This window comes from Psammomys obesus, unplaced genomic scaffold, assembly GCF_907164565.1.
Source record: "Psammomys obesus unplaced genomic scaffold, mPsaObe1.curated_primary_1811, whole genome shotgun sequence".
In the NCBI taxonomy this organism is placed as follows: Eukaryota; Metazoa; Chordata; class Mammalia; order Rodentia; family Muridae; genus Psammomys; species Psammomys obesus.
In genome coordinates, this window is record NW_026596443.1 from 208,370 (window position 1) to 279,828 (window position 71,459).

General features: G+C 43.3%; 2 protein-coding genes across 3 annotated transcripts; both read left to right on the plus strand.

The window, feature by feature from the left end:
- The first annotated feature begins 7,131 nt into the window (after nucleotides 1–7,131).
- On the plus strand, nucleotides 7,132–28,026 carry Slc41a1 (solute carrier family 41 member 1). 2 transcript variants are annotated; one of them, XM_055598146.1, is made up of 11 exons: nucleotides 7,132–7,197; nucleotides 10,527–10,570; nucleotides 18,296–18,403; nucleotides 19,342–19,413; nucleotides 20,014–20,158; nucleotides 20,286–20,432; nucleotides 21,139–21,286; nucleotides 22,100–22,179; nucleotides 23,130–23,264; nucleotides 23,540–23,688; nucleotides 25,686–28,026. In XM_055598146.1, exons 1-11 carry the CDS (start codon nucleotides 7,158–7,160, stop codon nucleotides 25,869–25,871), a joined length of 1,254 nt encoding a protein of 417 aa, XP_055454121.1. In that variant the 5' UTR covers nucleotides 7,132–7,157; the 3' UTR covers nucleotides 25,872–28,026. The 2 variants fall into 2 exon arrangements, with proteins under 2 accessions (XP_055454121.1, XP_055454120.1); XM_055598145.1 differs by lacking the exon at nucleotides 7,132–7,197 and adding an exon at nucleotides 7,600–7,991 and having other exon boundaries at nucleotides 9,579–10,570.
- A 13,225-nt stretch (nucleotides 28,027–41,251) lies between these two features.
- On the plus strand, nucleotides 41,252–46,519 carry Rab29 (RAB29, member RAS oncogene family). The gene is made up of 5 exons (XM_055598136.1): nucleotides 41,252–41,756; nucleotides 43,848–43,919; nucleotides 44,620–44,801; nucleotides 45,695–45,816; nucleotides 46,121–46,519. Exons 1-5 carry the CDS (start codon nucleotides 41,633–41,635, stop codon nucleotides 46,233–46,235), a joined length of 615 nt encoding a protein of 204 aa, XP_055454111.1. The 5' UTR covers nucleotides 41,252–41,632; the 3' UTR covers nucleotides 46,236–46,519.
- The last annotated feature ends 24,940 nt before the right edge of the window (nucleotides 46,520–71,459 follow it).

Sequence of the window (71,459 nt, forward strand, 5' to 3'; positions counted from 1 at the left end):
TAATTTATTAATTTAAATGAAGACATAGGGCAAGATAGAGAAGTGTTTCCCTGGAGTCTGATCTCTCAGGAATATATACTCAGAGTTACTAGTTGTTCCATCAACACTGAATATTAAATGTCAAGGGACAGAGTGTTTGGCATATCATGGCTATAATATATGGCTCATTCTAAAGCAAGAAGCCCAGGGTGAGTGATTCTGTTGCCCAAGCATATGAGACGAAGTCTTATTCTATATGTGTTGCAGGGCCTCATTTGGACATGGGCCTCCATAGTGAAGAGCTCACTATTCCAGCTCTGAGACTTCAGAGTTCAATGAGAACTGTACAAAGAACTGAGAAAGTGCACTAAGATTATGAAGCAGATGGGCATGTGAGACCTTCAGAAAACCAAACCCTGTCAGATTGGGCTTTGTAAGTCAGGGGAGGGAAAGAGAAGTTCAGTAAAGACCCTTTTTTGGGTACTGTCTTTTGTTCCTTCTTTCTAACCCTTGTGCAGAATTTACTGTCTTCTAGGCACTGTGTGATATATAAAGGTAATGGTGATGGTATAATTAGCCTATAAAGTAAGCTGTTGCAGTGTAACAAGTGGAAAATAGAGGCAGTGAATTGGGAAAAGATATATAAATGCAAAAGTTGTTAGTCATTAGGGAAAAGCAAATTAAAACTACAGTGAGAGACCACTTTATATCCACCAGGTTGGCTGTAATCAAAATAAGTGGAAAATAACAAATGCTGGCATGTAGTGAAGTTGGAAGCCTTGTGCATTCACTAGTGGGAACAGTTGGTGTTTCCTCTAAAGTTAAACAGAGAATTACCATATTACCCTGCAATTCCACTTGAAAGTATGTGGTCAAGAGAAATGAAAACAACAGGTGTTTAAATACCTTTTTGTCAACCCAAAAAATGACATCAGAGAAATTTTTTAATATAAAATTTTAATGTATACAATTTAAAATATTTACACATCTATGCTTGAAGACTTTGTAATGTACACTGGGAAACAAAATGAATGTAATAAAACAAGATGTTCATGGGCCAGCAAGATCGCTTAGTGGGTAAAAAGCACTTGCTAAGCTTAACCAGCAGAGGTGGACCTATGTAAGAGAATTAAATCCCCAGTCATCCTCTGGCCTTCATATACACAGGATGGCACATGTGCATCCACCTTCCTACATACCCACTAAATAAACTTTTTAAAATTTATGGAGCTGGAGGTATAGCTCGTCACAAAGTGCTTGTCTGACATACATGGAACCCTGGGTTCCATCCCCAGCAACTGAAAAAGAAGGAGGAGGAGGAAGAAGGAGAGAGGGAGGGTGGAAGGGAGGGAAGGAGGGAGGGAGGGAGGGAGGGAGGGAGGGAGGGAGGGAGGGAAAGAAGGAAGGCAAAAATACATATGAGAAATCTTGTGCTGTTTAAATGATCATTTCATCTTGTATCTATACCCTCCACATTCGCCCAGCCACACACTAAATGCTGTCCTTTGCAAATGCTATATTCTCTTGCTTGCCTACCTGCCATTTCACTCTTCCTTTTAATCAGAATGCTTTTCTCCCCTGCTTTCAATTCTTCTAGGCAAGCACTTAGGAGTGAAAATGCTTGGTGATGTGGAAATTCCATGCTTACCTTTGAGAAAACACCACATGTCCACTACTGCAGTCAGGACCATTTTACTTTCCCACCAGCACTGTACACTGTTCAAAACCCATTTTCTGGCTTTTGTTCCTCCACCACCATCTTATGTAGCAGAAGATACAACCTGTTATCTTGTGGTTTTGATTTGCATTTCCCTAATAACTAACCTCAGTTACTTTTTAATCTGCCTATTTTGTGTTCAATCCACTGACTCCATTTTCTACTCCTTATACTGCAGCAAACACCTTCATAGCATAATTATTAAGAGCAAATGAATTCGTATATGAATCCACACTGTCAGATTTGGTAAGAGCTCTACTGTGCCATTAAAGACTTTCTGGGCTTGGCTGAGCCTTCCCAAGGCAAGGGTCTCTTGCTGAAGGGTGTTTCTATGAAAGGTCCCCAGAGAACCTAGTCAACAATGAGAGCCTCCAGTTAGGGCACTGCTATTCAGCCTAGTCAGATCATGAGTGTTATATGGGATACCTTATTAGAATAGGTTTTTCTGGCCCATCTTCCCAAAGTTTTGTAATCAAAATTTCTAAAAGGTCGGAAATCTTTATTTTAAAACAAGTGCCCACGGGTGATTGCTATGACTAGGCCAGTCATAGCAACTAAACCAACTAAACCAACTAAAGATGGTTAAGCAAAGTAGAATAAATACAAAGGGATAGTTTGCAACTAGATAATATGGCTTGCAGGCTATGTTTTCCCAGGCTAGCTCTTACAAGATGAAGTTTCCAGTCTCTGGCTTGTGACCCACTGCAGGAACGTAGCCCCATTAGCTCCCAATCAGCACCTTATTCTATCAGCAGTATACAAAGTTTAGAATTCAATGTGAAGCTTGGAAAATTCAGTGTGGCCTTTCTGATGTCTCATGCTTGGTTTTGGCTCTTTGTTTTTTGATGAAATCAGAACAGTCTTACCCTGCGAGGGAATTTTCCAAATGCAATGTTACCACTAATCCAGAATCTTCTGAGGAAGGCACTCATGTATCCCCATTAGAGCTGTGGCTCAGAAATATACAAGCACTAACCCAAGGCCAAATACCTAACATGTGGCTAAGAATGTAGTTTCAGAGCTTTGGCACATTCTACCCTGCCCTACTGTTTTAGTGTCAGCATGGCCTCTTGTTATAGTTCACAAGATAATTTTGCCAGATGCTATTTGCCCAGCTAAAATGCTGTAAAATGCCTGGAACTCTTTTTGAAGAAATCCTAGCATGGACGTCAACGACAGTTTGAGAATTGAGAGTTCAGGTAGAGAGAAGCCAAGGCAATTCTGAGAACAGATGGCCATACTTCCCCATATCACCCGAATCCCTACATCCTCTTAGAGCTGAATGGAGCCGGAAGGGGATATAACCTCAGCTCTGGAGGCAGGAAAGAAGTTGACCTCTGGGAGAGTGACAGTAGGGAGGGGTTACAGCAGGGGAAAAAATGGGAGGGGGTACACACTCTCAGAAAAACAAAACTCAGGAAAATTTCCAGCCATGCTGGGCTAGTCTTGTGACTATGGCTCACTGGTGAGGGACTCTGAATCTATGGGACTCTGGGATTTTATGATGTTTCAAGACAACTCCCAAAGTTGGTCTTGAAGAAGTGCTCAGTGGTCAGCATCTATACCTGAAGGGAGGCCAGGGTTTTTGAAGAACAACAGGACAGAAGACTAAATGAACTGTGTATTAGGACAAATGCCAAGCAAGACTGAAAAAGGCTATCCCAAGAAACCATCCCTGTAACTCCAGCTCCAAGAGATCTGATGTCTTCTGCACTCCATGTGAATATACATTCACATAATTTTTAGTAAAAGTAACAATTTGATTTTTAAAAAAACAGACTTTTTTTTAAAGAAATCAGACCTTTAACTTAATTTTTTTCTTGTTATTAGTATATGGGCAGGTACACATGTAGAGGTCAGAGGACAACTCTGTAAAATCAGTTCTTTCCTTCCAACTTTACATGGATACTAGGAATTGATCTAAGTCACCAGGCTTGTGCAGCAAGCGCCTTTACTCACTGAGCCATTTCACTGGTCCAAGAGTGGGCACATAAGGCCAGCTTACATACTCCTTGGACATACAGAGGTTCTTGTCTTACAAAGACCCACGCTATCTTCCTGACACTCATGACTGAGTCTTGCCTGAAGTATCTGGCTCTCTTGCTACCTGCTGCTAATTCCTGTCTTTTCATCTGTGACCTTTGCTCTCCACATCTGTGTTTTTCACTTCACTGACTGTAGCTATTTCTGCTCTCTCTTGGTACAGAAAGGGTGAGATGTCTTCCTTTTCCCAAGGTTACAGCTGGCTGGACTGGAAGGAAATGTGCTTCCCCCAGGCTCTCTTGCTGTTTAACTCTAGGAATTAGCATAACATAGGCTGCACTAAATAGGAAAGTGTCTCCTATCTTCCCCCCCATCAGTCATTCATCATACTTACTGAGTACTTACTGTGTGCCAAGTGCTAGAGATACATAAGTGATCAAAGCATAGACGTCATAGTCTTGTCCCAGTGGTTCTGACACCTCAGGACATCCCAAGATAAGGGCTTCTGTACTTAAAGAAATATTTGTAATACCCAAAGCTAATGGAGGACTCATGTCCAAAAATCTATGAACTCCTGACAAGCCCGGAGGAAAGCTGATAATACTTCACAACTATCCAAATGGCGAAGAAAGAAATGTGTGAAAAAGTGCTCAGCCTCATTGGCTGCCAGAGCACTACAAATTTAAGTCACAATGAAACACCACCACTCATCTACTAGAATGTCTACAATTTTTTGGTTTTGTTTTGTTTTTTGACAAGGTTTCCTTATGGTAGTCTAGGCAAGCCTGGAACTCACTACGTAGAGCAGGCTGACCTTGAACCATAGAGATCAACTTGTCTCTGCCTGCCTCTTGGGTGCTACTTTAATCTTTTCAGATTGATAGTACCATTGTTAATAACAATAGGGCATTCTTAGAAAAAGTATAAATTAGTAAAAGCACATTGGAAAATTATTTAGTAGCATTTGCTAAGGCTAAACACTTGCCTGCCCTATGATCTGGTCCTGTTCCAATGTATAAATTTAGGCTGGGCAGAGTGGCATATGCTTTTAATCCAAGCATTTAAGCAGCAGAGACAGAGGTAGGCAGATCTCTGAGAATTTGAGGCAGCCTGGTATACAGAGAGAATACTAGGACAACAAGGGCTACAGGGAGACTCTGTTTCAAAAACAAACAAAAAAGATGCCATAGCAGACTCATAATAATTGCACCTGAAAACAACTTAAATTTGTGTCAACAGATACAAATCATGTTATGCTCACTTAGTGACATTACACTTCAATGAAGGTAAATTAAATAATGTTATCATATGAGTGAGAGAAATTAGGCCCAGACTCATACCTCCTGAGTGGTCCCGTTATATAAAGTCCAAACACTGACAGACAAAAATAACAGTGTAGACAGAGGTTGCCTTAGGGAAGAGGGGTGAGATAATAACCAAAGACATAAAAGTAACTTTTATTCAAATGTCTTAAATGTCGACTCAGAAGCTTACTGCCTCCATCTGCTAACCTAGGCCTCTTCTTGGAAGTATAGGCTCTGTACAATCTAATCTAAGCCTAGAATGTTTTCAGCCTCTGAGACTTACTGCTGAATAAGCTCACCCTTTCTAGCTCTTTCTGAACTCTTACTGGCTGGTTTAATTCAGGTGTTCTGGTTCAAACTCCTCTCCAAACTGACTGATTCAAACTGGCTTCTCTCAGCTTCTAAGTGAAATGCTCTGCTTGGCCTCAAACTAACTTTAGCAATCTTTTCTAATCTTCTGGATTCTTCTCATTCTCTGGCTTGTTCTGTCTTCACCTGTGTCTAGCTTGTCTCTTCAACTGGTCTTCTGTAAAACTCTCCCGATAAAATTGCCTCTGAATTCCACAAACTGAACTACCATAAACTCAGTTCCTTTGTACTGCCTCTCAACTCACTGACTCAACTGAACTGACTGGAACTCAGAGATCTTCCTGCCTCTGTCTCCTGAGTCCTGGGATTAAAGGTGTATACCACCCCACCTGGACCTAAGCATTTCTTTACCTGAAATTTGCTCTATATAAGGCTGGCCTTAAACTCAGATCTGCTTGCCTCTGTCTCCTGGGATTAACGGCATGTCTGTGTTCCAGCTGGATCACACAGACCTAGAAAGTCTTCTTTGGATGTGATCTCTTGTCAGAGCAGCCATGTTCTGAATTAAAATTCTTCTACACAAGAGGGGTTCTAGGATGGCAGTACTGACTGAATTCTTACTTTTGGTAGTGGCTAGATGGGCCTGTTCACTATGTCATAATTTATTAGTATACACTCTAGGTTTTATGCACTTTTATATGTATTTGGATTACTTCAGTTGAAAAGAAAAAGCTTTTAAGATGATAAAAAGGGGGAAAATAATAGAGAAAGACAAAGATTTTATTTGTAAGTTGTTATTGGGTGAAAGTTTTGGTTGTTTTTTTTTTGTTTTTGTTTTTGTTTTTTTTTAAGACACAGTCTCAACTATATAGCCCTAACTATCCTGGCACTCTCTCTGTAGATTAAGATGGCCTCGATTTTGGAGAATTCTCCTGCCTCTGCCTTCCAAGGGCTAAGATTACCAACACTCAGGCAGCCACATCGGTCAGTCTTAATTTCCCTCCCAATCTACACTCACTGTTCACAAAGCTGATCCTTCTGGAGAAGACCTAGTGTTTACCAGTCTGGGAGTAACTTCCATATCCAAGCACAGACTGAGATGTGAAGCCAAAACTGGAGTTCTTCTACAGTGACATTTGTTTTGCCGGGTCTTTAAAATATGGAGGCCTTTGATGTCCCAGCTGCTGAGCGGAACCCAGGGGTGCTGGATTGGCAGGTGGGGACAGGCTTTTGTGGATACATTTGTCATCATTGTCCACAGGACGGCCCTCTCAGGTTACTGTAGAGCATGTGTGCGGAAAGCTCCTTAGCTAGCACTCTCTTCTCCTAGATGCAGCCTATCCTTATTCAATGGTCTGGAGATATACTTCGTTGCCCACAGGCGCCTTTCTAGGCAGCAAGGGGGCAGGAAAGAACCCGTGGTCACAGGTTCCAAAACGAAAAGGGAAAGCCTCTGAATGGGAGGGAGTTCCTTTATGGAAAGGGCACATGGCCTGCACAAAAACAACCCAAAGAGAACTGGTACCGAGTTTGGGTTGACGAGGTGGGGAAACCCCAGGGAGGAAAGTGGCAAAAGGAGAGGATGAAAACAATCTCCTCTTTGATCCCACAAGGTGCGTCAGGGAAAGTTGGAATTTATTTCGCCAGGGATGGAGCCATCTCTCCCCAAGGGGCCACGAGTGGGTCAAAGGAAACCCGCTCCCCTCCGCCCTTATATCAGTGGCGTGTGTAGCACCAGCTGTGAGTCAAACAAATTTTCCCTCCAGCCTGACCGTCACCACCCCTTTCAAGCCTGAAACTTTATTAAGGCAGATCTATCAAGGCTCGGCCAATCGCCCAGGGAAACAAGGAACCTAGAAGTAGAGATGAGGAGCCTGAAGAAAAGGAACTGTGCCCAAGAAGAAGGTAGGGACTGGGAGCAGGGAAGGAACACGCGATGGCGTCCGGGGCCCGCGCGATCGCCAGCTGGCCGGCTCACAGGGGTGGTTTCGGGTCTTCTGGAAGGCCAGAGGCTTATGAGAGATAGTCAAGATGCAGGGGTACTTGCATACCATGCTCGCCAGACGAGCGCTCGGGAACTCAGGCGCGCACCACTCGCCCGCGCGCTTGAGCACAGTGGGCCCACGCCACCCTCTGACTCTGACTCTGAGTTCCCGTCACTCGGCTGCGTTTTTCCCCTTACACCGCCCCAGGCACACCAAGCGAGGGGAAATGGGCGTGGCCTGGGCGTGGCCCGCCCCTCTCCCTGCTCTGATTGGCTGATACAGTTGTCCATCCTGAATCTATTTTTGATGGAGTGGGGGAATGCCACTCGCTCTGCCCCAGATCACGTTTGCCACCCACAGCCAACCACTCTTGTCCAAGTCCGCGGGCAAGAGGCGATTGGGGACGAGCGAACTCGGCACCCCAGGCTCCGTCCGGTCTCTGCCGGCCCGAGGCGGAATATCCTGCCCTCCAGGCCACCTCCCCATCGTGGAATCAGAGCGGCGGCCTCTCAGGAAGGCAGAAGCGAAATGTAGCGAGCCGGGTGTCGCGGTTGGACGCTTGCCTTGGCTGGGGGTGTAGCGGGGCACACGCGGGGTCTCGAGGAGGACGGCTGAGGGAAAGGAGTGATGAGAACAGGGGGTACCCTGCACCCCCCGATACCGCGGGCCCCTGCTGCTACTCTCCAGGCGTTCTTCCTCCCCAGCAAGACGCAGGTCAGTGTTGTTGGGTCTGGGGGTATGTGGGGGAGGGCGGGAGCTCAAGCATGTAATGCTTTTGCAGTCTGAGTTGCAGGGAAAGCCATCCAGTTACTCCTCTTTCCCACTGCTGTAGTTGGGGATACCCAAAAGATCTTTTTTTTTTTTTGTCCGCCCCCCACCTGGAAAGGAGATGGGGTGTCCTAGGGCCTGCGGCCCATCGGTAGTGGCCTTACTAGAGATGTAGTTGAGGGACTGGTCTGCCACCTTGGTAGCCCCCTTCCAAGTTAAAGTGGCCTGCCAGCAAGATGGGAGGAGTGGGGCTGTCAGGTTTTAGCGACTAACTCAGAAACTTTGCTGGCATGAGTGCGGTGGACTCAGAGTGTTCCCTCGCCGGCTGACTGGTGAGGATCCTTGAAAACAACGGTGCTGTGTTAAGGTGGCTTGGCTGGCGACCTAGTTGATGGAAGATTCATAACTTGGGCCCTGGAGTTTGATTCAGTACTAACCAAACTGGAGTTGACTAATCATGAGTGTTCAGAATAATAGCAGGCTGTTCATCATACCTGCAAAACCCTCTGGAAAGTTTTTACTATTGAGAGCCATGCTGGTGAAGTGCAACAAGTTGGAATCAATGCCAAGGGATTCCTTTAAATAAAGAAAAGTGGGGCAGGGAAAGACAGAGACATGATTGAGGAGTAAATGTGTATTAGCTTGTGACACTTGGGTTTGCCTTGCTTTGTTTTTCTTTCCTCCTTCTCCATCTTTTAATGATATTTATGCTTTTAAGAATTGCACCATGTCCAGTTATAAGTAACCCTAGGGAACGGGGGGGGGGGGCGCTAGGTAACCAAAATATGCAGGAAATGACCATAGTTTCACCCTCTGTCTCTTCAATGTGGTTAACTGCCATACCCTATCTGACAAGCTCACAGGGCCAAGCATAGAGGGAGAGAAGTATGGGTCAGCCTCTGTGGGTTTCCATAACACTGTTGACTCTCAAAGGCAGGAGTAGGTAGCAGGCCTCCGGCTCTTGGCCTTGATCTGGCCAGCTTGCCCTGCCGCAGTGTCTGGGGAGTTCCCCTGGTATTTCCACCCCCACCCCAGGGGACCAGGGGGATGAGGGGACCTAGGGCAATTAGAGGTCCAAGGATGCTTCTCTCAATGATCAGTCTGGTGTTTGCCCTGTCTTGCTGTCTTGTGATAAGTCATTCAGGAAGAACTGTGTAGAGAGCTTACATCTGAATTTGTAACTTACAACTAAGGCAATACTCTTAAGTAGTCTTTAAGTCCCTACTGAGTTCTTATTCAAGACGACAAATCCTGAGCACATCTCTGCCCACCCTAGGTTGCTCAGAAGGCAATGCCAAGGTCTTCTGCACAGCATCTTCCTGTGGGGTGGTGATTTGCTGGCTGAGAAGATGCTGGGACTAGAACCCACTAGGCCTCCACATGAAGAGGGACAGTGTCATTTTATGGGAAAAGAGTAGCAGATATCCACCTCTGCAGTAGACTATTGCATGCTCTGCAGATCGTCCTAGTAGGAAGTGGGTTTTGCCATGTACCAACATTCTCCTCTCTTTTTTTCCCTTCCTCCCACATAAGGTGTTCCACACAGACTCTTGTGACTTTAAGGACCAGGCAACTGAAAAAGCACAAGATCTTCTCAAGAAGGGAAGAGATCTCTGGGAGAGAAGGGAAAGACAGCAAATACTGTCCTGGGACCAGCTGAGCCCAAGGGGTTGTGGGAAGCCAAAGGCAGCCAGCAAGAGTGGGAAGAAGCTGCAGCCTCAGGTTGAGCCTGTGTTCTGAACAATCTGAACTCATTCAGCTTTGCACAAAAGAGGGCTGCAGTATCAGGCACTCCAGACTCAGGTGGAGCCCTTTTCTTTTGCATGCCCCTGCCCTGAGGAGCTGGCCACTGAGAACCAAAGATTGCCCCTCAGCATAGCCAGAGCTTCTGGGGGCATGCACCCACACCCCTAGTGGCAGCTGCTGCATCTAGTGAAGAGTTTGTTAACTTCCAGCTCCAGGCTGCATTGCTTGATGGGGCTGCCTTTTGATAGATCAGTTTTTACAGTGTCCGGTAGGAGTGGAGAGCCGTGGGAAGAGGTCCTGCGGCACTCAAGCCTGGATTCACCCCAAGACTAAGTTCTTTCCTGAGCTAAAAATCGAAGAGAGAAAGAAAAATAAATTCTTCCCTCCTCTCCTCCCTGCCTGTCATGTCCTCTAAGCCAGAGCCAAAGGACATCCACCAGCCTAACGGTACTGGCCCTACTTCCTCTCCCTGCTCTTTGGATGGCCCTGGGCGAGAGCCCTTGGCTGGGACCTCAGAGTTCCTGGGGCCTGATGGGGCTGGGGTAGAGGTGGTAGTGACTGAGTCTCGAGCTAACGCCAAGGGAGTTCGGGAGGAGGACGCGCTGCTGGAGAATGGGAGCCAGAGCAATGAAAGTGACGATGTCAGCACAGACCGCGGCCCTGCGCCACCCTCCCCGCTCAAAGAGACCTCCTTTTCCATTGGACTGCAAGTGCTGTTCCCCTTCCTTCTGGCAGGCTTTGGGACCGTGGCAGCTGGCATGGTGTTGGACATTGTGCAGGTAAGACCTGAGGAGGGTGACTTCTACTTGCAAGCCCTCACTACCTTGGCCTTCTGGGAAAGTGACTCTTAGAATTTCCTTTCCATCTCTGTGTCAGAAGCAACTGCTGTTTCCTAGAATACTGTTTCCCTTTGGATCACAGCCTTGGTTTCATCGTTATCTCAGTTACTTTCTTCAGAAGCCTCAGAGAAGCCAAGTAGCCCCTGGGAGGTGCTCAGAGCAGTATTACCTAACAGTAACAAATATAACTCCAGAACTCAGGCAGAAAGGAGAAGAGGGGGCAAGGCTGTTGCTTGCCGTGTGCCTCCTCAGTGCTATTCAGTCCAGCTCAATAGGAGACATCTAGATGGGTCTCCTCTTTATGCCTACTTTCCTTTTACTGGAGGTTTCAAGGATACCCACTGAAGAACTCTCCTTTTCAAGCCTCTCCTTCGTTCCCCTGCTGGGCAGGAATTTACTCAGCTGTCAGGAGGGTCTCAGATCCAATGAGAAACCTCTTAAGGCATTTTGTATGGCTTTTCTTCATGCATCCTTGGCACAGTCTCCTTGATGAGTGAGGATGGTTTGGGAAGGTGGCATAAGATCTGAAAAAGCTGAGTGCTGTAGATGGGAACAGAATGTAACCAGATCTGGTCATAACTATCTCTCTTTGCTCCTTGTCTGTTACAGACTTGCTCTAGGCAAACAGGGTACTCCATGAGGATGCTAGGTAGAAAGAACAGTGGGAGCTGATAGAACCTAGGAGCTAAGAGTGAGGGCAGGGGCATGCTGTGTGTAGTGCACTGTGGGTCTCCAGGTTGGAGAGAGAAAGTCTTGCTTTTAGATAATAGTTTTTGAAGCTCATGAGGCACACAGAACTTTCTACCAGTACTAGGTTCGTCTGAGTTAATCAAGATTTATCTAGAGCCTGCTAAGTGCTGGCTCTATCATAGGTACTCCAAAGTAAGTACATAGGCAGAAAGAGATTGGGCTGTGTCTTAGGAGACCACTCCTCCCCTACTCCAGGGTTCCCTTACTATGGCATCTCCCCTTGTGCCCAGCCAACACTGCACGCCATGCACACAGAGACTGCTATAGGGGTCTGCAGCACTGTCTCAGGTGACTGAAGGTGGTTGGTTTTAGGTGCAGTTTATAATGTCCTGTAGACCCCGAGTCTTACAGGAGAAGCCTGCAACTTTGGAAGCTCATGAGAATTATATGTATAGCTTGCAAAAGTGCCTGGTGCTGCTTCCCCTTCTCCTCAAACCTGTTATTGTGAGGACTGTTCTAACATGGAGGTTAGGAAGCCAGTCCAGGGCTTGGGACTCTTTCCATGCTGGTTGCCTTTTCCTGGTGCTGAGAGCAGGGAGAGGAAGAAGGGGAGGAGACATGATACTGCCTCACCTCTCCTTTCTGAGGTCCTTTTCTCATTCTTACCATTTTGGGGTCCTAGATTAGTGCCTATAAAGAGCTGCAGGGTGTGGTTCAGTGGTTCAGCCCTTTTCTATCCCCAGCACCACAGTACAAAAACAAGGTGGCTATAAAACCAGCATCCTGTGGTGAACTAGGAGACATTTAGCTTATTTTCTGATAATGGTGATGATAACGGAGGGCCCCCATTGACCCTTCCTGTAAGCTTAAAAAGTAGGAAAAAGGCATTGATTACCATTTTGTAGATGGGAAATTGTGGCATAGAAATGCCACTGGTCAGTGGGGAAGTGGTGGCATGTACCTTTAATCCCCTGCTGGTGGATCTCTATAAGTTCGAGGCCAGCCTGGTTAACAAATCGAGCTCCAGGACAGCCAGGGCTGTTATACAGAGGAACCCTGTCTTGAAAAACAAAAGAAAGAAAAAAAATGCCACTGGTCATCTCTCCCAGAGCCTGTGTCTCTAACCCTTGTGGCCTTCATTATGGCCAGGATTTACAGACTGGCTTAAGACTGTGAGAAGCCTGCTGTTTTTGTCTTATCTTGAAGAACCGGACAGACTGGGAACCAGAACAATTGGCATTGGCTTTTAAAGTGAACAAGAGCCAAAGGGAGAGGAGGATCCAACCATCACCCTTTGGCATGTCAGGGTTCCAGAGTAGGAACTGCCTGCTGATGCCTTGCCTTATGCCCATGGACCTGAGACATTGGGGAATTTAGGTAGTAAGGACCTGGAGCTGCCCAGCATTCCCACAGAGGGCTGGCATCTCCCTCAGTGTGGCATCTTGGCTTATACCAGAGCTAGGGTTCAGTTGGTGTAGATGACAATGACTGGCTTGTCCTTATGCCCCTCCCTCATGCTTTCACCACAGCTAGGCTAAAGCAGGGCCCACAGATGGCTACAGCAAGATGACTGGAGTGGGTGAGTATGGGAGGACATGGGCAGGGAGCCACAGAGAGGTTCTTACTCTACATTGGGGGAGTGATGGGAACAATAGATGCTTTTGGATGCAGAAGTCACACCTGTGTCCCCCCCTTACAGGATAAATAACCTGAAGTGAAGTGCCTAAGATAGGGCCATCTGCTGGTTGTTCGGGGTCTCTGTGGTTCAGAGCAGCAGGCAGCTATGTGAACTTCAGTACCCATAGCCTCCTTAGCCCAAGGTTCCCACTGCAGCTAAGACTGGGTTTTTCCAAGAAGCCCCGCTTCTGTCTCTTGATTGACCTCTTGCTTCTCTTCCTTTGTGCAGTAGCTTCCACAGTGAAGTAAGGAACAGAGATATTTTCCAGATTTGAAAGAAAGCAAACCGTAGTCTGTTCTGACTTGCTCACCGCAGCCAAGATTTGCTTTGTAGGAGTGAGCCCAATGTTGGCTTCAGAAAGAGACTGCATAAAGCTGTCTAAGCTTTGTGACCCTCCCCCAGTTCTGTCCTGGGCTCCTACAGGGCATTACATACATTTCCTATCAGCCCTTGTGAGGAACGGGGGTGGGGGGGGATATGTGATCTCCACAGGGACTCTGAACTAGATTAGAACGGGGGGACTCACCAGTCCTTGTTTTAATAAACTCCTTCTTTACTTGCTGAGTAGCTAAAGAAAGTAGACTTCCCTCCCCTGTACCTTCAAAGAAGAAATTGGATGGCAGCATGGCCTTGGGGAAGTGGTTGTGGGAGGAAAACAGACCTCTTTTCCTGGAGGCTGCTGGAGATCCTGGGCAGGACGCTCAGATCCTGTCTCCCTTGACCACCTTCTGCTCTGACCATCTCTGCCCCTTGTGTGCTACCAGGACCATTTCCTTTTCTCACGCTTCATTCGTACAGCCCTGTACATGCAGGCATTGCCCTGAGGCCCCTCTGCTTGGACACCTCCAGGATGCCTGTGGGACAAGCCTCTATCAGATAGAAACTATGATCCAGCCTGACCCATGACTACCTGAAAAGTACTTAAGCAGTTTGGTGCCTGGTTCTAGGATCTGGGGGTTAGGTCATGTTAATGTCCTGATTGCATCTATTTCTCTTCCCGACTTTACTTCTTGCTCATATGCTTCCAGAGCAGGAGGCTCTGCCAGATGAGATTGCAGGTGGAAGAGCAGGTTGGATAGCCAAGGAAGGAGTCACAGCAAGCTCTCTGAGCTCTGAGGCTTAGGGTGGTGGCTCTGGGTCCAGATTAGTTTTGAATGTGGAAGGAGCTGTCTCATCACATTCCTTACTTTTAGAATATCAGGAACGAGGAGAGAGAACAAAGTGAAGAGGGGCTAAGATTCTGAGAAGCAGTAAAAACCCATATGTGTTCCCTTCTACCCCCAAGCCAAGCAGAGTTTCCTGGACCCTGTTTCATTCCGGTTGGTATGAAACGTGTGGGTGGTAGCTTGGCTAATGGCTTAGCTGAGTGGTTTGACTTCAGGGGCAGACACTCCCAGCCAAGGGTGAACAGATTGGGCCTGCATTAAGCCAAAGGAGTAAGAAAAACCAGTCTCATCTATACTGCTCCATATCACACAACCTCTAACCACAGGACCACCCTGCTTTTCTGGCTGACTCTGCTTTCCAGCATCCTGTGCATGCATACAGGCACAGACTCCCTGCCTGAGCTGCATCCTTGAGAGGGTTTTGTGGGTAGGAAAAATAGATGTGGGAATTGGCTCTTCTGTACCAAGTACCGGCTTAGGAATTTGTTGGGTCAAAAGGTCAGGTAGTAAGAGTCATATTCTGTGAGTTGGTAAGACTTCTGCATGGGGCTACAGGCCCTGATCCTTTCCCTTGCCCACATGTCCCATCTCAGCCCTTCCAAAACCCCCACAACTTCTAGATCCCCCTGTAATTAAAAGCAGAGGACATGTATGTATTGAAAGGAAAAAATTAAGGGTGTTTATGTTGGCAGCTAGGAAAGTTAACTGAACTTTATACATTCTTTCCTCTAGGCTCTTATTGCTTTTAGCCCAGGCTAGACTCTAACTCACAACTTGCCTCATCATCCTGAACAGCAGACTTAAAAGCATGTCCCACCATGACCAGCTGTATTTTTTTTCCTTGGTAATAAAGACATGCTATACTTCTTACAAACAGTTCAGAAAATGTCCATTGCATAAACTTAAAGCGCTTCCTTCTGGTCTTTTCTCTCTACTGGCATATGCCCATCACCCTCAACTCCCTAGAAAGCTGAGCATTCAGGGAGCAAGAAGCTTAGGCACAGGAAGGGAGGCATTTAGGGCCAGGATAGGATATGGGCCTGTGTTCTGAGAGAGCTCCAAAAGCCCACATTCAGCACACTTGTCAAGTGAGGGGAAGAATTCTTCTCTCTCTGAAGCTGCTTATCCAATCTGAGAAGGCCAAGTGTGATTGGGCCTCAGCTAAAAGGATGCCCAGGGGTGTATGTCCCAGCCTTGTCCAAGAGTAACAGTCCAGGGCTCATGAGGCACCTCACAGGGGTTGCCTGGGAGGAGAGAAGACATTTACCTTCCCCAGATCAGAACAGCTGTGGAGGTGGGAGTGCCTCTTCTTCCATGAGAGAATCCAGAGTCTAGTCCTTTAGGAGACAGTAAAAGGAGTTCTAGGCCAGGAGCTCAGACAAGGGTATGCTGTAGCCCTGGAGAAATGAGCTATTTTCTGTGTCCTGTCTACACCACACACACCCCAACAACACTAACAAAAAGGCAAAGTCTTTGCCTTATAGGACCACCCAGTGTTTTAGCCTCTGTTCCCTGGCCCAGCCCCCTCTGGTGGCCTTGTGTATGTTTGTTTGTTTGTTTCAAATAAAGTCTCTCTTTGTACCTCTAGCTATCTTCAGGCTCCCAATCCTACTGCCTCAGCATCTAAATGCTAGGATTACAGACGCTGCCAGGGTTGTTTGTATGTTTGTTTGTTTTTTATGTTGCAGAAAAATCACATAACATGAAAAAACACTGTAGCCATTTTAAAATGTGTAAAGTGTGTTGCTAGTTCCACTCTGTATCCCTAGAATGCTGATTCTTTTCTCTCCAGGGCCTCAGCCCTTAGCAACGACAATTTGTTTGTTTGTTTGTTTGTTTGTTTGTTTCTGTATGTGGTATCTACTTCAGAGCTCATGTAAGTGGGATCATACAATATTTGCCTTGTGCCTGGCTCGATTGGTATAATGTCCTAAAGATTCCTCCACATTGTAGCATGGGATGGGATTTCCTTTTCAAGGCAGAGTCCTATTTCAGTACTGATACACCATATTTTACTGGTCTACTCAGCTGCTGATGGACATTGGGTCGCTTCTAACTCTTAGCTGACATGAATAAGTGAAGCTATGAACAGGAATGTATAGATGTTTCTTCAAGATCCTGATTTCTTTCAGTTCTTTGGATAAATACTTAAGACTCGGGTAAGTAGTCAGGTGAAGTACTAGGATCTTACTATTTATTTAATCACTTATTCATTTACTCGTGTGTGTGTGTGTGTGTGTGTGTGTGTGTGTGTGTGTGTGTGTGTACACTGCACTAGGAACTCAGACTCAGGTACTCAGGCTTGTGCAACAAACAGTTTACTGACCAAGCCATGCCCCCAGCCTGTTTGTGTATTTATTTGTTTGCTTGGTTTGCTTTACTTTTTTTCAAGACAGGGTTTCTCTGTATAGCCCTGGCTGTCCTAGAACTCTCTTTCAGCCTCTCCAGAGCTAAGATTAAAGGTGTGTGGCACTACCACCATCACTTGGTTTGTTTGTTTATTTTTAAGACAGAGTCTTGATATGTAGCTAGCTAGCCTTGAGCTTTCAGCAGCGCCCATACCTCCTGAGTGCTGGGGATACAAGCATATCCACCACATACAATTTATTTTTAGTATGAGGAACTTTGTAGTAGCTACATTTTATAGTCCCACCAATAATGCAAAAATGTTCCGATCTCTATGTCTGTTTCCGATACTTGGTGTTTCCTGTCTGTCCTGTTAGCCATCCTAACAGGTAGGAAGTGACATCTCACTGTGGTTTTCATTTGCAGCCTTGTTCTTTTGTAATAGAGCAGAGGGGCTGGAATTTTGCCTTATGAGCGAGCTCTGTGGTCTGGCCCTGAACTGAACACTTGAGCAGGAGTGTGATGCCATTGTAACCTGTCTGAGGGCCCCAGCTGGCCACCATAAGGAAGCATGCTGTATCCCTCATAAGGGACTCCCAGCCTTCAGACCAGGGCACTTGCTCATTACAGCTCCTTGTCTCCAAACACCCAAACCAACCTGTGTATATCCTCCTGCTGCCTGCCCCTCCTCCCTTTACAAACCTGCATGCCTTTTACAAAACTCCATGCCCTTTAAGGCCAGGAAGGGAGGCATAATATGATTTTTTTTAGGAAATCTTCCATTTTGGTTCCAACTAAGGGGACTTTCAGTGGCCAACCTGGGTTTCTCAGTTTTCTTACTGCAAAATGGGAACAAAAGTATCCCTTAATTGACTTGTTGAGGTGACCAAACGAGAAAATACATTAACATATGTCAGCCAAGCTGGTGTGAAGCTGGGCTTGGTGGTGCACACCCTTGGTCTCAGTGCTTGGGGAGGCAGTAGCATTTGGATCTCTGTGAGTTCAAAGCCAGCCTGGTCTACAAAGCGAGTCCAGGACAGCCAAGGCTACACAGAGAAACCCTGTTTCAAACAAAACAAAAAAAAAAAAAAAAAAAAAAAAAAAAACCCAAAAACAAAGTTAATGGGAGAGCCAGGAGGACTGTTTGACCCTGAACTAAGACCCATGCCTCCTGACTCCAGGCCCAGCCTCTCTCAGCAGGGGTATATTTGCTTCTGTTAGCTAAGAGATGGGGGTAGAGAGAGGAATCAAAAATCTCTTGCAGACCAGCATAGGAAAAGCGCCATCTAAATTCAGAGCCTGCTCAGGAAAGTCACTGTGGCTGAGACCCAAAGCCCTTGGAAATAGAAACCAAACAAATGCACTAATCACCGGGGCCTAGCCCTGTGGAGCCCAGCTCTCCACAGCTGAGACAACACCTCCCAAGGCTGAGGCCACAGAGAAACTGGATGGAAGGCAAGGGAGCTGCAGAGCACTATGTGAGACGGTATCATCAAGGAGTTGTGGGTCACAAGCCAACTGTGGGGTCTCCTCAAAAGCATATAAAAGGGATAATCAGGCTAGGAAACTCTTCTGTTCTGGGATGAGGATTGGGCTGTGCTTTTTAGAATTCTTGGACTTGTTCTACTTCTAGATTTCTTGGGGATGGGGAAGGGAAGGTTGCCTCGTGTGCTTGTTCCTGCTGGTCTGTTTCTCCATCCTGTCCCCTGACCCCACACTCTGTTCAGCGTCAATGCCAGTCCTTTGAAGGTACTGAAATTCTTGGACTCTGTGTTCATCTTATAGCACTGGGAGGTCTTCCAGAAGGTGACAGAGGTCTTCATCCTGGTGCCTGCACTGCTGGGGCTCAAAGGGAACTTGGAAATGACCCTAGCATCAAGGCTATCCACCGCAGTAAGTGTCTTAGCTGTTGGGAGTTGGGGAGAGGGACAGGGAGAAAAATAATGAGCAACACAGAGACTAGTAGGTATCTATACAACTGCCTGAGCCTGGGGAGGAAAAGGAAGTCATGGAGGGAGATCCCAGACTGAGTGTCCTGTCCCTGGGCAGGGGCTCCCTGCCCAGAATGGTTCCCAGGCTCGGACTCTGGATGTCCCAGCCATCCCTGGATGCCTGCCCCACCTCCTGCTTTGCAACCTGCCTCGTGACTGTTTATGCAGCTTTGACAGGCAGGCATCATGCTGGTCCCTCCAGCCACACAGGTGGGGGCCTCCTCTGATCTCTAGCCCTACCCTGCAGCTGGGCAGGAGCAGAGCCAGGCTGTCCCCACACTCCTTTGAACCATTCCCTTTCCCCATGGCAGCTTTTTCTTCAAGAGATTAGGCATCTCCAGCTCCCACAGTCCTTTATATCAGCCACAACCTTTCATGGACTGAGCCCAACAGAAAGCCATGGCTGGGAGGCAAGAGGTGTTAAAACTCAGGACCAGGCATGTCCCTCTGTAGCCAAGTCTGGAAAAGATGGTGCAGAGGGCAGCTAGCCTAACTCACCCCAACTTGCTTTTCCTTTCTCATGGCTGGTGCTACCCACTCTTTTCCAAATACTGTCAGCCTCAGCCCTGGGCCAGCAACTGACCTTGTCTTCCCTAAGAGAACAAGCAGCTTCAGAGCCAGGACAGAGTCATGCAGATCCATGCAGGAACATGCTGCCTGGATAAACAAGACAGAATGGAGTCTGCCTCAGCTCCTCTCACTTCCTGGAATGCACCTGCCTTAAGTGCATTCATGTTCTAGTCCCGGAGTCTCAAGCTACATGCATTGCTTTTTGATCCAGAGTGACAGAGCCCCAAGCTCTGTGCAGCTTGCTCCAGCCCCTCACCCTTCCTCTTTCAGGCCAACATTGGACAAATGGACACACCTAAGGAGCTCTGGCGGATGATCACAGGGAATATGGCCCTTATCCAGGTAAGAAAACATGGACCAGAGACAATAGGCTAAGCATCTCCTTAGTCAGGAATCCCTGAAAGGCTTAGGTCAACCCAGCTGGCTCCTTAGTGACTGTCCAGCATCCTACAAAGTAGGCTAGGAGGTGACTAGTTACTCAGGAAAATGGCCAAGATATGGGAGAGCCCCAGCAGCTTCCATGTCACATATTTAGGCTCTAGGTGGTTTTGGGGCTTTTGAGCCTTCACCGATCTTTGCAGTAGAATCAGATTCGTGAGTGTTAGAGTGTTCTCTGCCACTGTTGTCCCATCTCCCCAGGAAGCCACACAGATCAAATGTCTTCACCAGTGAGTCCCGGGTCTTGACCCTGAATGATCTCTGGGCTGTTGACTCTCACCCCATCTCCAGAGAAACATCCAACCAGCCAGTTACGTGCCCTGGATTTTTGCAGGATTCGCTACCCTGTACTAGGGACAGGGCTAAAACTAAATAAAAGACATCATTCTTGCCTGCAAGGACTGTAGAGTCTAGTCCTGCCTGCTTGCTAAGGGCTAGGAAGAGACCCTTGGGTGTTCAGTGACCTCAACTAACTGGACTCCACATTGCCACATCTCTCCCCAGGTACAGGCCACAGTGGTAGGCTTCCTGGCATCCATCGCAGCCGTTGTCTTTGGCTGGATCCCTGATGGCCACTTTAGTATCCCGCATGCCTTCCTGCTATGTGCCAGCAGCGTGGCTACAGCCTTCATTGCCTCCTTGGTGCTGGGTAAGGAAGGGAAGAAGGCGAGGGATAAGGATGCTGCTCCTTGCAACTCCATTCTCTTTTTCTTTTTTTTTTAATGACCCCTCTTTTCCTTCTTATCCTACCTGGCCCACCTCTCCTTCCTCACCAGGTATGATCATGATTGGAGTCATCATTGGGTCTCGAAAAATTGGAATCAACCCAGACAATGTGGCCACGCCCATCGCTGCTAGCCTGGGCGACCTCATCACATTGGCTCTCCTGTCTGGCATCAGCTGGGGACTCTACCTAGAACTGAGTAAGGCTAAGGCCACTGAGAATGCCTTGGGTACTCTAAGGTGGGATTGGGAAAGATGAGGACTATTTTGCAAATATGTGAAGTTTTTTTCTATATTGTTAACTGTATGAAAGGTTTGTCCCAACTCCTGGTATTCGGGAGGCAAGGCTAGATAGGCACTGATCTAAGTTCCTGTAGGCAGGCAGCAAAAGGGAGAGTGTCACAACTCATCCCCACTTGATCCTAAGGATTTTGTTTCTCTTGGAGGGATGAGATGTGGAAGCAAGAAAGGAAATAGAAAACTAGAATCTGCTTGCAAACTAGAGAAGAGGATGGGAGGTAGGGATTTCTGGGATCATACAGTCTGGTCTCTGCCTCTGTTAACTTTATTGCTTCAGCTGGGCATGGTGGCACACACCTGTGATCCCAGCTACTCGGGAGGTGAAAGCAGGGAATAGTGAGTATAAAGCCAACTTGGACACCATAACAAAACCTTGTCTCAAAACAAGAACAGTGTAGTAGCTGAGAAGCTCTCTGCTTCATTTCTCCCTCTACAAAATGGACAAAGCTGGCCTCACAGATGATGAGATGAGGTGCTGCACTTCCTGGCATTTAGGGTGGAATTACTGTGCATGTGTTGGTCTCTTGGGACATCTACAGGCTGAGCTGGGGGAAGCTGGGTACTACAGCCATGATATTTATCTCCTTCTGGTCTCTGCCCTCTCAGAGCACTGGCGATACATCTACCCCCTGGTGTGTGCCTTCTTTGTGGCCCTTCTGCCTGTCTGGGTAGTGCTGGCCCGAAGAAGCCCAGCCACAAGGGAAGTGTTGTATTCCGGCTGGGAGCCTGTCATTATTGCCATGGCCATCAGCAGGTAGGTACCTGCTCCTGTACCACTCTCACCTCACCATAGACTCCATTTGAAACCCTCAAGGCGGGAGAAATGAAGTACATACTCAAAATGCATCAATAGTGTCAGTCATGTGTCCGTCTACTGCCAAGTTACAGAACTATCTGCATTAGGTTTCATTCCAAAGCAGAACATATTGACCTTGGGAACTAAAAAACAGCTGATTCAGGGACACACACAGTATCATCAAGGACCCTGGGACTCTGTTACTCTGCCTTCTCTGTGGGGGTCAGCAGTCTAGGCTTTCACTCTTCTGACTCCTCCCGATTCCCCCAAGAGGAGAGAGCGGCTTTCCTCCAGCAGTTGCACAAAGACCTAGAATGGAGTGGTGTTGCTTCCTGTTCAGTTGGTCTCAGTTCTGTCCTTGAATCAGTCACTTGGTCTTGGGAATGCAGCTGTCTGATTGGATGGCCTAGGCTTAGCCACAAATGGAGCAGTGTCACCTGGACCACAGTGACTGAATTTAAGAGAGCTGGTTTCCTCAAGAAGGAGCCAATGCCAATACCATCGAGGAAATCAGTGCTGAGCAGACAGGCAAGTGGGGTCCTCACAGGAAGGTGGCCCTGCTCACACTTCTTGTACCAGAGTCACTATGCCAAGTCAGATTATGGGTAACAACTGTTGCATGCAAGAGAACTAAAGACTGAAAGGAGAGACTCCTGGAAGCCACTTTGCTGTCCTTGTCCCCAAGGTTAAGTAGGCCTTGCATCTCATTCCAGAGACTAAAGCAGAACCTTTCAGTGGCCTTTTGTATCATTTGTCTTCATGTCTCTGTAGTGTGGGAGGCCTCATCTTGGACAAGACTGTCTCAGACCCCAACTTTGCAGGAATGGCTGTCTTCACACCTGTGATTAATGGTGAGACCTTAGCATCAGCTGCTGGGGGAACAGAAAGGGACATGGGGTTGGCTTCTTTGTCACTCAGGGTTCCAGCAAACTAGAGAGTCTAACTTAAAAAGGACAACACTTAATAAAAGATAGAGGTAAAAGGACCAACAGGGGACCATGAGATGAGACACCCAGAATTAGCAACATGAAATCCTCTAGCCATGAAGGGCCAGGGGGACCCAGAACTTGTCTTGTGGGAGCCCAGTTAGAATTCCACTCTGCCCCCTGCAAAAGTGAGCTTTTGCTAATAAGCAGAAAAAGATCCAGGAAAGAAAAACAAACAAACAAACAAAAAAAAAAACATTAGGCCCCTCTCCCTGCTTACCTGCTGGTGTCTCCCACTACACAAGCCCAAATAGAAGCATCCAGCAAGAGAGACTGGTGTGAACACTACAGCAGTTCACCTCGCAGGGCTCAGGGAAAAGCTGAGAAGTTCAAGGACTAGGTTGTGGGGTGAAGGCAAATGCAAAGCAGCAGCTTACCAGGGCAGTGCCAGATTACGGGTCAGACCTACTCCTGGAAACTGGTTATTGGATGAATATATGAGCACTGAGAGCCCGGGCCAGCTCTAGAGAAGGCTAAGGCAAGGGAGGCCCTGGACCCTGCTGTGTAGCAGGCAGGTGCCCATGTTGCATGGGTGCACAGGCAGGCTGCATCCCTGCCAGCACTCTGAGAGCCACTTCAAGGGTACATGGAACTGTCACAGCTGCACAAAAGGAAAGCTGAGAGCCTTGAAAGGTTCCTTTAGAAGCAGTGAAGTATTTGTCGTCTTGTTCTCTTGGCACCAGAGGGAAGGGTGATGACTGGACAGACTCTAGTGAAGGTAGAAGACAGGTCCCTACGGACACAGGACAAAAAACAAGGTGTTTCCTCCCAGTCCTTCTGACTCCACAGTCTGAGTACTGTGTATGTCTCTGCAGGTGTTGGGGGCAATCTGGTGGCCGTGCAGGCCAGCCGCATCTCCACCTTCCTCCACATGAATGGCATGCCAGGGGAGAACTCCGAGCCAACTCCTCGCCGCTGCCCCAGTCCATGCACCACCTTCTTCAGCCCTGGTAACCACAGCATCTCAACCTTTCAGGTCCATTCCTGTCTTAGAGAGAGGGAGCAGGCAGCCACAAACCTCACTAGAGAGGCCCCTGGGGCCCAGGTTCAAGGTTCTTTTCTGCTGGGCTTTGCCTGCTATTCTGAAGAGTGAAGGCCAGATAAGACCTTGTCTTTTCCCAAAATACCCTGGAGAGCTGTGTGCTGACCTAGAATATGTCACTGACGGTCCTGTGACCTCCTGGGGCCAATACTTCCCTTCCTGTCTTCCTGTCTGCTCTTCCAGATGTGAATTCACGCTCAGCCCGGGTCCTCTTCCTCCTTGTGGTCCCAGGACACCTGGTGTTCCTCTACACCATCAGCTGTATGCAGGGTGGGCATACCACCCTTACACTCATCTTCATCATCTTCTACATGACAGCTGCACTGCTCCAGGTATGGCACAGCAGAAATGGGGGAAGCCAGGGGCCCATGTGGAATGAGAGCCCCATGTTTGGACATAGTCTCTTGGCATTTCTGTCTCTGACCAGGACTCAGGAGAATTGGCTAAGGCTCTGGAACAGTTACTACCATTCTATGTGACTTTAGCCTAGTTGTGTCCCTTCTCATCCTCAGTGGCACACTCTCAAAGGAAGAGGAATAGAGCAGTAGCAGGGTTTTCAGGCAGGTTCTTACAAGGTGGACTTCAACCACCTATATCCTGCCCCCTGCTGGCCTTGTCACAGAGCTCCATTTGGCTCTGTTTTGCATTCTGGGCTTCATTTAAATAAAGGGTTCCACAGCTAGAACGAGCATCAGAACCATTGCACAAGACAAATACATCTTTGTATTTGTAGCCTCATGTAGCCTTGCTATGGCCCCCTGGGTCATTACTATATTAGATTACTAGACTTATCTCCTGTTGATAAACAATTATCTCTCCAAAACCCCAACTCTGTCATTAGAAAAGTTGTGTGTTAGGAATCTTGGCAAGAGCAGGGCTGAGAACCACCAATATACTGTTTCCCAGCAATAGTTACCAAAAATCACCATGCTCCCTTGCAAATGTAGTCAGATGCACCCCTGACAGGAAAGGAGCATAGGCATGCTAAGGGTCTATTCTGGCCGTATCCATTCATCCCTTCGCCTGGGTTGGAAGGCCAAACCTTCATTCCATCACCCATCATGGACCATGACCCTGTGGTCAATTTTAGCTCCTGTGGTCAGTTTTAACTGTGCTTCCTTCTCTAAGTCTGTGGAGAAGCAATGTGTTGACAATTGTTCCCCGTAACATTCTACCAGGTCCCTTTTCCACCTGGCCCAGTAAGATAGCTACTGCCATTTCCATCTTAGTGCATATCCTAACAGCTTTCTAGCCACACTCTTAATTTGGCACTCTGTCAGAAAGGCTATGAAGTTACAGGGAGGCTGGACCACAGCCAGGGCCAGGGCCATAGGAGTGCAAGGTAGCTGTGTGCAGAGCAGGGGGAATGTGAAAGGTTTTAGAATAGTGAGTGGCCAAAACAACCAGGTTTGCCTAAAAATAAGGAACAGCTCTGGCTCCTGCCCCTGAGTCCCTTGCAGCAGAATTTTCACACCACAGTCTATACAAAGTACAGTCAAGACTGAACCCCACCAGATGTCCATGTCAGAGCCTAACCATTAGAAAGCATCTCATGTAGACATACATGGTCATTTTGGGACCCCCTAAGGCAGGTACTAATGTTTTAGATGAAGCACAGCTCCAATAGTAGAATGCAATGTAAATCTTACTAAAATGCAAATCCCTATCAGAAGGCCCAGCGATAGGCCAGAGGTTGTACATTTCTGACATACTACCCACCATAGAAAATACAAATGGTCCAGGGTCCAGTAAAATAGATTCTGATCTTGGTTATTCTCAACCATCTATATTACAGAAGATAAGCGAGGGTGCAGATAAAGTACTAGATAATCCACCATGTGTTTGAAACTGCTATGCATGACAACTGACTTTATATTTAGCTGATGTTGTAATAAACCTATCTTACAAATGAATATTAGAATAAACTCAGATTCTTTTAGTTCACAACACCAGGATGAAAAGAATGAAGAGAAAGCAGCTTGGATAGTCAACTGTTACCAGATGAGAGAGGAGAGAGGGCCTCATCAGAGAAACCGGCTCTAACTGCCAGCCCCCACCAGGCTCCTGGAGGAGCTAACATGGCAGGAATTGCAGTAACTAAGAATGGTCTGATGCAGAATTAGAGGCAAGGGCATAGTTCCTGTAAGGATAGGATTTAGTTTAGAAAACCTCTGGCTTGGTGTGAACTGGCTTGGTGTGTTTTTGTGAACACACAAAAAGGTTGTGACTAGCCAAGCCTTTTGACACAGTGCACAGGTCCTGTCATGTGGCCTCTGGCTCCCTCTGCAGAAAGAGGGTGGTCACAGGCAGAACCCTTCTGTCTCTCCAGGTGCTGATTCTCCTGTACATCGCAGATTGGATGGTGCACTGGATGTGGGGCCGGGGCCTGGACCCAGACAACTTCTCCATCCCATACTTGACTGCTCTGGGGGACCTTCTTGGCACTGGGCTCCTGGCACTCAGCTTCCATGTCCTCTGGCTCATTGGGGACAGAGACACAGACGTTGGGGACTAGCATAGCCACTCAGCCTTTTCCCCACCCTTCTGCACTTTCTATTTAGATTTTTTTCTCCTCTTATTTTCCTACCCAACCCTACACTACACTCCCACAGTCTTTCTGGGATTTCACTTTGATACAAAATTCTCATTATTTTCAATGGGAATGTTTATACATTGAGCCAAGTTTGGATAGTGAGAATTCAGGAAGGACAGATGGGCTGAAATAAGCAGTAAAGGAAGACCTCTGAGACAATCACCAAGTGCAATTCCATGGGGTGAGAGGGTGCCTCCAGGGCGGTAGATTGGGACCTTGGCATTCTGTCTGGCATCTGGGGACCTTTGCATTAGCTTTAGCAACCGCAGCCTTGGCCCTAAGGAGAAGCTCTTTATAAATGGGCTCTGGGTTGTTTTTGGTTTGGTTTCAGAGAGGGGGGAGGGATAATTAACACTCCCACAGCTGCATGTACTTGTATAGAAATGGACCAACTTCAAAGCACTGAGCAGGTGAAAGTTGTTTCAGCTCCTAGTAGTCACAGCTCTGTTCTAGGCCAGAGTCAGGTGAACTGACAATTCCATCTGTGCACATGTGCCTTGCCCGACTGCCTGACCCCACTTTGTAGCTGGATGAGTGGTGGCCTGATGCTCCTTGTAGATCCACGTCACCCACAGGTTTCCAAATGTCCACATGCCCCCTGAGTCTAGAGAACCCAGTGTCTGCTCAGGCCTCCTCTCTAACTGTATCTGATCATTCCCTTTCCCCATAGCTTGCCAGACAGGCTTTTAAGATTGGGGATAGGTCAAGGAAATGTGGCAAATGACATGATGATTGATGGAACCTGGGGGTGTCTCACTGCTGTTTCTCATGAGGACATCACCACATGATTTGTCTTGGCCTCTGTCACTTCCTAAAAGCACTCAATTCTGTCATACCAGAGGTCGGTTGGCCTTTCTCTCGGCTCCTGCCCATTCGCCATTCGTTCACTCATTCAGCAAATCTTGGCCTCCCCAAGATGAGCCTTTTTCCATGGTGTGGCCTGCAATAATTCTTCACTGAGCAATAGTTATGGGGTGCCTACTGTGTTAGGTACAGTGCCAGACATTGACTAGCCAGTGCTAAGAGGGTCACATCTCTAACCTCACCTCATTCCCTGCGTTACAGAGGCCATGCACCCCTTTCAATCTGGCGGTAAAGTCCCCTCATTGTAGGTATCTGTGCCTACTTCAAGGCAAGTTCTGCCTCATTCCCTCTTTAGACCCTAACTCTGCAGTGATTGCCAACCCCATTACTCAAGCAGTTTCGTGTCCTAAAATGCCCTCCCCTCACCTTCTCTACGCACTCAGAAGAGAATTTAGAATTAGCAAGATGGACATCATTTGGCTGCTTCAGTATCTGTTTTGTACATGATTAGAAGAAAACTGGAGCCCACTCCCCACACATAGTTCCAAATGGCTCAACAACTGGGGTGCAGGTGTTTTTCTAGCCTGTTTTGTCAAGAGCCCATAAATTCCTCCCCTGTGCAGCCTAAAAGATCAGCCTCCAAGGAAAGGATTAAACAATGCCCTGTGTCTGCAAATACTGTGCTGAGACCTACAGAGTCTCTTTTCTCACCCTCATTTTCTCCCATATCATCTGAAATCATAGAACCTTAGAACTGGAAGGATTCCTAGAGGTTATCTAGTTGCAGTTGTGTCAAGCAGATTAATACCAATCTGAGCTTGTTTCTGCTCTGCCCTCTGGCCTAACTCCACCCAAAACACAGACTCTTGTACAGGCAACCAGACTCTGTGACTGTAGCCCCAGGGTCCCCAGCCACTTACCTTACCCTGATTTCTGGAGTTGGATCAGGTTGTCTGGAGACTGAAAAAGCATCCCTCTTCCTTTGCCTAGAAAACAGAAAGGTAGGTACACCCAAGCTCGGCGCTTGTGAGCAGAGGAGGACTGTAGTGAGAGGCAAGTGACTTCAGTAGGAGACTTCACTTCTTCCCTCCCGGGTGCACCTATTGCATGTACTTTTGGCCTAACTGGAAGAAACAAAATTGGTTTACTTTCATATCCTTCAAAAATTACAGAACTGTGTCTTAAGAGAATTATTTATAGTTACTATAACTGAATTGACAAATGTCAACTTAACTGATAAATTATATTTGGTAAAATAAAATGGAAGTTTATTTCAACAGTTCTGGACTCCTACCTTAGAAGTGGGAAGGGGCCAGCATGTGACAAGGAACCACCTTAGAGCAAAGATGTGATAGAAAAAACACAGCTATTGAGAAATAAGAAGTGGTGCTATGGGACACATTTTGGAGGCTGAATAAAGCCCCTTTATGTTCAAGGGCATTAGACTGCTCTCCCCCAACACATTAGCTCATTCTTTTTTTTTTTTTTTTTTTTTTTTGCCAATGATACCAGCCTTTATGAATTAGAATTCCTTCCTTACAGAGGTTTATGATTGAGTTGAATCAAAGTAGAAGTGCTTTTATGTTGAGCATGCACTGCATGCCTTCACTGTGCTCAACCCTGGAAACCCATAGAAATTTACAAAACTGGCTGCAAAGGAATTGTGCTCATACTTGAATTTCTGTGACCTTCCACAAATCATTGACCCTCTCTCAGCTTCCATTTGCTAACCTGAATTATACCTCATTTATAGGACGGGGTGAGACGAGACTTTGGTGATTAATAATATACATAAAGTACTAAGTTCTGTTCCTGGTATACTAAGCCCCAAAGTACGATGAAATATCAAAAGTGGATATGTTAATCAACTGTCCATTTTGCTGTAACAGAACACCTGAGATAATCAACTTATAAGAAGGGAAGTGTGCTAGAGACATGGCTCAAGTTAAGACTGCTTTGCTGCTCTTATGGAAAAATGCAGTTTGGTTCCCAGCACCCACATGAGGCAACTCACAACCCGATGCCCTCTTCAAGTCTCCATGGCCACCTGCCCACACAGGGCAAGTACACATGCATTCAAACATGTAGGCATACACACATAAAAACTAGTTTTGCCTTGTTTTGTTTTTAAGGGAAGATTTCAGTACCTGGTTAATAGCGGCCTGTGATGTAGAAGATGGTGACAAGGGACTTGTGGTAGCGCAGAATGCGCCTCATGGCAGCCAGTAAACAGACAAGGGGGGAATCAGTGTTCCACAGCCCACTCTAAGGCATACCTTCAATGATCTAAACCAGCCCCTTAGGCCCCACCTGTTAAGTTTCCAGTACTTTCCAATAGTGCCCAGCTGAGGACCAAGTTTGATATACAGGCATTTAAGAAACATTCCCTATCTAAACTCTAGCAGTGAGAGCAGTGCAGTCTGAAGATGAGCTGTGTCCAGATCCACAGGGTTAGATGAGAAAGACCTCATCAAGTCATGGGGTTCAGGGAAGCCAGCCTTTCTAGGGAATAATGAGGTCATAGTCTAGCAGGGAGGAGAGGGAAGGGAAAGCCACTGTACAGAGAGATAAGGAGCTAAAAAGTCAGTCTGATATTTTGGGGAACCAGAAACAGTACCAAAAAGCCTAAAAACTGACCTCACAACCTGTGAGACACATATTGTGCTGATCTCAGGAATCAGCCTCTAACTGCCCTGGGCTTAGAGACTAACTCTTCAAAGTACCCACGTTAGAAAGGCTGGTAAGAGTTAATGAGAAGAGAATTGTTGTCAATGATTTGCGTAGTGTATTAGCATACAGTGGGTTGTACCATACGATGTACTTACTGTTAAGTTAGTAATGGTATTTTCAACGTTAGTATCTCTAGTAGCTATGAGTAGAATATAGCACTATTTTATAAGAGAGAAACAATCAGAGAGGTTAAATATCTGGCCCAACTACATTTTTTTTCAAGCCAAGTCTCTCTCAGTCCGGTGCTTCCTACTATGCCTGGAGATAGAAGAGGCTGGCCAAGGCACCCTTTATAATGAATATAAAACATTGCTGAAATTATTAAAGTGTGTGTGTGTGTGTGTGTGTGTGTGTGTGTATTACCAGCTAGCTCAGTTTTGCTCACAACAAATTTACTGCAAGATATTATTTAACTAATAATTTACTAACCTCAAGTAGCCTTTTTAACACAGCTTCTTTTAGGCTAGGAGTGATGCCACAAACCTATAATTCCAACCCTCACGAAGCAGAGGCTAGAGGATCAGACCAAATTCAAAGCCAGCCTGGGCTACATAGTGAGTTCCAGACTAGCCATGGCCACATAGTGAAACATCAACCAACCAAAATACATGGTGGGTAGGGAGGGAGAGAAAGAGAGAAAGTACAAAACATGGCTACTTTGAATAGTTAGTCCTGTGTAGGGCTGTTAGAGGCTAATTTCTGAGACTGGGAAGTGCTCAGCAGCAATTCTTAGCACATAATATGTTCTGTGGGGTCAGGCCTGGTATGACTGTTCCCAGCAGATTCTTGAAATAGATAGTATTTCCCAATGGATACTTAAAAAACACACCTGCTGGGCACAGCCTATCTCTGATGATATTTTTGTAACATAATTACAGGCAGAACTTCCAGTCCTGGGAGCAGTCAGTGATGGCTGGTCTTCTATAGTTAGTCCTGAAATTGGCCGTCTCCTTCAGCTAAAACTCAGTGTCTTTGGTGCACTCTCCTGCATTTTATATCATCTAAGCATAAAATGTTTTAATTTCACTCTTCAGGAAATGTCTGACTTAGAAGATTAAAATAAATGACTAAAAGTAGCTGAAATTGTAGAAGAATGGTGATAGTTTGACCAATAAGAAAATAACCTTTAACATAATTTGAAAGACTTCATGATTATATTCACACATAGTTACATGTGTATGACTCATACAGTCTAGCCATTGGTGTCATTCTTAAAAAGTTAAAAGTGAGAGGCTAGATAGTGCTCAGTCAGTAAAGTGCTTATGTAGCATGCACAGAGCCTATAGTGTGGCCATTCATTCCTCTATGGCCTCTATTTCTCATTGGCTTAGCATCTAGGTTATCTTTTTTTTTTCTCTCTCTCTCTCTTTCTCTCTCAAGGTGAAAGATGGCAACAAGAATTCTCTGGATGAATCAGGCTTACCCAAAGCTCTACTCCAAACTAGACATAACTATAGGCTGCCTTCTCCAGTCAGACCATATTATTCTTTTAACTTCAGTAAGTAAGAGCCTTCTTGCCCATTTTCAGAATAAGGAAACTCAGAGAGAACGCATGGAAGATACTTTTCCCTGGGAAATCTCCCTAACCCACATACAGAACTTAATGAGTTTTTGTTTTTGTTTGTTTTTCTTTTTTTCAAGGCAGAGTTTATCTTTGTAATAGCTCTGACTTTTCTGGAACTCACTTTATATACCAGGCTGGCCTCGAACTCACAGAGGTCCACCTGCTTCTGTCTCCCAAGTGCTCTATGCCACCATTCCAGGTCACAACTTAATATTTTAAAATACAAATAATTAAAGGTAGACAGACAAAGGCTTGGATTCCAGTTTTTGATCATAATTAGTTTATAAGCCCCCAAACTGGATAGCACTGCCTCTTCATGGGGCCTTCAGAAGCTGTCACTATTATGATGCTACAACATGTGTTCAATTGATTGAAATTTTACAAGCAAAGTGAAAAGAAAGAATAACCAGAATAGAGAGTTGGGGTAATATGAAGAACTAGACAGGAGAAGTGGAGCCCAGTGTGCCACAGTAAGGAGGGCCCAGCCAGCCACACAGACACTTTCACTGGTTTAATGCATCATGGCCTTGAGCTCAGCCTCATCTTCCAGAACTCAGGAACCCAGCCCCACACAGAAATCATTTCATACAGGGAATTTGACTCTGTCCCACAAAGACATAGAAGTGTGTGTGCCTCTACTGTATAGAAACTAAATGCCAGTGGTCAGTGAACAGGATAGATATGTTAGCCTAATAGGCACAATCATTCCCTAGAAACAAGCTTCGTGGGCAAGCAGCTGATCAGGAGGTACCTGGAAAACCTAACAGAGGTGGGTTTTAGTACTTCAGAGTTCAAGGCTGGCAGTCCATGTTGGTTAGTTGCACAAGTCTGCAACAGAGACACCTAAGAGAAGGCCAGATATTCCTGAAGACAGGTCCCTCTGCCAGATGGAGCCCTAAGTTGTGTGGCCAGCATTCTTGCAGAGGCGCCTCTCTTGGCACCCGGGTGGAACAACTTCCCTTTGGATCAACACTCCATTAGATATGTTTATAAACCATACAGCCCTTGGTATTGCTAACCTCCTAAGAAGGGTGATCTCAGTGGAAGACTGTGTGGATGGCCCACAGGAATGATGATCTCTGCTTCCTCACTTCTGAGCAAATGAGTTCAAGAAAAGGACCCCTGATACTGGAACAGTATCCTCCCAGCTCCTCCCTTCAGCAGATGCTACCTTCCCAAAGCCATGCTGGCAGCTGTGACCAACACACTCAGTTTTTAAGTCTCAATTTCTCTGCAGTTTCTGCTCCCTTCCTCTTTTTTTTCCCCCTTTAGTCCTTATTTGGAATAAGAGGGAGGATATTTAATGAATGAGGCAATCTGGCAACAAGTGTGGTAAAAACATTTTCAATGATTCCCTCAGCTACACCCAGGCTCAAACCTTGCTCTAGATTTGGGCACAAACTGGCAGAGGCATGGTAAGTGGTTAGCAGTTAACTCCCCAGCCTCTCTCTCAGGGGTAACGGCTTGGCTGGGCCATAGGCATTTCACCAAGCTGCCTTCTCTCCAAAAACAGTTGCTGAAACACCATAATTGGGACTGGGAATGTAGTTCAGTGGGTAGAGCAACCTGGGTTTCATCTTTGGTACTACAAAATTAACAATAAAAGCATGATCAGGAGAGCCTAGCCCTGCAGAAGACCCACAGTTTACTTGGGGTCTGCTAGGCCATTTGTTGAATCACCTTATAAGTTCCACAGCATTTTTCCACTGTTTCCAGGACAGTGGTGGATCTCCGAGGACAGGATATTTGAAGTCAAACTCTTACACTCTTAGGCAGTTGCCCGGCACAAGGTCATTTCTTTGGCAAATGTTGGTTGAGTGTATACTATAGGCATCGCCAATAGTTGCCTGGCAGTAGCAACATACCAAAATGTTTTCCACATCCTCTGAGGAAGGCATTTGCCAAAAACGTTTTTCCAGTTTTATTAATCTTGAGAAAACATTCAGACAATCTAGAGTGTAAGACTTTCTATTAAGACAACTGGACTTAGACAAATTCTGGAGACAGAATTTGGATTTGTAGCCTAGGCTGCTGGCTTACTCTTTGGAAAGAAGGGCAATGCTATTTTAAAAATCAAGGAAGCTGAGCATGGTGGCACATGCCTTTAAATCCAGCAGAAGGCAGAGGCAGGCGAATCTCTAAGTTTGAGGCCAGCCTACCTAGTGATCTCCAGGCCAGCCAAAGCTACATGGTGAGACCTTGTCTAAAAAAAGGTGGGGGAGGGGGTTACAGTTTCTGTAGTGACAGAAACAGTTTATGTCTCTATTAGGTTCCTGTGCTGTGATACAATTTGTAACAGCTGAAAAGAGGAGAGACTTAGTTTGGCTTACAGGTTCCGTGTGTGGTGTAGGCAGGGACATAGAGGCGCAGAGCATCTGACATGGAAGCCAGGGAGCAGAGTGAGAATGCATAAGCAGGCTTCCCCATTCTTCCCTCTGTATTCCACCCTAGCCTCCACCTGTGGGACAGTTCCCCTCACAGACAACATGGCTGTCTCCCGTTAGTCCTCCCTAGGACTGCAAATAAACAAAACAAAACAACAACAACAAAACCATGATCAAGAGAACGATATGCCAAAACCCACAGCCTCTCCCTTTTCTGGGTGTCTTTTTCCTCTAGGTTGCTGAGCTAATTGTTGGGTCACCTTATATGTTATACAATTTATATATATAATTATATATGCATAATTGTATATAAACAGTTTAGGACAGCCTAGTTTGCCATGTGTTTTTTTATTATTTTTTAATTACACTTTAACCATGTGGTTTTTATCTCAAAAAACAAACACAACACTCTAATTAAATGTACCATCAAATTATTATAAATTGCCATATAATTAAGTGACCAAAAGTCAAATAGAATGGCAAGAGCAGAGGTGGAAATTAACTGACCCAGTGAGATGGCTCAGTGAGTAAAGCTGCTCTCAACTCAAGCCTAATGACCTGAATTTGATTCCTGCACTCACATGGTAGGAGGAGACAACTGACTCCCCAGGGTTGACCTCTGACTGCCATACATCATGACACACACTCAACTGCAAATATATGCATGTATATATAACCAAAACAATTTGTTTATTAATCATCAAAATACCTGTACTGTCCCATGAAGTAGCTACTACCCAAATTTATTTAAAAGTTAGGTCAGGGCTGGAGAGACAGCTCAGAAGTTAAGAGCACTGGTTGTTTTTTCAGTGAATCCAAGTTCAATTCCCTGTACCCACATGGCAGCTCAGACTCAGCTGTGACCCCAGCCCCAGGAAAACCATCCCTCTTCTAGTCTCTGTAGGCACTGCATGCATTAGCCCACAGACATTCAGGGAAACACTTAAACAAATAAAATAAAAATAAACTTTAAAAGAAATGTGGCTAGGTAATTGATGAACTGTTTATTTTATTTTTATTTCAGTTAATTTAAGTGTAAATAGTAACACATGGCTACCGAGCCCTATATTGAGCTCAGCAGCATAATCTTATATTAAAGAAACTTAAAAGGGTTAAGATGCAGTTCACAGAATAATTGCCTAAAGTGCACGAGGTTCTGGGTTTAATTTCAGCACGGCAAAAAGAAGAAACAGAGGCAGAGACAACGGGGGGAACAAAGATTGATAATAACCAAATGCCATGCATAAGCCTGCACTGAATTCTGGATTAGAGGTGGGGAGAATAAGAAAAAGTATTTGGAGACCTATAAAGAAGGAGAAATCCATGTTATTAGATGACACTATCAAATTAGTGTGATTTGCTTGATTCTGTAGGAAGTTCCAGAGTACAATCTATCCCAGAAGAGAAGTTATAGTAGCAGAAATTAGTAACATTGTGTCGACAGTCAAGAAGCAGAGAGCAATGAAGGCTGGTGGTCAGCTTGCTCAGGCCTTTTTGTTTAGTCTGGGACCCCAGCCTACACATAATGTGGGTCTTCCTACATAATTTAATCTAATCTGGAAACTCCCTGGAAGTCTGTCCCTGCCTTTGGGGGGTGGGTTGTCATGGCAGGCAGGGAAAGAAATTTTGAAAAGCAAGAAGAAAAACTCAGTTCAGCCTGACTATTTGGTGCTGGATCAAACTTGTAGGGAGTCTGACACTTAAGGAATGGTTGGTCTGTTTGAGAAAGACAGTCAGTTGACAATGAAGAAACAATGATATTTTAGAGAAGTTTCATGGGATGAGTTAAAGAGAAAATAAACAAACTACTTCACAACAATTCCTCAGATCAGGGAGACCAGTGAACACGTCACTGGAGTCCTCCAGTGTGGAAGAGACACATCCACTCTCCCAGCCTTAGCTCTGTGTAAATTCTGCTAGCCAGTCATGTCACTGGAGTTTCCAACAATAGCTCTGGCCCTATCTGGGAGCCCAGTTTCTATAAAGGCTGATTAATAAAAATTAAAGCATAGAATTTTTTAAAAATTTATGTAGGCAGGAGAGTAAAGTCTCCCCCCTAAAAAAAATGATAAAAGTATGATGTTGTGTTTATTTTAGACAAAGGAAAATATACATTTGGAAAAAGGCAATAGAATGAGTGAAAATCTAAGCAAAGATGTTATATTGTAGAGGTGTTTTATGAAGAAGGAGAAGGTATTTTTATGAAGGTGTTTTATAGAAGCTAGGAGAAAGGAAGTTATTTCAAATTATGTTTATTGAGGATCATATAACCCTATGACCAGTCTCCAGTGATCAAGGCTAACTTCCAGCCTTGGCTTGTGAAGGACAGTCCTCCGGAGAAACTATTTTGACTTACATGCATATATAAAAGGCTGGACCAAATGGCCCTTTCTGCAGTCACAGGTTCCTCAAGTGATTTCAGCTTAAAAGGATCACTTTATCAATTTTATTGTATTTTGAGATGATTGTTAGCATTTTATCTGTTGCTGTAATAAAACATTCTGACCAAAAGCAACTTAGGGAAAGGTAGGGTTTATTTTACACTCAAGGCAGGAACCTGAGTGCAGAAGAGCGTACTATTCCACTCACTATTACCAGTGAAGGAAATACAGTAGAAGCTATGGAGTAACACAGCTTTATGACTCACCCAAGCTGATGCTTAGCTAGCCTCACATCCAGAACCTTCTGCCCAAGAGCCACATGGTTCTATTCTGGGCCCTATACCAATCAGCAAGATAATCCTGTACAGACAAGGCCATAGACCAACCTGATCTAGACAAATCCTCACTGCTTTCCTCTCAGACAACTCTAGGCTGTGCCAAGTTGACAGAGCTATCTAGGATGATGGCACATTTTAAGTCTCCTTTACTTGACATTTTCTTTTTTGGATGGCTTCAAACTCCCTGAAGATGACCTTAAACTTTTAATCCTCTGCCTCTACCTCCTAAATGCTGGTATTAAAGGCATGTACCACCACAGCTGGCTTAAGGTGGCTGGGCATTAAACCCATGGCCTAATGAATGCTAGGCAAGCACTGCATCCCTAGCCCTTATAACATTTTCTTATATAGATGTATATTATATTATTTACCTATTATATTATTATTTTATCTATTAAAGTATATATTATATGTGTATATATAATTGTTTTGATCATAATGACCCCCAATTACTGTCTCTTGTTCTCCTTCCACTCCTACTGATCCAGTTCCTCTTTCACACTAGTCCCTGCTTTTATTTTTTCATTTTTTGTGGGACACCAGTGAGTTGAATCAGGATTGCTTACAGGAGCACAGGTGAAAAAAAAATTGCCTCTTAGCTGGGCATGGTGGTTTTTAATCTCAGCGTTCAGGAGGCAGAGGCAGGCAGATCTCTGTGAGTTTGAGGCCAGGACATCCAGGACTACATAGAGAAAATCAGTCTCAAACAAACAACAAATTGCTGGAGAGATGGCTCAGCAGTTAAGAGCACTAGCTGCTCTTTCAAAGGATCCATGTTCACTTTTTCACACAAACATACATGGAGGCAGAACACCAATGTAAATAAAGGAAAATAATAGTAATTTAAAAAAAGGATGTAGTAATTGACTTTTTTAAAAGGAGGGACTGAGGTAAATGAACATGTATAATTAATAATTAATTATAAAGAATTAATATTGCTTAAAATGTGATATCTATATGGAAGGCAGAAGTGATGAGGCTAAATGACAATGGCAAACTGAGAAAGGAGTTATTTTTGCAGTAATATGTAAAAGGAAGGCTGTGGTGGATTTGCCCAAGTCAAGGAACTTTTCTCAATACTGAACATAATCATTTGGCGATAAAGAGCAAATAAAGTGGGACTGGGGAGATGGCTCAGAGGTTAAGAGCACTGGGTATTGTTCAAAAGGTCCTAAGTTCAATTCCCAGCAACCACATGATGGCTCACAACCATCTATAATGTGATCTGGTGCCCCCCTTCTGGCATGCAAACAGGATACTGTGCAAATAAATAAATAAATATAAAGTGAAGACACATATATTTGAAGCCAAGAAAAATATTCTAAAGACTATAGGATAACCAACCCAGAAACCAACAGTTAATCAATCCTTAGGAAATACTTAAGAGGATAGGATGGAGAAATCCCTGAGAAGAAATTTTAAAAAGTGACCACCAGTGAGAAGTGGGGGCAAAAAAAGAGGAAACAGCATCACAGAATCCACAAGTCAATAAATGCCAATGAGTGTTGAAATATGTCAAAGAAATAGGAACTAAGAAAAAACTATCCTTAAAGGTGATATAAATGTCAATATATATGTATGAAAATGTTACAATGGAAGGTATCATTTTGTATACTAACCATAAATTTGCTGTTGTTAACATAATCTCAGTCTTTCCATTTTACCAATGAAGACTCAGGAGCCAGATGTAGGGGTGAAAGCCTGCTAGTTTAGAAAGGCAGAGAAAGCACCCAGCTGACCTTCCTTCCTTTGATGTCCCAAAAAGGAAAGGAAGCTTTCCTTCCCAACACTCTCAAACTCAATGTTCCTCCATTCTACTTCCTGTGTGTCTCCCTATCTGTCCTCCTGACTTCCTCTTACTCTATGATTTTTTTCCATGTTCACTCCCTCTCAACTGGTTGCTTGCTCTGCCTCTTAACCTATGGTTGACTTTATTTAATCTTGTTTTCTGATAGCTCTTGGATTAAAGGTGTGTGCTAGGGCTGAACCACAGCACAACTGGAAACAGGTTTTCCCAATAAGAACACAATCTCAGGGTTCACAGTGTGATCAAATATCCTGCAACGTAAATTTTTAGTTTAAAAAAGAGAGGGGGTTGCACAAAACTAAAGTCTAAGTGGATCAAAGACCTCAACATAAAACCAGACACATTAAATCAGCTAGAAAAAAAAGTGGGGAATACCCTAGAACTCATTGGCACAGGGGACAACTTCCTGAACAGAACTCCAACAGCACAGGCTTTAAGAGCAACAATCAATAAATGGGACCTTATGAAACTGAAAAGCTCTGTAAAGCAAAGGACACCGTCATCAAAACAAAACGACTGCCTACAGATTGGGAAAGAATCTTCACCAACCCTTTATCTGACAGAGGGCTAATATCCAGTATATATAAAGAACTAAAGAAGCTGAAAAGCAACAAACCAGGTAATCCAATTAAAAAATGGGGAACAGAGCTAAACAGAGAATTCTCAGTAGAGGAATATCGAATGGCAGAGAAACACTTAAAGAAATGCTCAACGTCATTAGCCATCAGGGAAATGCAAATCAAAACGACCCTGAGATTTCACCTTACACCCATCAGAATGGCCAAGATGAAAAACTCAAGTGACAACACATGCTGGAGAGGTTGTGGAGAAAGGGGAACCCTCCTCCATTGCTAGTGGGAATGTAAACTGGTACAACCACTTTGGAAGTCAATCTGACGCTTTCTCAGACAACTAGGAATAGTGCTTCCTCAAGACCCAGCTATACCACTGCTAGGCATATACCCAAAATTTGCTCAAGTACACAATAAGGACATTTGCTCAACCATGTTTATAGCAGCTTTATTTGTAATAGCCAGAACCTGGAAACAACCCAGATGTCCATCAATGGAGGAATGGGTACAGAAATTGTGGTATTTTTACACAATGGAATACTACTCAGCAATCAAAAAAGAGGAAATCATGAAATTTGCAGGCAAATGGTGGGATCTAGAAAAGATCATTCTGAGTGAAGTATCCCAGAAGGAGAAAGACAAACATGGAATATACTCGCTTATATAGACCTAAAAGATATGATAAACATAATGAAATCTATACACCTAAAGAAGATAATCAAGAAAGCAGACAAGGGGTATGATGATCAATCCTCATTTAGAAAGACAAATGGGATATGCATTGAACATATGACAGGAGTCTACCGCAGAAAGCATCTGAAAGACTCTACCTAGCAGTGTTCCAAAGTAGATACTAAGACTCATAACCAAACCCTCGGCAGAGTGCAGGGAATCATATGAAAGAAGGGGAGTTTGATGTGGAAAGGATAGGAGCTCCACAAGGACCAAACATATCTGGGCACAGGGTCTTTTCTGAGATGGACACTCAACCAAACACCATGAGAGGATAAAACCTAGAACCTCTGCTCGGAAGTGACCCGTGATAGCTCAGTAATCAATTGGTTTCCCATAACAAGGGGAACAAGGACTATTTCTAATAGGAACTCAATGACTGGCTCTTTCACCTCCCCACCTCCCAAGGGAGGAGCAGTACTGTTAGGCCGCAGAGGAGGACTTTGCAGCCAGTCCTGAAAATACCTGACAAGACGGAGTCATATGAAAGGGGAGGAGGTCCTCCCCTATCAGTGGACTTGGAAAGGGGCAGGGAGGAGATGAGGAAGGGAGGGTGGGATTGGGGAGGGAATGAGGGATACAGCTGGGATACAGAATTAACAAAATGTAACTAATAAGAAAAATAAAATTAAAAAAAATTTAAAAAAAGAGAGAGGGGAAGGGAGAGAATGGTCCAAGAAACCTGACACACACACACACACACACACACACACACACACACACACACACACACACCACTGGTTGGGCATGGTGAGCGTGCACTCCTGTGGAGTGGATAGAAGCAGAGACAGACACAAATGAATTATGGGCTCAAAGCCAGCCTTAGCTACAGAGATTTTGTCAAAAGAAAAAAAGAAGAGGGTTGGGGGATGTAGCTCAAGTGGTAGAGTGCCTGGATTTAATCCTGAAAACCACAAAACTGGGTGTTACAGTACAAGTTCAAGGTAGTATGTAGGTAGTTGAAGCCAAAATAAGCTACAGAAAACCCGCTCTCAAACAAAACAAACAAACAAACAAAAAGTGAAGCTTATGCTACTAGCCACAGTTTCTCTCTAAAGGACTGGCTAGGCAGAAAAATTACAGGTAGGAAAATTAAAAACATTTGCCAATCATTTTATGATTATTCAGAAACAATAGCAGCAACAAAAGGAAATATCTTGGTGCTCAAATGATGTGCATGGCTGGTATAAAAAAATGTGGAAGTGTGAATAAGGAACTGTCTCTTATTCTGTATTGTTATCGCTAATTATTAAGTTTTGTGACCTTCGACATGAATTTTTTTTTAAGGTTTGATCTCTTGGGTCAAATGTCCCTGAACTTGCCTTCTATTAGTCATATGGAAAACATGAGATCACATTTACAAGGTTTGAGATTTGACTGTGTGGTTGAGACAACAGGAAATGGATTTCACCTGGAATATGAGGGGTGATTCTTGGGCTTTTATAAACGGGGTAGTAAAACTTACCTTAATGTCATAAAACCTTTAGAATATGATAAAAACCATCTGGAAATATTTAAAATGTGATTTTTAAGAAAACGTCTGGAGGACAGATCTACACAGAAGAGATCATGGCCTATGTAGTTTAGGCTGGCCCGAAGTCACTTCAAACCTCTTGTCTTGGGGAGGGGTAAGGGTGAAGGTGGAGGTCCTTGAACTCAGTATGTTGCAGAAGATTATGACATTGGGTTTTCTGCTCCTTCTGTTTCCATCTTCCTAAGGCTTGGATTACAATCTTGCGTCACCACGCCTAATTTTAGAATTGTTTTAAAATAGATTTCTGAATGCTTTAAAGTTTGAAAACCTCGTAGGGTTGCTCAAGATAGTTAGGAAACTACATTTCCCAAGAGTTCACGCGGCAAGTTGCCACACGGGCCTGATCACTTTACCAAAAGGCATAATGGGAAATGTAGTGCCCCGAGCAACCGGGCACACAACGCTGGTGGAGAAAGACGGGAAGTGCGCCTCCAGTGGCAGGACAGGGGCTGGACAAGGACTCTGCACAACCCCAATTTAGTGTGTGCGGTTGGAGAAGGGCCCAGGTCATATGTACCTGACCCCGCAAGGTGCCGGCCGGGATTCAGCGCTGGGTAGCTGATCGATGGTTTCAAAGGGAAGGTGCCAACCGCGGATGGTCGAGCTCGTACCCGCCCCACCCAGGCTGCAGCAGAGCGGGGAGGAAGCGCGCTTAGGCCGAGTGCAAAAGTTTCCTTTTCTGCTTTTCCGTCAGAGCAGCTACAACTAGCCGAGGGTGGGGATGCCTGACTTTAGTTGGAAGAGAGCCTGGGAGCCAAAAGGATTAAAATAAGCGACTTCCCGAAAAAAAAAAAAAAATTAAAACAAACAAACAAAAACCTCTACCCACCTCTAGCCATGGGCAGCAGAGATCACCTGTTCAAAGTGCTGGTGGTGGGGGACGCCGCCGTGGGCAAGACGTCGCTGGTCCAGCGCTACTCCCAGGACAGCTTCAGCAAGCACTACAAGTCCACCGTGGGAGGTGAGCGGCTGGGGGCGGCTGGGAGCAGACGTCCCGGCTTGCAGCCGGTAGCCGCTAGGTACTAGGGGTCTGCCTCTTGGGGTTCTCAGCCTGTGCTGACTGACTGCCAAGATAGGACCGAAGTATACCTGTGAGAGATGGACAAGGTGGAGGGGTCTCAGCCAGAGTAGTTCACAGCAGAGAGCAGGGCCCTCCGGCAGCCATGCGCTTCACAGAGCAACTTCTCCAATCAGCCCCCGGTTCAAGGGCGGACTGGGGCAGTTGCCCTGCCTCCCATTAGCACGGGATGGGTGTTGAAGAAAGAACGGACTTGACCTCAGGAAGAGAGCCCAGGAGCTAAGCAGTCAGGAGGACCAAACGTGGGGAAGATTAGGGGACAGATTTTGGTCAGGACTCAATGAGCCCCGTGGGGTGCTTCAATAAAGGCGATTTGTGGACTTCCTGGGAAATGTGAGGAATTCACGAAAAAAATGTGACATACAACCCAAGTGGCCTATCTTCTCACACACCAGGGAAGGGAGGAAGGGAAGGAGAAACACTGAAAGTTAATTCATTCTTTCCCAGTGTGAACTGGGAACCCACACTGAACTGTCCCTCACACACACCACCACCACCACAAGTAGAAGTTAGTTAACAAGGCGATGTGAAAGAATAACCTAAAATCACACTTGCACCAACACACAGTTTGAAAGTGTGTGCCGGTGTTCTTTTGAAAGTTTTGGAGGGTTTTGTTGTTGTGGTTTTTTGTTGTTGTTGTTTTACTTTTTGTTTTTTTGGTGGGGGGATTTCCAGACAGGGTTTCACTGTGTAACAGTCCTGGCTGTCCTGACTCGCTCTGTAGACCAAGCTGGCCTCAGACTCACAGAGATCGCCTGCTTCTGCCTCCCCCAAGTGCTGGGATTATAGACGTTTGCCACTGCACCCCAGCCATATGAAAATTTTTTAAAGTAGCTATCTACCTTGAAATAAAACTCTAAAGAATATTTGGCAAATGACAGGAGACGGCTCAGTGGGTAGCGATGCTGACCTCCTGAGCTGGCTTCCCCAACCTCACAAGATGAAAAGAGAAAAGAAACTCCCAAAAGTTGTTCTTTGGCCATCGTGGGAGCACGGTGGCACTGGCATACACTATATAAAACATTTTAACTAATTTTTCAGAAGTATCTGGCAAAATTAAAGGCTTAACATTTCAAAGACTGTTTCCTGACTGCTTTGCCCACCGGTGTTAAATATGTGCCTTTATTTCATGGATTTGGGTTAAAAGTTTCCTGTGAATTAATTTTTACTAGCAGCTTAGTTCTCCTACAGCATGAATGTAAATGATTTGTTTTTTTTCCCAGTGTTTCTTATAAATTCTCCCTGTGGCTTTTGCCACAGATGTAGAAGTATACGTTTCCAAGTTAAAATCGTTCTGTTTTTCTCCTTAACACAGAGCTTTCCCTGCACTGCACAGCTTTGAGAGGTTCCACTGGAATAGTTGTTCAGCCCAATTTCACAGGGTTTCAGCATCTGCAGACCTAATGGTGGATTCCAGCATAGCTCTTAAGCGTCATCCATTCCTGCCTGACATAATTACCATGGCCTTATGAATGAGATAGAGGTTTTTGTTGTGCTTCTCATAATACTGTTTGACTAGATGCTAACAGTGAAGTTGAATGTGGAAGGTACAAAAGTGATGGCACTCAACTTCATTTTTTCCTTCTCCCCTATCATCCTTTCCTTGAGAAAACCCCCTAAAAATTCCCAGAAGCCATTTAACCTGAGAATAGGGATGACTCCCATAATCATTCCCACTTTCCTTTTCCTAGCCATAAGATAATTTGTTTGAAATAATTTGATCTGACAGAGGAGAAAACACTGAAGACCCTTTGAGAGTATGAGTTGTGTCCCACACTTATACACCATATGGGTCATCTCCATCTATTGAAGGCTCAAACCTAATTGGAGTTTCATGATCTTGAAGTTATCATTGTATGTTTGATCTGAGCTTATCCCTGGGTTTAATTTGTTTTTAATTTTGTGTGTATGTGTGTGTATTCTTGTGTGCCATGACATACATGGTTTTTACTAAGGTTTAACTTTTTTTTTCAGTGGATTTTGCTCTGAAGGTTCTCCAGTGGTCAGACTCAGAGATAGTGCGGCTTCAACTGTGGGATATTGCAGGTAAAATGGGAAAAGGAGACAGGAACAAAAGTGGAGATTATTTAACCAGAAAGCTGTCTGGGATGGGGTAGGGGTCCAGTGGAAATGGGATGGCAAAGCTGACATTTTTTTTTTTTTCACTGAAGCTACAAGTTTGAGCTGCTCTGAGCTTTTGAGATGATTTTGGAGATTGCTCCAAAGACATCAATCCACCACTGTGGATGGGTGGTGGAAAAGCTTCTATGGTCGTGGATTGTCCGTAGGTGGATGCTCCTCAGATAGGAGAGTGGGCTCCAGAACTTTGGCTGATTTTAGTGGGAAACAAGAGCTCCAGAAAACATACAATGATAATGATGAATCCTTATTTGTGTTGTTCTTCAAAGTATTTCAAATTTACCAGTTCACTAACCCTGTTGTGAAAGCTTTTGTCTTACTCTGCACATGCATAAATATGAGGTGCTCAGCCTGGTTTTCTTAAAGTCACACAGATAGTAAGTGGCAGATAGGGATTTGGACATTGCAATTTGGATTCAGAATCTGCAGTGGAACTGATTGAGTTTAATGATTCCTTAACGGGATAAACAGAGTCAAAGGGGAAAGGAAGAGGCCCTGTCTTCCATATATGCAAATGCTGTCTTCCTGTGAAGAAAGAGTTGTCAGGGTATCAGAGAGGGTACTCACCTTCAGAATCACCTTCTTAAGGGCTCTCTCTTCTCTCCAGGGCAGGAGCGTTTTACCTCTATGACACGACTATACTATCGAGATGCTTCTGCCTGTGTTGTTATGTTTGATGTCACCAATGCCACCACTTTCAGCAACAGCCAAAGATGGAAACAGGATCTGGACAGCAAGCTCACACTGCCCAGTGGGGAACCAGTGCCCTGCCTGCTCTTGGCCAACAAGGTGTGTGGCCAGTTTTAAGTAAATGGTCCATGGCATCTATCAGTGGCCAGAGTAAAGGTATCTAAAAGGCCCTGTGTTTCTGAGCATGCACACTGTTTTATTTTAGTTTTTTAAGACAGAGTCCATATAGCCAAGGCTGGCCTAGAACTGAAAATCCTGCTTGTGTTGCCCGAGTACTATAATTAGTGCCACCATTCCTGGCCACCAGAACAGCAGCATGCCTGTTTGCCCCTTTCAAGTTGACAGAGTCACCCTCCACTTTCTTTTAATGAGATACTGAGAAAGTGATTTTTCTTTTCTTTTCTTTTTTCTTTTCTTCTTATTTTATTTTGTAGGAGAGTGTTTTGCCTGTATGTATACCATGTGTATGTGTGGTGCCCAAGGAGGCCAGAGAGGGTGTCAGAGTCATAGGTTTGGAGTTACAGAATGTTATGAACTGACATATAGGTGCTGGGAGTGGAACCTGGGTCCTCTGGAAGAGCAGCCAGTGCTCTTAACTGCTGAGTCAATTCTACATCCCTGAGAGTGACATTTTTATTTTGTTTTGTTTTGTTTTGTTTTGTTTTGTTTTGTTTTGTGTTTTTCGAGACAGAGTTTCTCTGTAACAGCCCTTGCTGGCCTGGGCTTGCTTTGTAGACCAAGCTGGCCTCAAACTCACAGAGACCGTCCTACTGCTGCCTCCCTAGTCATGGGATTAAAGGCTTGAGACACCATGCCTGGCTGAAAGTGACTCTTGTTTGTTTGTTTGTTTGTTTGTTTATTTGTTTGTTTAAGGAAGAATGTTGACTGCAGATTTTAGATGTTGGTGATCTCAGGCACTGGTTGAAAATTTCTCTAAATGCACGGCTTCTATGAAGATTATGGTGTTGCCACTTATGTATTTTCTTTGTCAGAGTGATCTGTCCCCTTGGGCAGTAAGCCGGGACCAGATTGACCGGTTCAGTAAAGAGAATGGTTTCACAGGTTGGACAGAAACATCAGTCAAGGAGAACAAAAATATTAATGAGGCCATGAGGTGAGTAGCTCTTAGGGCTCTGGGGACAGGCACACACACTATTGTCCACTGTGACCCCATAGACACTCTTTTCTGTTTTCTGAGCAAAGGAGTACAGGTTAAGCCACTGGAATGCCAGCTTTCCTAAGATAATTGAGGACAAAGGAGTGCTTAAACCTTGTGTCTTTATGGAGTTCTCTCTGTTGATAAGACAATACCTGCTACATCTTTTTCTCCATCTACCCTTTTGAGATTATTCTTGTTTTCTGTTTGGTTTTTTGTTTGTTTGTTTACTTGTTTGTTTTGTTTTCTTGTTTTTTTTAAGAGTCCTCATTGAAAAGATGATGAACAATTCCAGAGAAGATGCAATGTCTTTGTCCACCCAAGGGAACTACATCAATCTCCAAACCAAGCCATCCTCTGGCTGGACATGCTGCTAGTTAGTTCTGTTAGCCTCTTTTTGTATCCAGGTCTCTGAGTCATTCCATCACTTCCTGTTGGTTGTCCAGCCAGCATAAAAATTCTGTTAAGTATATTTGAACCATCTGTTACCAACTGCCTAGAAAGAAGACCAACTGTGACTTGGGAATGGTTACCTGGGATCCATGTGCATTTCTGTTGTTCCTGGATGTTGTCTGTGATTTAGTGTTTCCTATGTGACAGTGAGCATCTCAGTCCTCAACTGTGGGATGTGTTTACAGGAAGGATTAAAAAGTAGCACCTGTGTGTGTTTGTGTTTTGTAATGCCAGGCCTTGCACATGCTGGGCAAGCATCTTGTTACTGATATACATCCTAGCTCTAGCCTTTGGTTGTAAAATAATCCTCAAGGCCAGCAAGTTATCTCAGTGAGTAAAGTCACTTGCAACCAAATAAGAAAACCTGAGTTCAGTCCCTGGGTCTCACATGTTAGTAAAACTGACACAAGTTTGTCCTCTGACTTAGACACACACACACACACACACAATGGCACACTCTTGCTCTCACACATACAAAGTAAATAATGTAAAAAGTACAAATAAAATATTTGACAAGTAAATAAGTGACACAAAGACACTTGTAGCACATATGCCTACAATCCCAGCACTTGGGGTTCTGAGGCAGGAGAATAAAGCTATGAGGACAAGACAGCTTGGGCTACATAGTGTAAAAGCCCATCTTTAAACATAATAATAATAATTCTCACCAATTTTTGAGATTTTTTTTCTATTTAATGTAGAAAAAAACACCATGAATTCAGATTGAGGGAAATAAGATCAAATGTCCTTTTAACCAAATCCCATTTTCTTTCAGATTCGTCCTGTATCAGATTTAACATTTTAACATGAGATTCTGGGGTTCAGAGGGAAGTCATTGGACATCTACTAGTTTTGGGCTACTGGTTAAAAACAAAATCATTGTGTTTTTGAAATTTTTAGTTATAATTAACTTTACCTTATCTTGGTTTCAAGAGTAGCCAAGCTTTAGGCTGGAGAGTAAAGAGTACTGCTGCTTTTAGAAGAAGCCAAATTTGATTCCCAGCACCCACATGGGAGGCTGACAACCAGCTATAACCCCTGCTGAAGGGGAATTCATCATCTCTGCCCTCAGAAAGCACCTGTATTGACATGAGTATACAGACATACACATCCAAGCACATAAAAATAAATAAATAAAAATCAATCTAAAAGCAAAACAACAAAGCAGAAGTTCAAGATCATCTTCAGCCAGAAGAAGAAGGAGGAGGAGGAGGAGGAGAAGGAAGAAGAAGAAGAAGAAGAAGAAGAAGAAGAAGAAGAAGAAGAAGAAGAAGAAGAAGAAGAAGAAGAAGAAGGAGCCAACCTTTTGGCCAGAAGTGGTAGTACTCCCCCTGTAATCCTGACACTTGGAAGGCTAAGGCAAGAGAATTTGAAACCAATATGAGCTACATAATTATACTATATTTCAAAACATTAAATAGAGGCTGGAGAGATGGCTCAGTGATTAAGAGCAGTAGCTGCTCTTCCAGAGGACCAAAGATCAATTCCCAGCACCCACACAGTGGTGACCAGTGGACTGTGACTCCAGTTTCCAGGAAATCTGATACCCTCTTCTGGTGTTCTCAGGCATTGCATTGCATATAGTACACAGACATGCAGGAAAGACACCCATAGAATAAAAGTTAAAATAAATAAATAAACAAATAAATAAACCCTACAAGTTTTACAACTATCTGCATCATGATAACATTTCTTACCACACTTTTTCCCCCCTCAGGTTTATCTAGAATTTCTTGACCAGTTTCATGAGGCAGGGATTTTAGTGGGTATCCTGGGCTGATGTATTTTGTCCTTTCTTTTGTTTCAAAAGAGGGTCTCACTCTAGCCCTATCCAGCTTGGGTTGATGTCTCAGTGCATAATGCTATAAATAAAACCAGTTGACTTAGTGTTCTGCAATAAATCTGTTCTTCATGGCAGTATAGACTTGAGTGGGAGAAGGAAAGGGAGAGGTTAACCAAACAGAATTTGGTTATAAACATGGTGAGTAGCTGGTGCTTAACATCCACAGGAAACAAATGTGCATGGGCCTTGGCCTAAGGATGGAAAGAGGACACACTGGAGATCATTAGATAATTTAAGCACTGTAAATTAGGCAGAAATGTGTTGTTTTCCCAGAATGGTGATTTACAACTAACTAAGGATAATCTCAAAATTTGAGATTATAGGAAGGGCTGAAATAATTAACTAGGTCTTAAGTGTCCCATATCTGCCTCATCAGAACCATCAAAACTGTGTGTAGGTGCCTGTGTGTGTGTTTGCACACATACTCTCCTGTGTATGTGTATAGTATGTGTGTGTGTGTATTCGTGTATGTTTCATGTCTTAAGCTTTTTAAAGAATCAATCTTAAATCTGTTCAATGAAAATTTCCAGTAAAGCATGGAATGTTTTCAAAGGTTCCCTGGTTCAGCCAGACTTGGAAACTAGTGCTAGAGAGTGAGGTAAAGATAGAGACCATTGTCTTTTCTCTGTGAAGCTTCTTGGACATCTGGATATTTTGTCCACCATCCAGTGATTCTGATGTACACACTAGGCTTTGAAAACCACCCTCCAGGTACTGGAGGGATAGTGCAGAGGTTAAGAACACTGCTTTTCTGGAAGCCCTGAGTTCCTAGCACCCATGTCAGGTGTCTCCTAACCACCTGTAACTTCAGTTACAGAGAATGTGATGACCACTTCTGGCCTCTGCAGGCATGCACGCATGTAGCAAATATTCATACAAATGCACGTACAATAAATAAAATATTAAAAAATAAATACTTTTAAAGGAAAAGAGAAAGAAAACCACTCTTCAAAGAGGCCCACCATGTACACAGAGGCTGAGGACCATCATGAGCTCCAGCCAGACTGTGTGAGCTGTTGTTTAAAAAACAAACAAACAAAAAAAGCATAAGGCAGGTGACATGGCTCAGAAGGTTAAAAAGAGGAGCTTGCTGCCAAGCCAGACCATCTGAGTTGGAGCCACAAGAAGAAATGAGAGAACCAGTTCCCATTGTCCTCTGATCTCTACACTGAGGCTATGACACATAAATAAATAAATGTGATTTAAAAAAAAAAATTCTTGAAAGGCAAGATTCCAGAAGCCAAACAGGAGAGGACAGAAGACTCCATTTGGCTTTTGAAGTGAGCTCTCACTGTACCTCCCAGGCTGCTTCACTCTCCCTACTGCTCAGAGAAGTGAGCACCATTGATGCCAGTTACCTGGCCTTTTATGACCTTGGGATGCTCTTATATTGCTATTTTCAGATAGTGTTCTGATGATAGTTACTGTCTGTTCCTCATCTCCCCCCCCCCCCGCCTTTATATAAAGCATCTTACCATTCACATTGGGAAGACCTCTAAACCACAGTCATCCTGCCTCAGTCTCCTAAATTCTTGAATTAGAGGTGTGCACCATCACTTCTAACTGTAGCGGTTGTTAGAGGTGTACCCCATTGCTCCCCTACTGCAATGGTTGTTTAGAGGTGCACTCCATCACTCCTGAATGCAGTGGTTTTAGAGATAGAATTGTATCTGGCCTTTGTTACTTTGTTACTTTGTTGTTTCTTCTTTCCCCTACCCTTTATCCCTCCGCCCACCTTTCACCCCCTAACACTAGATAGGGAAGACACAAGGATAGAGGGGAAAGAGAAAAACAGGAAAATCCCGGTATCTAATTTCTTTACTTTCTTCTTTGATCATAACTACTAACAAATTGCAACCAACCTCCCTAAATGACCAAAAATCACCCACTCCACCTTTGGGGCTCTAGCATTTATATACCCTCTGAAAAGTTCCCAGAATTCCAAATATCCCATAATCTCAGAAACTATCTGATGCTGGAAAAACCATGCCTCTTCTAGAGCACAAGGCAAATCATAGTCAGCTGCTGCAGATAGTCCAAAGCAGCCCCATATCCCCACACCTGCGATTAAAATGAAAACATATTCTTATATTTTTTTGTTGTTTTTTTTTTTAAGAAACCAAAATTCCAGAATTTTCACTACATTTCCCTCCTGTTTTAAGCCATTAATTGTGCTGTGTATGGTGGGAAATTATAAACAGACATTTACCAAGAAGTAAGTGCTTTTTGGGTCAGTACCAAGGTTTTCAGAAGACCTCTCCTGCTCAATTCTAATCTTTATCTGTTTTAATGGTATGCTCAGTTCTAATCTTTATCTGTTTTAATGGTATCCACGAATTTTCATTTTCTATGGATCTACAAGTAAATCTGTGTCCCTAATGCAAAACTTTTGCTGGTTTTTATTCTGATTTTAATACATCCTTATAGTATATGGGCTAATTAATTCCAGTTGTTTTTTTTTTTTTCTGTAACCTAGTGTCTCAGCTGCTGTTGTTCCTTTCTCGTTAGCATCCAGAAAATTTAAAGTTAGCAGAGCACTATTTAGTCTGTGCCTGGGGTCTTTGTTCTTCCTTTCTGTTTTATAAGCATTTTCCTTAAGGTGCGATTAGATCTTTCTAAAACTGCTTGTCCTGTAGGATTATGTGACATCCTGTAATGTGCTTTATGTTATAAGACATAAAGAATTGCTTTATCATCTTACTTGAGACATATGCAGAGGCATTGTCAGTCTTAATTTGTGCCAGTATCCCCATAATAGCCAGTACTTCTAGTAAATGTGTAATTACAGAATCAGCCATTTCAGAACTCAAAGCAGTTGCCCACTGAGACCCTGAATAGTTATCAATGGTATGGTGTACAAACTTTAGTTTTCCAAATTCTGCTAAATGAAACACATCCAAATGACAGATTTCATTTCTTTTTGGTACCCCTAGGGTTATTTCCAGCAAGTAAAGGAGTTTGGTTATACAAAAAACAAGTAGGACTTTTTTTTAATAATTTTCTTGGCTTGTTGCAAGGTGATAAAAAAAAGTTTTCTTTAAACTTTTACTGTTAACATGGTGTTTTTCGTAAAATTTGAAGGGTTCTAACATTTCTTTGTTTCTTTGTGCTAATGGACCTGACAAGCCTATATGATACTACGAGTAATATATAATGGAAAATTTTTATTTCTGATTGCCTGATGCATCTGTATGAATAACAAGGTTAATGCTGAATTATCTGGAATAAATTCAGCAGTTTCTATATGCAAAACAACTCTTTCTGCATATTAGGAGTCAATAATTGTATTAAGAGATTCAGGAAAATCTAATAATACCATAAGAATTGCACACAGCTCTGACCCTTTCAACTAAAATCTATGGGCTTTGATTTACTGTGCACATTCTGTCTGACTATAGCCTGTCATTCCCAGCTTATCTGCATCAGTACAGATGCAGGTGATTCAGGAATTGGTGTCCCTTTTACAATATGTGGGAGAATCCAATTATTTTTTTTTATAAACTGAAGATGCTTGCTTTAAAGATATTTGCTTGTTACTTTCTCCCAAATAGTTGCTACAAGCTTTTTACCAATCTTTATTGAATACTCATAATGACATAATCTCAGCATTAGTATAAGGCATTACAATTTCTGCTGGGTCCATCCCTGACAATTGGCATAGTCTTATTCTACATTTTATGATTAAACCAGAAACTTTTTCTATGTAAGTATTTTATTTTATTCTATTCTATTTTTGGCTTTTTGAGACAGAGTTTATCTATGTAGCCTTGGCTGTAGCACTTTATAGACCAGGCTGGCCTCAAGAGATACACCTGCCTCTGCTTCCTGAATACTGGAATTAAAGGTGTGCTCTACCACTGCTTGGCAGATTTTTATTTTTTTATTTTCTTTGTTTGCTAAGAAAATCCACTCCACAATACTATCTTCTCTTTGAGCCTAGTAGGAGAATGAGTTGAAGGCAAAATAACCAAAAGACAATCAAGTTTCTGTTCTATCAGAATTAACTCTCTCTCTCTCTTTCTCTCTGCTTCAGCAGTTAACCATCTTGGACTGTTTAAGTCCAAATCTTGTAATGTTTGAAATAGGTTACTTAACTCTTGAGTGGTTAATCCAGTGGTAGGCCATAAACAATTAATATTTTCAATTAAGTTTTGAAAATTATTAAGGTTTGCAACTGATCTCTTCTGATATATACCTTCTGTGGTTGCATTTTTGTTGACTTATTTTATAACACAAGTAGTTAATAGAATCTTCTCTTTATATATAGTTTTTTTCAGGAGCAATCTGTAACACATACACACACACACACACACACACACACACACACACACACACACCCTCCTGCCTAGCAGAATTCTGTGTTTCCTTAACATTTTCTTTAAAGTATCTGTGTCAGAATCAGCCAACAAAATATCATCCATGTAATAATAAATAATTGATTGAGACAAAGATGTTTTAGAACCCTAAATAAAGTAGGTTTGGTGAAAAATCTAAGCCTACACACAATAAGTGAAATTAAAAAAAAAAAAACCTGAGAAGTCTCAATAATAGAGTGGATGAGAGAATAAAATATCTGCACTTGAGGACAAAATGGGGAACTGAAACAGTCCCACAAGGGCAAAGATTTAATAAGAAGGTGCCAGTGGGAATTCTAAGAGATATAAGTCACTCTGAAAAGACCAAATTCATGGAATAGAAGCATAGAAAACATCTCATCCTAAAGACATTAAAAAAAAAATGTTCAAAAGACCAGTAACAGAAAATTTTCCAGAGTTAGGAAAAGAGATGCCAATCCAGATACATGAGGCAACACACTGACAAGACCAGAAAAGAACCCCCTCTTGTCAGATTACAGTTAAAACACTAAAGACATTTTTTTAAAAAAAAAATATTTTGAAAGCAGCAAGGAACACCAAGTTCCATAGGAAGGTAGTCCCATCAGAATAAGATCAAATTAATCATCTAAAACTGAAAGCAAGAAGGGCTTTGGAGTGATATATTCCAAGTTCTGAAAGATAACAGCTACCAACCCAGAATACTATGCTAGCTGTCAGAATTAAAGGAAAATAAAAACTTTCCATTATAAAAATAGACTAAAAGAATTTAGGATTACCAGTTGAAGGAATCCTTCATACTAACGAAGAAAAATAAATCTATCCGTGATGACGCCACAGGAAGGAATTAATCATGCTAAAGTAATAATAAGCAATAGAGGAAGAGAAAGATACAAACACTACAAAATCAACAATGTGTCAGGAATCAGCACATGACTCCCAGTAATAATTGTGAACGTTAATGGTATTGGTTCCTCAAATGATGTAGACTAGCAGGTTGGATCAAAAAGCAAGAGCTTCCAAGAAACACACCTCACCATTGAAGAAAGATATTACCATACAGTAAAAGGGTGGAAAAAGATATTCCAAGCAAATGGTCCCAGGAAGCAAGCCAATGTTGCTATTCTAATATTTGACAAATAGCAGCAGCTATAAAGAAAAGTGAAATTTGCAAGAGAATGGATGGGAATAGAAAATAGTATATTAAATGAGACAACCCAGGCTCAGAAAGACAAATGATGTGTGTTCATCTCATATGGATACTAGCTTTGAATTTTTAGATTGATGTGCTTAATTTTTAAAGCTCAAGAAGCTAGAAAGGGCCCAGGAGAGAGTGGATAGTAGAACCCATATGATATGAAAATAGGAGGAAATACTGGGGATTAAATGCTTAAGTGGAGATGGTGGTGTGGAGACAGGAGAGGAAGGGGTAAGGGGAGCAAAGCTAACAGTATATGGAAATCCACTACTTTGTGACCAAATTAAAAATGATTTTTAAGGCTTTATTTTTTCTGTGTGTATTTTACCTGCTTGTATGTTTGTGCACTACATGCATGCCTGGTTCCTTGGAGTTCAGAAGAGGGCATCAGTCCTCTGAACCTGAGCTGGAATTATAAATGGTTGTAAGTCACCATGTGAATACTGGGAACTCAACTGAGCCCTTTGCAAGATCAACAAGTGCTCCTAACCACCGAGAATAGGGACTGGAGAGGTGGTCAGTGGTTAAAAGCATTTGTTGCTCTTTCAAAAGACCCAGGTTTGGTTCTCAGAATCCTTATGATGGCTCACAAGTTACTCTAGTCCAAGGGGATCTGATGCCCTCTTTTGCACTCTGCAGGTACTGCATAGGTGTGATTCACAGACATACCATTAAGCAAAACACTCTACACATAAAAAATGAAAAAATATATATTAAAAAGAGTTTGGATACAGGTATTCTGCATGGATGGACTATGCTTCTCCAAGAATACAAAAGTGATTAAATGAAAATCTCAGTGATAGATGTGGGATATCTCCCTACAAATTATTTGTCAGGAAAACTCTGCAGGCCCCCAAAACAACACAGGCCATTGCCACTGCTCTTGGTTATCCACCAAAACCAGATGGTAAGATTTTGTTGCTAAAGATACAACATTAGTTGCAGAAGCCAAACTGAAGCTGACCTGAAATGTTCTTTGCTGCTGAATAGTTTTTATAGTGCCAGAAGATACTATGCAGGCAGATAGGGGGGAAAAGCCATCAACAGTATTACCCACCAGCAAATTACATGCTATAATACTAGCCTGCCAATCAGATATGCCCACTGGTGCAGTAGTGGCACAGAGGTTATGGGAGAAGCCAACTACTGTTAGATTGAATTTGAGGCCTGTCCCATAGGAGAAAATTAATGCTTAAACTTAGTTAAAAGTATGTGGCTGGGAAGTCCCCATAGTCCCTAATGGGGAACCTTCTATAGTTATCTCTCTAAATAGAGATGCTGCCAGACTGCCTACTAAATATATATATTTATATACATAGATTAGTGCTACCCTCAACATTGGCCAGAAAAGCTTGTCTCTGTAGTGGTTAATACTTTAATGCAGAGACTTATAACTTGTCAAATTACTGAGACGTGATTACTGAGTGCTTGGTCCCAAATAAGACATCTATATCAACCACCACCTGCCCTGTTCCAGGCTCAGTGAACAAAGAAGAGGAATCAGAAAAAATATAAGAGCTGGATGATTGACAAGAGTGCTGTGAAACATTGTCTTCTAGACAAGACGAGGCCTTTGCACTAATGAACTCACTGCAGCTATGGTTATCTTGACAAGACCTACAAAAAATCAAGCTAACTTCATCAGTCAGCTTTCCAGCAGGCAACATTAATTGAACTCATTGGGTTTCTAAAAGAAAAAAAAGAAGACATAAGAAATGGAAAGGGGACCGGGCATTTTGACCCATGCCTGTGATCCCAGCACACAGGAGACAGAGGCAGGTAGATCTCTGTGAGTTCAAGGCCAGCCTGGTCTACAAAGTGAGTCCAGGACAGACAAGGCTACACAGAGAAACCCCTTACCCCCCCCCAAAAAAAATGTGAATAGGGATGTGTTGAGGATGGATGGGAAGAGTGAGGTGGGAAGGACATAAGCGTAAGGTGCATTGTTAAAAATAAAATTTCTCTATTCATAATGATACATTATTTAGAATAATACCTCTCTAACCACTCAGCTAATCTTTAGCCAATTAGAAAATGTAAGAGTACTCTACAGTGTGTTCTAAAATAAAAATGAAAATAAAACAATGAATGACTGAGAACAGGATGCCTTGGCTTTGGTGTTTGAACAGAGTAGCTAGTCATAGGACAGCCAAGGTCCGCATTTAACTCAAGGTTTGTTCTTTATCTTTACTAATTAGCCAGAATTGTTCCACAAGGCTTCCATAAGTGACTATTAAGGTATAATTAGATTCCTCATTTTTAACTTTCTCCCCTCTCTGTTTTTGTTTTTGTTTTTGTTTTGTTGTGTTGTTGCTTTGAGTCAGAGTCTCAATCTGTTACACAGGTTGACCTGGAACTCACTATACAGTCTAAATTGGCCTCAGACTCTAAGGAATCCTCCTGCTTCAGCATACTGAGTGCTAAAACTATAGGTGTATGCATTATCTCCAGATTAACTTTATTCTTTACATGGTTTGTCGTGTATCTTTGGACACTGCCCCATCCTATCGGAGGCTTTTCTTTTCTTTTTTCTTTTGTAGCTCTACTTGGCCTGGAACTCACTATGTAGACCAGGCTGGACTCAAACTCCAAGAGATCTGACTGCCTCTGCCTCTCTGCCTCTGCGCCTCTCTGCCTCTCTGCCTCTGCCTTTGCCTCCTGAATGCTAGAATTCAAATCATGTGCCACCATGTCCAGCACATGAGCCTTTCCTTACCTGTCATCCTTTTGTATTGCAGTAGCTTACATTTGACATGATTTAAAGACATGATCAGAGGATGAAATTCTGTAAAAGTCATTAACCGAGTTGCCGAAGGAAACAAACCTCAGAGCCTTTTCCCAACTCATCCCGCTAGGGTTACTAAACACCAGAAGATTCCTCAGATGTGTAAATTATTCATTGCTAAATAAACCGAGCATGATGTCACAAACCTATAACAACAGTTAGGAAGCCGAGGTAGGATTGCAAGTGCCAGGCCAATCTGCTTTACACGACAAGACCCTGTCTCGACAGGTCGTCATCATCATCATCATCACCATCATCATCATCATCATCACCATCATCACCATCACCATCACCATCACCATCATCATCATCATCATCATCATCATCATCATCATCATCATCATCATCACCATCATCATCATCATCATCATCACCATCCCAAAACAGCTCCCAAGGCTTCAGGTGGAAATAGGCAAGAAGTCACTAGAAAATCATACGTTAGAACTCTCCATGTATTTTCATCTCTGACATAAACACCAGAAAGTGCAGACTGTCTAGATATGAGTGTTGGAAAAACTCTTCTGTGGTTTCAAGAGCCATCTAGAAAGTTTCAATACAATAATGATGTACATACCTATTATTTAAAAAAAAAAAAAACTATTCCAAAAAGAAAAAAAAAAAAACTTCCACGTGATTGTGAAGCTGGAAAGCCCCAGTGTGGGCCTGAAGGCCAGAAAAGTAGGAGAACTATTATTCCAGTCTCATTGAAGGCTGTCAGGCAGAACTCCCTCACACTTGAGAGAAAGCAGTCTTTTGTTCTACTGGGGCCTTCAGCTGATTGGCTGAGGTCTCCCCACATTAGGGAAGGCTGTCTGCTTTACACAGTCTACCAATTTAAATGGTGATCTCATCAAAACACTCACAGAAAAGCCAGAGTAGCATGTGGCCTAATATCTAGATCCTGACCCTGCCAAGTTGTCATGAAATTAATTAACCACACATTCTTTATAACACCCAGGGATCAATGTGTAATATTTTGATACCTTTGCACACAAATTCAGTTTGATTCAAATTCAAGTTAAGAGCTCTTTACATTGGATGGAGATAAAGAGGAGAAGGATGGGGAAATGGGGATGATAAGAGTTTATGATAGATACCTAATTTTGTCACTCAGATCTGCAAGGTATGTGTGCTTCTTAAACTGTCTTTAAATAAGAAAACCAACAGTTCTTTCTATTTTATGTTTGAGGGAACAAATGCCTCAAAAATTTGACTGACGGCAAGGCAGCTGGTTGTATTTGTAATTGAGCCAAGACATAACTGCATGTCTTCTTGTTCCCTGGCTCTATTCTGTCACTTAGGTTTCTGGGAAACATTTGGCCTAAAAAAAAAAAAAAGGAAACTAAGCTCAGACATTTAGAGAAACAGAACTTAGTCCTTTGGGGTTTGAAGCTCTTGGTTTGTGTTAGATATATTGCTTTTAAGGACACATCCGTGTGTGTGGCATAGAGACAAGCTATTAAATTTGGGACAAATGAGCTGCAGCTTGAATAGCAAGCAGTACAGGCATTTTGTACGATGCTTCAGTGAGCAGTTGTACTGAGCTATATCATCAAGTGTAGTAAATACTGGAGTTTTGTTGGTTTATAAGCTCAGGGATTGCAACAGTCATTCTAATTTCCAACAGTTGCTTGTGGGAGCTAATGGTGACCTGGCTAAAAATCGCATATTCTCCTAAGCACCTCACACAGACCGCTTTTATTTTCACAGTGACTGTAAGAAAGAAATACATGAGGAAAGTGAGGCTCATTGCTCCATTTTGTGGTGCTGAAGATGAAACCCAGGGCCTCTTGTGCAAGTACTCTAGACTGAGCTGTGCTCCAGCTCTATTCAGTTTAAGTATGAGATTCTTTCCCCACAACAGGTGATTATTCCAACTGTGTTCATCAAATATTACTTCCTGTCTAATTTGGAAGCTCAATGAAAACAAGACTTAAATTAAGGGTTTTCCTGAAGCATGTGCTCTATTACACTGATTCTCGTACACTGTCAGTAATGTGTTGCCCAACTATCAGTGTCTTCAACTACATGTTGGCATCTTCAGGCAACATATATCTAATTATTCTTCATACATTTTTTTTAATTCTTAGCATTTTTCCAGGAGTGGTGGCACACACCTTTAATCCCAGCACTCGGGGAGAGAGAGGCAAGCAGATCTCTAAGTTCGAGGCCAACTTGGTCTACAAAATGAATTCCAGGACAGTCAGGACTCCACAGAGAAATCCTGTCTCAAAAAACAAACAAAAAAAAAGCAAAAAATTCTTGGCATTTATTCTTCTGAATAAACTTAAGAGTATTACTGAGCTCATAATAAATTCTACATAGATTTTAATGGGTTGCATCAAACATAGAGATTAATTTTAGACAACCATAACTTAATCTCATTGATTCATACCTGATGGCCCAGATTCAATCCCTGGAATATAACAGCCTCATATGATGGTGTGTAGCTGTAGTCCTAGCACTCTTACATGTGAGAAGTGAGGTGGAGCCAAGAGGACACTGGACGTTCCTGGGCCTCATAGGTTATTCTACGTAGTACAACTGAAACCGAGACCCTGACTCAACAAGGTGGGAATAAGGAAGTAACTCTTAAAAGTTATCCTCTGTCTTCCAAATGTGTGCCATGGCACACAACTCACACACTCATATACAGAAATAAATAAATACTAAGACTACGCATACATATACAGGTGGCTATGCATATACATGTGAACTTTTTGCGTAATTGTTAGTTTAGTTCTCTGGCTATAATTGCCTGACTTCTTTTGAGGAAGAAATCACACATATATCATATGTATACATTGTTATCCTTATTAAAAAGTATTTATATATTTATCATGTGTGTTTCTGTTTGGACCTATGAGTGTGTGGAGGTCAGAGGACAGCTTGCAGGAACCTGTTCTCTCCTTCTAACACGTGGCTCCAGGGTAATCAGGCTTGGAAGCAAGTGTCTTTACCCACTGGGCTGTCTCACTGACCTTCTTTTCTGAGACAAAGCCTTGATGCAGACTGACCTAGAACTCACTATGTGGCCCAGCCTGGAACTTGTGATCTTGAGTACTGGGATCATAGGCATGTGTCAGCACACCCGGCAAGAAGGGAGCATATTTTAATGACCTTGCATATAACACCTACAAATCATGAACCTTGGTTATGTGAACAAATGAATGGGACAAAAGGTCTAAATAAAATAAGAAAGAGGATAAAATGTCTCCCCCCAATTTCCTGTATGTGTTGTAACCTGCTTAAATTCTATAGCCCCTCTGTTGAGACCTACTTTATTTCTTAGTATAACTATAGATCCTCTGTTAACACCTTTACCATATCAGAAGCCATTTTACCTCCAAGTGTCCATTTTCATCATGTCTCTGTGATTTAATTTCTCAAACTCCATATACTTTGTTACCTGGACACTCTACGAAGTCTCCCACATGCAAAATCAATCAAATTAAAGGTCAGTTAGAAATGTTTTGTCTAGCTAGCCAAACTGATGTAATGTTGCTTCTTACACCTGGATATCTGGTTGTGTTTTTGTTACCTGGTTGTTACCTAGATGCAGTTTGTTTCCTATACCTGGTTATAGTTTTGTTACCTGGTTGTTACCTGGTTACAGTTTTTTTTGTATAAAAAAAACAGCCTTTGGAACAGACCAACATCATAATCCTGCTCCCAAATCCAGATTATGGACCTGGCTGTTCAATTCCTGTTTAGCATTCAATAAACCTCTGTTGAGTTCAGTTTGGTGTCTGAGTGGTCAGTGAGTGGCTATTCCTGAGCTTGTAACAGTGCCAACAGCCACAAGTTATCCTCTGACCTCCACACATGTACCCTGGCACACACAGGATGCATGCATGCACATATAAAAAAAATAAATGAGTAAATAATGCAATTCAAAATTTTAATTTTGTCATTTGTTCCAGTGTTGCCACATACACAAGTAAACAGAGAGGTGATCGCATCCCCATATTCACTATGGCATTTCTCATAATAGCCAAGATATAGAATTGGGTTATACGTCTTATTGATGTTTGAGTGGATAAAGAATGTCACATAATGTGTCACATATTATCTATGTGACATAGATAATAATGGAATATTATTTATCCTTTAAAAGAGGACACCTTGCCATTTACAACAACATGGAGGACATTACACTATGTGAGATAAATCAGACACACAAAAATAAACATTTCATGTGTGAAATCTTGAAAAGTAGGAAATAATTGAAAAGTTTCCATGGGGACATGGAAAGTTTCCATGGGGACATGGGGACATGGAAAGATGATAGATGGTAGCAATTTTTCAGTTATAAACTGGATATATTTTATAGACTTAATAATGTACAGCACGATGGCTGCAGTTAATAATGGTGGATTATCTTCGTGAGATGTCCTACAAGGATAAATCTTAAATATTCTCACCACACCAAGATGTGTGGCAGGCATGTTAATTTGACTCGGATGATCGCTTCCTGATGTATCCTGAATATCATGTACTACTTAAATATTTACAGTTATTACTCGTCAGTTACGTCTCTATCAATCCAGCAGTATAACCCACAGAATTGGGGGCATCAAGAAAAGAATGTGGGGTAAGAAAGACGACTTGTTTGGCTTAGGGGATACCCAAGTGTGTGTGTTTTAGACATAGTGATACTGGGCTGGAACACAGATTTAAGAGAGGCAGCAGAGGTTGCTGGAAGCACAGCCATATTGCACACAGCTGGAGTGAATGCCTTAGAGACTGTTAAGAGGTCATGGTGAGTCTTAGTGTCTGCTTTGAAACACTGCTAGGTAGAGTCTTTCAGATGCCTTTTGTGATAGACTCCTGTCATAAGTTCAATGCACATCCCATTTGTCTTTCTAAATGAGGATTAATCACCTTCGCCTGTGTCCACTTTCTTGATTATCTTCTTTAGGTGTGTAGATTTCATTATGTTTATCATGTCTTGTAGGTCTATATAAGCGAGTATATACCAACCATCTATGGATATAACCTAGAACTTCTGCTCGGATGTGGCCTGTGGTAGCTCAGTAACCAAGTAGTTTTCCAAAGTAAGGGGAACACGGACTATTTCTAATAGGATCTCAAGGGCAGGCTGTTTGACCCCCACCCCAGGGGAGGAGCAGTCTGTTAGGCCACAGAGGAGGACTTTGCAGCCAGCCCTGAAGATACCTGATAAAACAGGGTCAGATGAAAGGGGAGGAGGTCCTCCCCTATCAGGGGACTTGGAAAGGGGCAGGGAGGAGACCAGGGAGGGAGTGTGGGGTTGGGGAGGGAATGAGGGAGCGGGATACAGCTGGGACACAGAGTTAACAAAATGTAACTAAAAAGAAAAAAAAAAAAAAAAAAAAAAAAAAAAAAAAAAAAAAAAAAAAAAAAGGTCATGGTGAAAGAGGAACAGCATCGCCATCTCAAACACTCAGTGGTGTGAACTGGCTGTGCTGACACCTCCCACTCACCTTTCTCTCTCTGAGCTGTGGGCAGGTTTTGTTAACTCTGTCCCCTTGGTGGTTTCTGCTGGAGGAATAAAGTTTTTGTAAACTTTGCATTTTTTGCTGTAGTGAAAACAATATGATCCCACCCAACGCACACCCTACACCCAAAAGTGAACCCATTCTTTTCTCTTGTTATTCTACTGTGTGAAGTGCGAAGGAACCGATATTGTTATTTTCCTTTTCCTGATGAAGTCACTGCCCAGTGTGTTTGAAATCTGGGACCATTATCTAGGTAGTAAACCATAAAGATCACTCAGCTATTCTTCTTTTAATATAATTTTGTTTTTAATTTTTGAGAATTTCACCAGGCAGTGGTAGTAAATACCTTTAATCCCAACACTGAGGAGACTGAAGGTGACAGATCTCCACCTTCAAGGCCAGTCTGTGATAACCGTTGTCCGCTACACAAACCAACTTCTCTGATGAGGTCTGAGAGCTGCATTAATCTGTGGACACAGAGATACAAATTTAGAGTCTAGTTGGTACTATGTCCATTTAACAGAAAAATAGGAGTAGGTTAACTCTTGGTGCCTGTAAGCTTTCCAATTATGAGTTCTTGACTGGATTTAGTACCAGACATCTGCTTCCTCCTATGAAGCAGGCCTTAAATGCCATCAGAAAGTAGTTGCTTACTCCCATATTTATGCCACTATTGCCCCCATGGGTATATCTTGCCAAGATGTTCTTTATTGAGGTTTACAGGATTCACAGCTGGTATTTTTTTCCTCCAGCCCTACATAGCACCATCCAGGATTATGAAAGCTGCCCATCAGAGAAGACACTTCCTGATCAGTACCAACTTGATTTTTCTATGTCTATGAAAATCAGTGTGGTCTCCTGAGCAATAGGGCCTTACCATCTGTTGATTTTAAAACAGTAGAATTTCAGTCATTCTATTTTACCAATGAAGACTCAGAAGCCAGATGCTGGGGTGAAAACTTGCTAGCTCAGGGAGGCAGAGAAAGCACCCAGCTGACCTTCCTACTCAGATGACATCCCAGAAGATAAAAGCTCTTCCTCTTTAGCTCAACCCAGAAGAAAAAAAAAAGCCCTTTCTTCTTCTCTGCAATATCTTAAATACCTTTCAGCTCAATGCCCCTTCTTTCTATTTACTCCCTGTCAGTTGGTTTCTTGCTCTGCCTTTTGACCTTGGGTTAACTTTATTTAATCCTGTGTACAGAAAGCTCCTTGGTTAAAGGTGTGTGCTAGGGTTGAGACACACCATAAACACCTGTTTAAAATAAACAGAAAGTTCTTGGATTAAAGGTGTCTGTTAGGGCAGAGACACACCAGACAAGAAACAGGTGAGGCTCAGGCCTGGCAGGCGTGAGGGCAGGCCCAGTGAGACAAGGCCTCAGCAGGGGAGGCCTTGACGAATTTCAGGCAGTCACAGTGGAAAGCTGATGGTATCATACAGCCAGTCAGCATTTTATTTGAAATCAGAGATTTATAAACTTTGGGCAATGGGAGGGATTTTGAGAGTGAATGTGATTTGCTAGGGTTAGTGTGTCAGGGATACTTGCTTTACTTGTAATGGTCCAGTGCCTCATTTTCCATGCAGTAGCATGGTCCTATCACATGAAGGAAAATACATAATTATCCTAGGAGTGAGGAGAAAACAGTACAATTGAAAGTCACTGCTTAAAACTAAGATCTCCTTAGCTTGGATAGGGCATTTCTAGGAGTATTTGAACTGGTTTCCTTATCAGGAAACAGTTCATCCTGTAATTTGCCCTGAGGGCTATGTGATGCTCCTTACAAGACCTGGGGTCACTCAGATATGGGGGTGGGGGGATTTTTAGGGCTTCAATGACAAAAAGGAATTAACCATCACAGACTGAGCACAAATAAATAGCTATCTGGAGATGTCAGACTTCAACCTAATCCAGCAAAGCCTCACATTTAACCCTATGTTTCACATATGAGTGAGAACATGTAACATACATTTTTCTGAGTCTGGGTTATCTCACTCAATATGATGTTACCTAGCTCCATTCATTTAATTACAAATTTGATTTTTTTTTCTTTACAGCTGAATAGAATTCTATATAAGATATCTAGATTGTTTCATGTGGATATTGTGTATCGCTATGAACATGGATGAGCATGTGTTTCTGTAGTAGGAGACAGAGTCCTTTGGGTATATGCCTAGGAGTTGTACGGTTGAGTCATTTGGTAGATCTACTTCTAGTTTTCTGAGAAACCACCTTACTGATTTCCATAGTGGCTGCACCAATTTGCATTCTTACCAACAATGCGTGAGGGTTCCTCTAGCATATTGTGGGTTGTTATTTTTTTAAGATTTTATTTTATTTTCAATTTGTGTGTGTGTGTGTATTTGTCATATGTAGGTACCTGTACATAAGGGTAAGTACCCAAGGAAGCCAGAAGAGGGCACCAGATCTCCTGAAGCTGCTGGGAACTGAATTTGGGTCCAGTGTGAAATTCAGGACCCTATCTCTCCAGCCTCTGTCTTTTGTTGTCTTAATCTTAGACACTCTGATGAAGGTAAGAGGAAATTTCAAAATGGTTTTAATTTGCATTTTCCTGGTGGATAACTTTTTTAAAACATTTCTTGGCCATTTGTGTTCTGAGAACTCTTCAATTCCACAGCCCACGTGTGTGTGTGTGTGTGTGTGTGTGTGTGTGTGCGCGCGTGTGTGTGTGTGTGTGTGTGTGTGTGTGGTTTTTTGAGATGAGTTTCTCCGTGTAGCCCTGGCTGTCTTCACTCTGTAGAGCAGGCTAGCCTAAAACTCAGAGATCCACTGGGTACAATGGTACATGTCTGTAATCCTAGCACTCTGGGAGTCAGAGGCAGGTACATCTCTGTGAGTTCGAGGCCAGCCTGGTTTACATAGCGAGTCCAGGATAGCCCAGACTACACAGAGAAACCATGACTCTGAAAAACAAAACAAACAGAAACCTCAAAGATCTGCCTGCCTCTGTTAAATGTGTGTGTTACCACAGCCCACTTTTTAATTGGGTTATTTGTTTTCTTGGTGTTCAATTTTTTTAGATTCTTGGCTATTCTAGACACTAATCCTCTCTGTGTACAGCAGGGAAATTTTTGTTCCTATTCTGAAGGACCGTCTCTTTGTTTGATTAGCAGTTTCCTTTGCAACACTGTAGCTCCTTAATTTTATGGAGGACCCACTTATGGATTGCTAATCCAGATCCCAAACAACTGGAATCCCTTCAGAAAGTTCTTAGTTGAACCTGAAGTGGTCTATTTCTTCTGGGAGTTTTAGCTCTGACATTGAGATCTTCAATCTATTTGGAATTTATTTGTGTGCAGGGTGAGAGAAAAGGAGCATTTCATTCTCCTACATGTAGATATCCACTTTTTTCAATACCACCTGCTAAAGATGTCTTTTCTCAAATGTTTTTTAACATTGTTAAAAAAAAAAAAAGTCAGGTGGCTGTAGGTGCTTATATCTGGGTCCTTAATTCTGTCTCATTGATCACTGTACCGGGCTGTGTGCAAGTACAATGCTGGTATCACCACTGTGGCCCTGTAATAGAACTTGAAATTAGGAATGGTGGTGGCTCCAGTGATGTTTTTATTGTATGAAATAATTTTGGCTTTGTGGAGCTTTCCGCATGAATTTTAAGGTCTTTATTCATTTCTGGGAAGAATTGTGTTAAAATTTTGATGGGGATTGCAATCAATTTGTTGATAGCTTTGGCTGGAGGGCTATTTTCATAATATCAATCCTGCTAATTCATATGCATGGGAGGTCTATCCATCTTTTGATGTCTTTTTCAGTTTCTTCATGGTTTTAAGTTTTCATTGTAGAAGAAGAAAGTAGGAAACAACCTAGGAACCTGCCACAGAGGGCCTCTGAAAGGCTCTGCCCTGCAGACTATCAAAGCAGACGCTGAGACTTATGGCCAACTGTTGGGCAGAGTGCATGGAATCTTATGTAAGAAGTGGGAAATAGTAGGTTATGGAGAGGACAGGAACCCCACAAGGAGAGCAACAGAACTAGAAGATTTGAACACAGGGGTCTTCCCAGAGACCCATACTCCAAGCAAGTACCAGGCATGTGGATAACCTAGAACCCCTATGCAGATGTAATCCATGGTAGTTTAGTGTCTAAGCAGGTTCCATAGTAATGGGAAGAGGGACTGCCTCTGACACAATCTGATAGGCCTGCTCTTTGATCACCTCCCCCTGAGGGGAGAGCAGTCTTACCAGGCCACAGAAGATGACAATGCAGCCACTCCGGATGTGATCTGATAGACTAAGATCAGAAAGAAGGAGAGGAGGACCTCCCCTATCAGTGGACTTGGGGAGGGGCATGCATGAAGAAGGGGGAGGGAGGGTGGGATCGGGAGGGGAGGAGGGAGGGGCTTATGGGGGGATACAAAGTGAATAAAGTGTAAAATAATAATAATAATAATAATAGTAATAATAAAATATTAATTAAAAAAAGAAAAAAGAAGATGAGGCTTCAAGCAAGCTTTGTGAGGCTGTTTTGTTTTGTTCTGTTCTGTCTGGTATTTGGTTTTTGGGTTTTTTTTTGAGACAGGGTTTCTCTGTGCAGTCTTAGCTGTCCTGGACTCACTCTGTAGATTAAGCTGGCCTCAAACTCATAGAGATCCACCTGCCTCTGCCTTCTTGAGTGCTGGGATTATAGGAGTGCTCATAATCTTACTAAGTGATAAATGTGGAAGGCCACAGTCCATTTCGGGTAGTGGCACCTGTGTGCTGGTGGTCCTGGATTCTAAAAGAAGCAGGCTATGGAAGCCACGAGGAGCAAGCCAATAAGCAGCATTGTGCTTTTCCGTGGCCTCTACATCAGCTCCTGCCTTTAGGATCCTGCCTTATTTGAGGTCCTGTCCTGACTTCCTTCAATAATGAATAATGATGTGGAAGCATAAGCCAAATAAACCCTTTCCTACCCAAGTTACTTTTGGTCATCACAGCAGTAGTAACACTAACAAAAACAAGAACTTTCACTTTCTTAGCTAGATTTATTCCAAGATTTTTTTTTTTTTTTTTGGCTATGAAAGACAGATATTCTTTTATTTATTTTTCATTTCTTAGATTTATTGCATTATTGTTTTACATATTTGTGTGGGAGGGTGGGGTAGGGAATATGTATGTGTATGTAGTTACCCAGGGAGTCCAGAAGAGAGTGTAGGATTCCCCATGGAACTAGAGTTACAAGTGGACCTGAAATCCACGTCCTCTGGAAGAGCTGCAAATGTTCTTAACTGCTAAAGCATTTCTCCAGCCCCAAGACAAATATTATTGTTTACAAATTCAGCGTTCTTTCTGTGAGACCTCAGGACCCCTCTTCTCAGCAATGTTCATGCCACAGTGTTTGTTAGCAGTTTAGATATGTAAAGCTGTAAACTTTCACTACCACAAGAGTGAATTTTCGATAGATTTTATTGGTGTCTAGTAAAATAACAAGCACTAGTCTTTGCCCCTTTTTCTTCAGCTTAAAATAAATGTCAAGTTGTATGTTGTCTATTGTTTTAGCAGCATATGGTCACCTAAGCTTAGCTCTTAATGCTCTTCAAAGCAAAGAAGATAGATATCTGAAGTGGAACACTGAGAGCTTGATATGTGGCTCAGTTGGCAGAGTACTTGCCTATCATGACCAATGTCCTAGGTTCAACTCCCAGAACTGTATAAATTAGGCTTGGTGGCACACTCTTACCATCTTGGAAACCAGAGATAGGAATATGAAGTGTTCAAAGTAATCCTCAGCCACATAGCAAGTTCAAGGCTGACCTGAGATACTGGAACCTGTTTCAGAAGGAGGAAGGAAGAAACACTTGAAAAGATGGAGACAAATAGCCATGTCCTATCTTACCCTCAAGATGTATTAGGGCCTGAGCAAAAAGACAAAGCTCTGCTGTTCCATGGAGTCATATAAAGTGGCAGAAAGTCACCAGATTGGAAGACTTTATTTAGTTAGTTAGCTTCTTTTAGGAGCTGGAGAAATGGCTCCATGATTAAGAGTTTACTGGCCATTCAATGGAACAAAGATAGCATCTTCAACAAATGGTGCCGGTCTAACTCAATGTCTACATGTAGAAAAAATGCAAATAGATCCATATTTATCACCCTGCACAAAACTAAAGTCCAAGTGAATCAAAGACCTCAATATAAAATCAGGCACACTAAACCTGTTAGAAGAAAAAGTGGGGAAGAACCTTAAACTCATTGGCACAGGAGAAAACTTCCTGAACAGAATACCAACAGCACAGGCTCTAAGAGCAACAATCAATAGATGGGACCTCATGAAACTGAAAAGCTTCTGTAAATCAAAGGACACTGCCTTTGTAAATCAAAGAACAAAACGACTGCCTACAGATTGGGAAAGGATCTTTACCAACGCTGTATCTGACAGAGAGCTAATAGCCAGTATATATAAAGAACTCAAGAAGTTAAACAGCAACAAATCAAGTAATCCAATTAAAAAATGGGGAACAGAACTAAACAGAGAATTCTCAATAGAGGAATATCAAATGGCCAAAAAACTCTTAAAGAAATGCTCAACATCCTTAGTCATCAGGGAAATGCAAATCAAAATGACCCTGAGATTTTACTTTACACCCATCAGAATGGCTAAGATCAAAAACTCAAGTGACAACACATGCTGGAGAGGTTGTGGAGAAAGGGAAACCCTCCTCCACTGCTGGTGGGAATGTAAACTTATACACCCACCCTGGAAATCAATCTGGCAATTAGGAATAGCACTTCCTCAAGATCCAGCTATACCTCCTAGGCATATATCCAAAACATGCTCAAGTACATAATAGGGACATTTGCTCAACCATGTTTGTAGCAGCTTTATTTGTGATAGCCAGAAGCTGGAAACAACCCAGATGCCCCTCAGTTGAAGAATGGATACAGAAATTGTGGTACAATGGAATATTACTCAGCAATAAAAAACAAGGAAATCATGAAATTTGCAGGTAAATGGTGGGAACTGGAAAAGATCATCCTGAGTGAAGTATCCCAGAAGCAGAAAGACACACAGGATATATACTCACTCATAAGTGGATATTAGACATATAATATAGGATAAACCTACGAAAATCTGTACACCTAAAGAAACTAATCAAGAAGGAGGACTCTGGCTAAAGTGCTCAATCCCCATTCAGAAAGGCAAAGAGGATGGACATCAGAAGAAGAAGAAAACAGGGAACAGGACAGGAGCCTGCCACAAAGGTCCTCTGAAAGGCTCTACCCTGCAGGGTATCAAAGCAGATGCTGAGACTTACGGCCAACCTTTGGGCAGAGTGCAGAGAATCTTATGAAAGTGGGAAATAGTAAGACCTGGAGAAGACAAAAGCTCCACAAGGAGAGCAACAGAACCAAAATATCAGGGCACAGGGGTCTTTTCTGAGAGTGATACTCCAACCAAGAACCATTCATGGAGATGTACAGATGTAACCCAGGACAGTTCAGTCTCCAAGTAGGTTCCATAATAATGGGAACAGGGACTGTCTCTGACCTGAACTGATTGGCCTGCTCTTTGATCACCTCCCCCTGAGTAGGGAAGCAGCCTTACCATGCCACAGAGGAAGACAATGCAGCCACTTCTGATAAGATCTGATAGACTAGGATCAGATGGAAGGATAAGACCTCCCCTTGTGTTGGAGACAAGCCCTGAGAAACTTCTGACCTTTTCTCATTCCCCCCACCCTGCTGCACCTGGTTGACCAACATCCTGCTTGACAGTTGCAGAAAGGTGCTAACTGTACCATGACTTCCCAAAATAACTGCAAAGTGTTCCAGGCCCCGGGCCAAGAAGATTTTGTAACTTCCACCCTGCCCCTCCCTGAGTTCAGAAGCTCTAGAGTGGGCTTTTCCAACCTACCCTTCCCTGAATAAAAAGGATTCTACACTGTGCTCCTCCCTCGCCCCGCCCCTATCTAAAGTTGGCCTTAAAAGCCTGCTCCGGTTCAATAAAATTTGACTCTTGACAAGTGCACATTTGCTTGAGTCCGTTCTTCTCTCTCGCCCGTTTTTCTTTCAGGCCTGGTCCTCTTTGGAGACCCCACAAATTACTAGTCCCGCAGGCGGGTACAAGTGGCGCCCAACGTGAGGCCGAAGCACGGACCACTGCCAGATGAAGGTTTGCATGGATGGATCCGGATCGCTCAGAAAACGCTGAGACGAACCAAAAGTAAGATTGGCCGCTTGAGACTCGTAAAGAAGTACGTTCCTGCCACTCACAGGAAAAAGATACATCGGGTAAGTCTTTCTCCATCCCGTAAAAATGGGCCAACAGTTGCGCTCAGGGAGAGAGGAATTAGAGTTAAGAAAAAGGACTTAATTAAGTTCTTTGTTTTTGTGTCGGACATTTGTCCATGGTTTGTTATTGATGGGCCAGAGATATGCCAAAAAGTGGGATCAGGTTGGAGCCTGCCCTCTCGAGGACCTTAGAGAAAGAGGTCGAGATAAGATAATAATTGCCCCCCCCCCCCCACGTTATTACAGTTAATTCCCTAGCTTTCCCCGTTTTTCCCAAAGGCGGCCCCTAGGTGGGCTGGGGCAAAGGGCATGGATCGGAGCCAGAGCCGTAGAACAGTGAGCAGGAGGAACGTCGGGACCCTACTTGTCTCCTTCCCACTCCCCTACCGAGGGCCAGGCTTTCGGAGAACTGGGTGGATGGGAACGCCCAAACCCTCAGAGGCCTAAGACCTGCCTCTGCCAGCTGCAGAGCTTAGCAGGACTGCAATTTACTCCGCCCCCTCCCACTGGCTTCAGCCAGTGTCAGCTTCAGCCAGCTCTCGAATAGAAATCAGAAGGATGGAGCCACTTCTAGTTTTAAAGATTAAATTGTGTTCACTGATAAATTCTGAATTTTTCTAGTTCTGACTTAAAATCATGGTTATGCTCTGTATATATATTTAAATGTTTAAAAAGCAGGTACCGCGGTTGTTTTTTGTCTTTGTCTCTGTGTTTTGTTTTTGTGTGTGGCCGTAAGTGTCTAAATATTTCCGTGCAATGTTTGTGCGTGTAATACCTTCTGTTCTCTGTTCTAAAAATTCCTCAGAGCTCGAGGCGCCTGTATCTGGGTAGCAAGACATGATCTAGGTGGTCACAGCTGCCGAAGTTCAGGGGGACGCCCCTAACTTTATCAGTATTTTCTGGTTAATATTTTTTTGTCTCAATGTCTCTGTGCAGTATTTGTGTCTACCTTCTGTTTTCTGTTCTAAAAGGCCTCACGAAACTTGTTTAAAATGTGTGCCTATGTGTTTATTAGATATGTAAACGCATATGTCTAGGTTATCACGTGGCATGAAGTGCCTCACCGCCATCTTGACTTTATCATGTGGGTTATAATTTAACCGCCATCTTGGTATGGGTTAAAAATAATTCTCATTTCCTTCTAGGTTAAAAGAATGAGTTATTTTAAATTGGCATTGGTTTTGAAAATTAAGTTGTTTACATTGGTAAATTCTGGTTTTAAAATCTGGTTTTGTTAGGATTATGGTTATGCCTTGTGACTTCTCT

What these genes read in the sequence shown, in the direction of transcription:
- Slc41a1 (XM_055598145.1), top strand. Translation starts at nt 10,196, where the DNA reads ATGTCCTCTAAGCCAGAGCCAAAGGACATCCACCAGCCTAACGGTACT. An exon ending in GGAATATGGCCCTTATCCAG is followed by an intron (nt 19,414 to 20,013) that starts GTAAGAAAACAT and finishes ATCTCTCCCCAG; the next exon opens with GTACAGGCCACAGTGGTAGG. An exon ending in CATTGCCTCCTTGGTGCTGG is followed by an intron (nt 20,159 to 20,285) that starts GTAAGGAAGGGA and finishes CTTCCTCACCAG; the next exon opens with GTATGATCATGATTGGAGTC.
- Rab29 (XM_055598136.1), top strand. Translation starts at nt 41,633, where the DNA reads ATGGGCAGCAGAGATCACCTGTTCAAAGTGCTGGTGGTGGGGGACGCC. An exon ending in GCCTGCTCTTGGCCAACAAG is followed by an intron (nt 44,802 to 45,694) that starts GTGTGTGGCCAG and finishes TTTCTTTGTCAG; the next exon opens with AGTGATCTGTCCCCTTGGGC. An exon ending in AATATTAATGAGGCCATGAG is followed by an intron (nt 45,817 to 46,120) that starts GTGAGTAGCTCT and finishes GTTTTTTTTAAG; the next exon opens with AGTCCTCATTGAAAAGATGA.